General features: G+C 32.1%; 5 protein-coding genes across 6 annotated transcripts; 3 read left to right on the top strand and 2 right to left on the bottom strand.

Annotated features, from left to right (window-relative positions):
* Positions 1 to 2,912: 2,912 nt before the first annotated feature.
* Positions 2,913 to 19,138, bottom strand: LOC115958216 (cytochrome P450 87A3-like). Its single transcript, XM_031076614.1, has 9 exons — positions 18,981 to 19,138; positions 7,325 to 7,649; positions 6,198 to 6,347; positions 5,654 to 5,902; positions 5,460 to 5,549; positions 5,276 to 5,354; positions 4,909 to 5,015; positions 4,683 to 4,810; positions 2,913 to 3,108 (listed from the first exon to the last, which is right to left on the bottom strand). The coding sequence occupies exons 1-9, from the start codon at positions 19,136 to 19,138 to the stop codon at positions 3,063 to 3,065; spliced, it is 1,332 nt and encodes a 443-aa protein (XP_030932474.1). The 3' UTR covers positions 2,913 to 3,062.
* Positions 19,139 to 26,475: 7,337 nt separating this feature from the next.
* LOC115958218 (sugar carrier protein C-like) lies at positions 26,476 to 31,123 on the top strand. The gene is made up of 4 exons (XM_031076616.1): positions 26,476 to 26,678; positions 26,820 to 27,142; positions 29,868 to 30,503; positions 30,613 to 31,123. Exons 1-4 carry the CDS (start codon positions 26,540 to 26,542, stop codon positions 31,045 to 31,047), a joined length of 1,533 nt encoding a protein of 510 aa, XP_030932476.1. The 5' UTR covers positions 26,476 to 26,539; the 3' UTR covers positions 31,048 to 31,123.
* Positions 31,124 to 32,569: 1,446 nt separating this feature from the next.
* LOC115958223 (plant UBX domain-containing protein 9-like) lies at positions 32,570 to 38,224 on the top strand. Of its 2 annotated transcripts, XM_031076617.1 has the most exons (11): positions 32,570 to 32,788; positions 33,382 to 33,443; positions 33,600 to 34,026; positions 34,112 to 34,195; positions 34,285 to 34,398; positions 34,985 to 35,065; positions 35,178 to 35,381; positions 35,484 to 35,543; positions 36,093 to 36,236; positions 36,334 to 36,390; positions 37,902 to 38,224. In XM_031076617.1, the coding sequence occupies exons 1-11, from the start codon at positions 32,705 to 32,707 to the stop codon at positions 38,007 to 38,009; spliced, it is 1,425 nt and encodes a 474-aa protein (XP_030932477.1). In that variant the 5' UTR covers positions 32,570 to 32,704; the 3' UTR covers positions 38,010 to 38,224. The 2 variants fall into 2 exon arrangements, with proteins under 2 accessions (XP_030932477.1, XP_030932478.1); XM_031076618.1 differs by lacking the exon at positions 35,484 to 35,543.
* A 6,249-nt stretch (positions 38,225 to 44,473) lies between these two features.
* On the top strand, positions 44,474 to 45,121 carry LOC115957023. The gene is made up of 2 exons (XM_031075267.1): positions 44,474 to 44,480; positions 44,721 to 45,121. The coding sequence occupies exons 1-2, from the start codon at positions 44,474 to 44,476 to the stop codon at positions 45,119 to 45,121; spliced, it is 408 nt and encodes a 135-aa protein (XP_030931127.1).
* A 15,826-nt stretch (positions 45,122 to 60,947) lies between these two features.
* LOC115958288 (probable methyltransferase PMT16) lies at positions 60,948 to 66,822 on the bottom strand. Its single transcript, XM_031076692.1, has 6 exons — positions 66,058 to 66,822; positions 63,848 to 64,058; positions 63,446 to 63,743; positions 62,330 to 62,722; positions 61,627 to 61,704; positions 60,948 to 61,495 (listed from the first exon to the last, which is right to left on the bottom strand). Exons 1-6 carry the CDS (start codon positions 66,739 to 66,741, stop codon positions 61,258 to 61,260), a joined length of 1,902 nt encoding a protein of 633 aa, XP_030932552.1. The 5' UTR covers positions 66,742 to 66,822; the 3' UTR covers positions 60,948 to 61,257.
* Positions 66,823 to 72,089: the final 5,267 nt, after the last annotated feature.

Here is a 72,089-nt window from a genome sequence, read left to right on the forward strand (position 1 = left end):
TGAACGACATTGTATCCAAACTGTAGGGAGAAACGAATACTGGGTTTGGTATCGGTTCGGTATCGATGTGGATCGGTTTCGCCTTCTTTGATCCGGTGACTGCACCGCACCGGCGTCGGAACGGGCTTTGCCCTCCAAACGCCAGCCTCGACTCATTCGGTCGGCACTGGTTTCGGGACGATGTTGTCGACACCGATCGGTTGGGTCGACTCCGGTATTCATTTGCTCACCCCTACTTTTAACGACTCAAAAAGTCATTTTATCTATTTTAACAACTCACTTTACAATACACCTAATATCAAAGGTTCTATTTTAGTATACAATACATTAAAACAGTATAAACAACACAATAAAATAATATATCCTACACAATAAACACTACAAAAAACAAAAAAGAGAAAAAAGGACAACAGTATATTGTGCCACAATATATATATATATATATATATATATATATGTGGGGCCAGAGAATTTGTGGCCCTGGCCCACTTTACATTAGGGTCCAAGGCCCGAGTCGAGGAGAGGTATTGCCGAGGACATATAATGAAAGTCCAAATTGCCTTGAGACATAGCCGAGGATGATTTTATCCTCGGCATCCCGTAGTGCCCCTAAAAGAAAGGGCGAGCACGGTACAGGAGCAGCCCGAGTAAAAAGCTGCCAATGCTGCAATAAAAAACTCTGCACCTGATAGGTCCATGCTCTTCACCATGCTCTTCAATTTTTACAACCACCTCCAACCACTCTAGGTATGGGCTGATGGGATAAGTCTCAACCCCAGAAAGTTGAATTTACACGTGGACACTGGAGAGAGGGTAAATGCTAGTATAAAAAGGAAAGAGAGACAATACAGAAAAGGGGGGGACAAACCGTCTCCCGAACTATGGAGTCCTAGAAAAAGGAGGATAATGAGAGTACGAAGCTCCATAAACTCCTCGGACGAGGTTCAGTGACCGGAGCCACCTAAACTTCTGTCCGGTGATCAAGGCCTAGCCTTTCAAACCCACGCTCTACAAATTATATTGTTTGGGCCCTTAACATACGAACCCAAAACCATTTTGAGGTCGTTACAAATTGAGTCCTTACAATATATTTTAACTCTTAGCTACAGTGAGTTGCTATCTTTGGCAGCTCACTATAACTAAGAGTTAAAAATTTATAGATATGGCAACTTTGATGTTGAGGGTATTTTTAGTGTACATGTTGGTGCTAAACTAGCTTTTTAGTTATTTTGACTATTTTATTGTGAATGCTGAGCGTTAGTATTGATGGTGTTAAATTGCAAAAATGCTATTTTTAACATCATATGCTACAAAAATGGGGCTACGTTGGTAGAGTCATAACTAAAACTTTTAACTCTTGGTCTTTCATTGCCTTCACTGCTCTGTCCAATCTCTGCTTGTTGAATTCATATTTCTTCCTGCTTTTGAATTGGTAATTAATTGAAGAAATTGGAAACAGGAGGTAAGGAACTTAGAAGCCTGAAAGAGGGGTATTTAGTTTTAATGGTGTTGGAAGTGTCGAAGAGATCTTTCTTATATTATGATAGAGGTAGAGGGATGTGTGGAAAGAGTCAAGGTGAAAAACTAAAGGCAACGCCACCAACAACTGAATTGCTATGCCTTTGAAGTTTGAACCTAGCTTGAGAGACAGATAAAGCTTGAGGTTAGTGGCGGTGTGGCGATGGATTTTTATTTTTATTTTGATGAGTGAGTTTTGATTTTGAGGTTAATGGAATTTGTTTTGATTTTTTTTGGTTAATGGGTTTTGTGGTGGATCGTGGCTGGGTTTATTGTGGTGGATCAGTGGTTGATGGTTGTTGAGTTTGTGATGGTGGATCATGGCTGGTGGCAGAGTGGTGGTTGATGGTTGTTGGGTTTGTGGTGGTGGATCGTGGCTGGTGGCAGATCGATGGTGGGTTTTGCCGTGGGTTGGGTTTGACACAGCAATGAGTGGTGGTGACGGTGGTGGTGCCGTGAGTGGCTATGGGTTGAAGAGAGGGAAGAGAGGGAGAAGATAGAGAGAGAGAAAATAATAAATAAGAGGTTGTGGTCGTGGTTGTTGTTTACTGTAATAAATATATTATTTTATTATGTTATTTATATTATTTTATTGTTTTGTTTATATTATTTTAATGTATTGAATGTTAAAATAAAACCACCTTTTATAAAGTAAAATGATAATTAAGATAAAATAGTTTTTTGTGGTGTCAAAAATTTTAGCTTTTGGTACTGTCAATGTTGATACTATAATAGCCACCATAATAGGTGCCCATTAACACAACTCAAAAGATATATAGGCAACATTATCGACATTATACATTTGAACTTGCACAAGATAGCAACATTCTTTTGAAGTTTTTTATGCATTGTGTTACAAGTCTTGTAGTTCAACTGGCATATATATATATATATATATATATATATTGTATTTCCAAGAGAAATATCTAGAGTTTAAAATTTCAAGTCCTTCAGCCCATTGTAACTCTCAAATTATTAAACAAACAAAAAACACATCACTGCTCCAAATGCTAGGCACATCTAATGCTGTGAACAAGCACTTTTGTTTAATAAAATAATAAATTGGCTTTTACATGTGTTTAACTGTCATTGTTAAAATACTGTTAGGGAATAAGCCCAATGGGCTTAGGTTTATAGTTGTAGGTTACTTATATATCACACATTGTCTATCTATATATAATATAAAGCAGAGACCCTTGTATTTTATTACATATAATTAAATATTCAATCTTTCAGACTTTCACAAGCATTTTGCAATAAAATGGTCGGTAATGTAGTCCAGGGTCCACAAACCATGCATAGGAACAAAGCTGAAAGCCCAAGATGTACATACATATATAAGATGTAGATAACATCCTATTATTGGAAATATAAAAGAGCAAAGGGAATCCTAATCGACAACGATAGAGGACGCCATATATCCTTGTAATGGTAGTCACCCTTCACACCAAATGGTCTTTTTGTTGCAGAGATTTGCTTTTATTTATCACCAGTCGTTTCTTCTATTTTTCAGAGATTTTGATATGCAATCCGTTTGGAAACACCTAACCAGGTTTTCTGATTATGTCCCCTCCTTTGGTCACAGTCCACCTAATGGTTTCAAGAAGACCATTACACAATCATTTTTCATAGCATTTGAATTTGAATTTTTGAAATCAACATGTTTTGGGGTTAATCACTACTATTTACAGTAAATTATGAGAGCATTTATAATGTGTATAATAAATTTGAAAAATTTGCAATTAACATGCACTTTTTTTCAAAATTAATTTGAAGTGTACATCCTACATTTTAAATCAAAATTATGAGGTATTTGTAATATGCACCAAACTACAAAAAAAAATCCTTACAATCAATATACTAATTAATTTGAGGTGAATTACCTTTTAGATTAATTAGCATTTCCTGATATTTTCAACAAAGTTGTTCATAGTTTGAATCTCCCTCTCCCACTTAAGATAAATACAAAATATATATATATATATATATCTAATTTGATATTATTTTACCCAGTAATCCGATGACTCAAATATTAATCTAGATTGTGGATGACCAATATGTAAGTAATTTTGAATGAAGGTTGATTGTGAAATTTTATGCTTTATGGTGCACATTGCAATTGCTCTTGTGATTTAGAGTAGATAATACATTTTGTTGGGAAACTGTTTAAACTTCCTATTGTGACTAGATTTGTTATTTGAGTTTTCTTTGTGAAAAAGAAAATTAACTTAGTGACCATTCAGTTTCCTTCATGTAGAAGGAAAACCTAGTCATTGGTGTGGGAGGAAAATATATTATTTGTTAAAGAAGTAATAGGTATTCCTTGTCCAATAAGGAGTATAAATTGAATCCTTATATATAGAAAATTCTATATGGAATTCAATGACTTTGGCCAAAGGGTTAAGAGAGACAATAAATTGAGTTTCCACTACAAAGATTTGTCTAAGGTACACAAATCAAGGCAAATTTGAAGGTTTTAATTAATGTAGCAAAGTGAAAAAGATAGACTTGTGTGTGAGAGACAGAGTAAAGAAAACCATGAAATTAAGTTTCTTTAGTCATGAGACGCATGTTAAAAAAATTGGGTTTTCTCTATGTAGAGTTTTTGGGTATTATAATCATAGAGTTATAATATATTCATAGTGAAGATCTTATATGAGCTTGCATCAATTACTAAAAAAGGGATATTATTTTATTTGATATGAACTCAAGTTGGATATAAACTTGAGAAGATCTATAACAAATTTATAGTTGTTGTGAATTTATTTGAAGTTGTCAGTTGGTCCTTGGTTTTTTTTTTTTTTTTTTTTTTTAATTTTTTCTTTTTTCTAATTTTTCTTTTGATGAATGAGCAAAAATTTGTATTAGATCCAACCAAAACACTCAATGTTTAAACAGCAGGCCAATTTGGCCTTAATCAGCAGATGACAGAGTTTTCTACATAATGTTGGTGTTTTTGTGTGTAGTTGATTTTTTTTTTACTACCGGTTTGAGATATTACTTGGTAGTTTTTTTTTTTTTTTTTTTGGGGAAAGGTAGATGATTAAATAGTTTATTTTATCTTTTTTTTCCTTTTTATGAACAAAATCTGACACCTTTGGTCTGATCAATTGGCATGAAAAGGAAAACCGAATGATTATCAATTATATGTTAATAGTTAATACCTGTATTTTGTGATTAGGTAATGGAGAAAACTGGCCATCAGCAGCTTGGCAATGTCAGCTCCTACGCAAAGTCTCACTCCCCCACCAAAGGCCATGAAAGTTTTAGACCCTGCATGCAAGTCTTTTCCCTTTTCCCCCCATAACATTCAATTAGAACAAGAAAAGAAAACTAAAAATTTAATAGATTAACAAAAACTCTTAAGAAAAAATGCTTATTTAAATTTACCTTCCACCGCCACGGGTTGAATGCAAGGGGGTCATCGTATTCTGTGGGACTCAAATGAAGGACTGATGGAACCACCATAACAGTCCAGCCTGCTGGAATTGTATATCCTGTAAAATTACAATTCTCTATTCAACATCTGTTGCTTTTGGCTACACCAGGGATAACATGTCAAATGAAAATTAAAGGATTTTGGATAAATTCCTTAATTATGGCTTATGCTGTGTAACTTTATTTTTTATTTTTCTATTAATTTATGCAGTCTTTTTTAATTGGGTTTCATATGTCTAGTAGAAATGCAACATATATGATTCTATTCTGAAATTTCAATCAAACACCATCCATTTGATCATAAGAAACTTGAACTTGCCTTTCACTTCGACATCTTTCAGTGCTTTTCTGAAAATTCCTGGGACAATATTTGCCAACCTAACTGTTTCATTGATTACCTGCCAAAGTGACAAAGCAAATTTACTAATAAAAGAGACACTAGAAATCCTAAACCTAAAATATATATATATATATATATATATTTTAGGCTTAATCCAACTCACCATATGTGTAAATGTCATCGATTTATACTCTTGCCATGTAATTTCATCGTCTTCCTTATCTCGGCTTCTAAGAATGGTCTCATGCTCTTTCTACAATGCGATTAAGAAAATAATTAATTACCATTTTTGGCTATTTATTATTATTTTTTTCTGGGGGATAAACAAGCTTTATATTATTATTATGTAACACAAACCACTAATTCTGCTAGCACTTCAGGATGGTCAGAAATGAACTTAATAAGTAATGTCATGGCCGAGGAAGTAGTTTCGTGAGTAGCAAAAAGAAGCATAAAGACCAAGTCCACAGCGATTGCATCATTTAAAAATTTTTCCTCCTTCCTCACTTCCTCAAGTAAAAGGTCCAAGAAATCTTGGTGAGGTGTTGTAGATTTCTTCCTCTCTTCGAAAATATCCTTAATCACCTTTGTAGCATTCTTACGTCCCTGATTCATTTCAGTAATATTTGTTAAGCTGCTTCATTTAGTTTCCTTGAAGAGATATATACTGAGATACTAGTATATTATAATGATAAAACTTGGAAGAAATAAGTAGAAACCATAAAATTATTTGGTACTGTATATAAATTTTCTTTCCTTTCTAATTCCTTCAAAAAAAAAAAAAAATTTATTTCCTTTCATCAGTCATATATAACCATTTTTATAATAAGATGGATTTTTATTATTATTATTATTTTTTTTTTAAAGTTTGTACATATGTATTGTAGTGTGAACTTAGTACCTGTAAACATGCATGGTATGCGGTTCCCGGGATGTTCAAAGGAAAGGAGATAAGACCATCCATAAAAGCTTTGTAATTTTCTCTCAGCTTTCTTGAGGCCTTTGATTCATCATAACTTATCAGCTTTTTAGCAAAATACTCGAATATCATCTGCCAATAATTAAATCAATATTTTGGTAAAGCATGCATGAAAAAAAGTGTGGGGTTCACTGTGACATAGGTTGGAGTGCATTCATGAAATCAAAGAGTTTCGTCATATCAATTTTTACTAATTAAGTTATATTATGAAAATGTGAAATATTTCCTTACACTTATTTTACATGCACTCTTTATATATATATATATATATATATATATTTAGATTTAGATTTAGAGACGCACAAGTATATGAAGTCAAAACTAAGAGAAAATTCAATTAAATTATAAATTAGAGGCTAATTTTTTGCCATGTGTTCCATTGAATGTCTTAAATAAACATTTAAAACATTGTGAAAACCAAGGAGTCCAATAAAAAAGCTTTAAAATTGAAACACCATTTCACTATTTAATGGTTAAGAAATTATGGAATTCAAGGAGATTTTTCAAATTAGTTTAACTATTCAACTGTTCAGAAATCATGGAATTCTGGGAGATTGTGATTAATTAATTTTATCACCGTTTATAATTCTTATTTTATGGGGTTGTAGGTGGAAAGACAAATCCTTTGAAGAAATCCAAGTATGCGAAGAAAGAGTAGGGCAAGGTATATAGTTTTTGATCTATTGAAATCTCTTAAATTCATGTTTCCAAGGTTAAAACGTTGTTCCTTGATCTTTGTTTTAGTGCTCTGTTTCTCATCAGTGTCATTTAAATGTTTTTTGCTAGTATACATAATTGTATGTGCTGATATACATATTTTAATTTAAAAATGGGTGAAAACTGAAAATGTGATGTTCACTTTTAAAACATGTAAAGTGGATGTGGAATAATGAGGGTGATAGAATCATCGTTATCCCCATCAAGTTCTATTTCTATATGGAAATTTTCACTATTCCTGGTAAAAATTAAAGAGTATTTTGTAAGCCTCCTGCCAAATTAAGTCCCTTTATAGAGAATTAACTCTCCCAATAAGAATGAAGATGATTTACCTCTGAGGCTACTTCTTTGATGTCCACAGTGCCATGTCTAGCCCATGAATGAAGGTGTCTGCGAGTTGCTTCATTAATTTCATACATTAACTTTCCCTTTAAATTTTCAGGGCCAACAAGCTGTAGTATCAGGTTCCTGAGGTATTTGTGAACCATTCCATGATACGAGATCAGGCTTTGTTGCCCAAAAATTTCGTTAAAACTCTCTGTGTACGATATTTGGAACGACGTCCCCTCTTGTTGGAAAATGAAATGATTGATTTCTGGATCAGTTGATACCACCACATTCCGACCAACAAAATTGGTTTGAAACAATGACCCATATCTAGGAAATGAAAGAAATAAAAGACACATTTCCAGATTTATTTAAAACAAAGAAGAAATTCAAAAAAGTTTGACAGACCCATAAGACAAAATCATATAAATCAATATCATATCATATCATATGCATATGCTTAAAGGACCATCTATTATTTTCTAAAATTCATGAAATATTCACACATTAAAATAGTGCACATATGATTTGATTTATATATTCTAGCTAGCCAAAAGCTGGCCATTAGATCTATAAACGAGCTTAATTGGCGCTCAGGAGTTTATAATTTTTTTCGGAATACAAATCCAACGTGAGCTCATTGCCAAACTAGAGCATGTTTAAATTCCCTTTTTTTTTTGGGTCGAATAAGCTCAAGCTAGTTTACAAGCTGTTGGATTAACTTATTCTTTTCCCATATTATAAATTGTTATGCACTAGATTAATTGAATATTAATTGAGTATAAGCTTAGTCTCACATTAGGCATATACTAGATTGACTTGGACTTTATAAACAATTATAATGAATTTTAATTGTAATTAGACCAGTCATCTTGGACTATAACACAATACGCTTTTTCTTATCTCATTACAAATAGTATGTATTAGAGCCTACTGAGCTAGTAATCCCATATGAACTAAGCTACACTGTCCCATAGGGTGGGCCTTGACAAGGATGTGTGGGCCCAAATTGATTGGATATTATGTGTGTTGTGTGAGTTTATGTGTGTTGAGTTTTACTTTGAGCATATGCTAATAAGTTTACTTGGGCTTTACAAACATCTACTAGGAGTTATAGCGCACATGTGCCTAGTAATTTTCTTTGTGTCAATATTACACAATGAATACAATCTTTTTACCCTTCACAAGCAGTAATTAATAACTAAACTGTAGTTGAACTTAAAATGATTTTTGTTTATGGACTTACAAAACATAGATTCATTAATCTTGAAGTTAAAAATTATTATATAATTTTTACTACAAAATGGATTATTTATACTATTAATACAAATAATAATTTGATAACTTAATTATATATATGAACTTTTTATATGTATATATATAAATGTATAATTTATACTATCTACTAGAGAATTTTTTTTTTTCTTTGGATTGAACTTTTATGTGGTTCAGAAATACTCTTAAACCTTACATTTAACAGGGAAAAAACTTGAGAATAACTTGGTAAAAATATATCTTCAACTCTACTTAACATGACTACAAAAGATGACACTCTCCTACTAATCTACGTTTTCAAAATAAACTTATACACTTATAATAAAATAAAATAAGAAGCAAAAAATAACATAAAATAAAACTTATACAAATGATTTTTTTAAAAAGAAAATTATGACACTAAACAAAAAAAAATCTCATCACATGCGCAAAGCACATATAACGAGACTAGTATTATATATTTAATTTGAGTTTCATATTCACAAATTGGTTCACAATAATTTATTATGTTCAAGCACAACTTGTGCAATAGTCGAGCAACTCAAACCTTAGCTTAGCTTATTTATAAATATATAAAACTGAAGTCTTCTTATTTTTGGTTGACCTCATAATATTGTACTGTGTGCATAAGTTTTTGAGGTTACACAATTTTACTTGTTATTATTTTAACATATACTTTTAACTTGAATTTAAATTCATTATTTATATATTTAAACACTCAATTAAATTCTTGATACATTATATTTAATTTCTTCGAATGGTATACTATATAATTCTATATTCAAACATAATCATAATAAATACATAATAATGCTAGAATATATATATATATATATAGGTTTCAAATATATATATATATATATATTCAATTATAATAAATATATATAATAATCAAATTTCTGATAAAACATAAAATAGTAAAAAATATATATTATAATGAACTTTTCTATATATTGCACCGGTTTCCAACTAATTTGTTAAATAAATGAACATAGATAAGTAAATTTTTAAGCAAGTTGGGGTTAGTTATGAACAATTTGATTTAATAAACATATTGTGATTGAACTAAGTATATAAAAAGAGTATAATAGTCTCAAGATATTCCCCCCCCCCCCCCCGGCTTTTTGCTTTTGAGAACGTGCGTACTACACTATTACTGATATGAAACACTGCCATGGCAAACCAACCTACCAAGTAATATTTGAAAAGTTCCTGTGTATTCTAAGAGAATCAGAATATTCAATATTGTTCTTCTGAAAAAAGAAGAATATTCAATATTGCCGTGATATATATATTTCCATTCTTTTCCTGACAAAAGGTGGAATATCATGCAAAGAATAGGGAGAGAAGAACTCAATGGTTTCCCTAATGATGGGAAAGCCCATTGAACCAAGAGGCAGTTTCCCATTGCAGTACTTGGGGTTCATCTGGGTGTAAATCCAATGGCCGAACTTAACTAGTACTTGGGGTTCTTTGCCAGGAATTGTTTTATGAGAAGGAAGCAACTTATGAAGACAAAGATGGTCTGGGGAGTTACTACTTATAGAGATCGATGAATTCAAATTTCAGGGCAATTTAATATTTTAATATTTTTTTTGTCAATTAACGTACACAGTTGGTCAATGATCGATGTTAGCTGAGAAGGAGTGGCGTAAGGGGAAATTATTTGTTTTGATCAAAAATCTTATGTGAAGGTTTTTTTATTAAAGAAGTTAAAGAGATAATTTTTTATTAAAGTTGTTACGAAATAGGAAAATGAGATAATTTAAAAATATATATTTTTTAAATGTCCTATTTTCAAAAAACATTAATATCGAGAAAAACAAAGCTTTAGAAACACAATAGTTTTACAACAATTTCATAATAAAACCTAAGTTAAGTAAAAAAAATAATGTTAATAATAAATTTAAATGAGAATTAATAATAATTTATCATTTAAAATTTGTTGTGAAAATATTATAACTACTCAAAAAATAAAAAAAAAAAATCTAATTTTTGCTTTATTTTCATCGAAAAACCTTTGGGCTTTGCACTTTTAGATTTTACGGTGGGAAGATCTCTTCTTCATTCTAGAAAAATCACTAGCCACACAACAGATTCGCATCTGAACAGATACCAAATAGGTAACACCTTAGCAGCACCCACCACAGGTGAGTCTTGGACTCTTTAGCCTTTTCTTTCTCTTCTCTCTCTCTCTGTGTGATTTCTTGAATCTTGATCTTGGTTTGTTGTTTTATTTTTATCTTCTTTAGTTCTTTGTCCCATGGTCCTAGGTCCTATTCTAGTGGTCTCACAGAAGTTTAAACTTTAAAGACTTAAGAATTATGCGGACACAACTTTTGACACAATTTTGTGTCATAATTTGCCACATGACAAGTTGTGATTGGTAAGGGTATGCCAAGCATAATTCAAGACTTAAAGTCTAGACAAGATTTTTTTTTTTGTCAAATTTGAGATAACAATTTGGTCCATGTCCTACACCTATGGTTTGTCTTCAAAACCAAGAGCTTTACCATTAGCAATAGTGCAATACTACTTAGAATCTCAATACTTTCATGTATGACTTTTCTTTTCTGGGCGTGATACATCATACATGTTTCCCTTTCTTTTTGTCTTTCTTAGAACATCTCCAGCCGACTCTCCAAATTTTTGTACTGTTTGGAAAGTAAACAGTTACATTTACCTTTTACCTACTTAGTTTTTCAAATACGCTTTCCAACAAACTCTCTATCTTTTCTCTATCTCAATTAAATATTATTTCTTCTTTCATTCTTTATTCTCTCTTTAATCTTTCTTTATTCTTTTTTTAATCTTTCTTTACTTATTCCCAACTATATTTTCTAACTCTCAACGGGTAAAAATTTTTAAATTGTGGTTGGTCTTTTTTTTTTTCAATGGATCTCTTGAAGCACTAGAGATAACAAATAATATAGCCATGAGTTGTTAGTTTTTATTTATTCATTATTATTCACTAATTTATCACAAGCCTTTTTTTTATTTTTCTAAAATGGAAAAAAAAAAAAAAAACGATACGTCATTTTCATAACAAATCACATTTGGTAAGTTCTTATTGGTTCTAATTTGAATCACAACTTAAATTACTTTTTTGCCTATTCATAACAACCAATAACAACCTACTATTTAGGATTTATTGTGAAAATGTTGTAAAAATATTATAGAATAGCATCCCTAAAAAAATATATATCTGATCATAAAATTTTTGTAATTAATTATCATTAACCCAATTTTCCACCACACACATACACACCACTTTTTACAACCCATTGTTTCCACCACACACACACTCCACTATAATTACAAACCAATTCTCCACCACATACCAAAAGTTAAAGATTAAAAAATATCTTCATCTCAAACTCAAAGACTCAAACAGAGAGAGGATTTCAGCAAAAAAAAGAAAAAGAAAAAAAAAGAAACACAGAGAGAGAGGAAGACCAAGCGACAAAGATGGCGAGGAAGACGATCATGGAGATCGGGTGCCAGAGGAGGTTGAGGAAGAGGATGAGGAGTGTGATGAGCGTGTAGTTCATGTAGTACAGATGGGTCTTTCTCCACAGCCGATTTGCTCCGCTTCCACAGCTGCTTGTCCTCCTCCTTACGGCCGACAAAATGCGGTTTTTTGCTTTTATTGTTTGGATTTCATTAGGCTTATGAGAAAGATTGTTTTTGTGTTTCAAATCTTTCGATTGGGTTTTGTGTTTTTGTTTCGATTGTGGTATGTTTTAGTTTGTAACCGTTGAGATAGAGAAGCAAGAGAGAGTGAAGAACGAAAGAGAAAAGGGATGAGAGAGAAAGAATCATTATTTTATTCAACCACTGATTATTTTAAGAGTGAAATATGTTTGGAGTAGCTATAGTAAGTGCTACAGTGCTCTCTAGCTCAAGAGAGCTATTGTAGCAAATCTTAAAAATAAAAAATAAAAAATAAAAAAATAAAATGAAGAGAGATAGAGAGATTGTTGGAGCTTGATTTTTCTATGTTTGCTCTCCAAATAAGGCTTTAGAGAGCCTATTGGAGATGCTCTTTTTTATTTATTTATTTATTTTTTTTGGGTTTAACTAGATGTTGTTGTTGTTGTTGTTTTTGTTTTTTTATATATATATTTCTTTTGTATTGGGAATGATTTTTATTTTTAGGTGATTTCCCTTTTTTATAAAGAATAAAAATAAAAATGTGTAAGATGAGTTCCACATGCATGTAAGGGGAAATTTGTAGAGTGGCTCTACTACTAATTTTCCAGTGATTATTTAGAGGGCTAACCTTATTTGAGAGGATGAGATACCTAATAACTTTTTTTTTTTGGATATCTTTGATGTTTTGTCAAGCTACTCCTGACAATTATATATATATATATATATATAGTCATATTGACAAAAATAAGTAAACATAATCAAACTGTTGCTAAGACAAATGTGGCAATGCACTTAGATAATGGATAAAAATTAAGTTTATAGGCACTGAAAATTTCACAAAAATTTCCGTCCTATCTCAATTTTCTCTATGTAATGACCCTAAATAAAGGAGTGACAATCCTATGTGAATTTTTTGGTGCTTGTAGTAGAATTAATTGATAGAAAAATTATTAGGTTTGTCTAACAGAGTTCTCCCCAATCATATTCTATATAATAAAAGTTGGGCTTAAAAGTCATTATAGTGCCAATTGGTTTTACCAAATTGTAGATTTTTTTTTTAATTTTTAATTTTTAGATTTAAAAATATATATAATTTTTCTTCTCCTATAATTTCTAAGTTGATAAAAATCTTAATTTGATTACAATCCAAATTCTTCATCTAATAATTTTCTAATTATAATGTATAAGTTGAAAAAAAATTAATTAAAAAAAATAGCAACAAAAAAATCTTACACGTTAATCTTACAAGTTTTAGATTTAGATTATTTAAAAAATAGTTATAATTGCATAAATTTTATTAGATTTAGTAAAAGTAGATATAATTTTTCTTTTCTTATAATTTTTAAGTTGATAAAAATCATAATTTGATTATAATCCAAATTCTTCATTTAATTATTTTCTTATTATAATATATAAGTTGAAAAAAATCTTAATTAAAAAAAATTGCAACAAAAAAATCTTAAACCCTAACGTTTAATAACAAAAACAAAAGCACACGTAAAAAGAGGTAGTAGTACACGTTTTTTTTAATTATAATAGAATGATAATTAATGATTAATATATTAGTATATACATGTTTTATTTTTTTATTTTTGAGAAGTAGTACAGAACTACACATCTTAGATTTTTTTAAAAAAATAGGTATAATTTTTTTTTTTTCTTATCTTCTTCTCCTATAATTATATTATTACACATAAAAAGAAAATAGTGTTTTCAAAACACAATAAATTTTTTGAGTGTAGAATTTATTAAAATAAACTTGCAAGACAAATGGAGAAAGGTATGCAACTCTCTCTCACTCTCATACCCACAGTTGAACAAAGTGGAGAAAGGTATGCAACTCTTTCTCTCTCTCATACCCACAGACTACAGTTGAATATAATGGATGCATTACTTTTTTATTTTTCTTCTTTAGTGGAAGATCTTTTAACTATTTAGTGGTTTGAGTAATTCTTAATAATTTACTGAGTGCTGCATGTAATGTATTGGATGAATTTTAGAGTCTAGACCACCTTACTATAGGGACTTCGTCGATAATAATTTAATGAGTCTATGTTGTTAGAAGTATTGATTAAATGATTAAATTTATCATATCCAATTGGTAATTTAATATATGTAATACATTTAACAATTTGATATTATTGTCTATTGATAGTTAAGATGCATAGACAAACAATAATTTGCGATCACTTATTCAATTAATATTGCAACTACTACCAATAATTCAACAAAAGGGGTGACATCACATCACAAAGGTGGCTTCGATACTAATTAAGTCAAAAATTGCAAACTGGATCCGTTTAGAAAGATTGGAGTTGATTATGTTATGTATGCGTGTTTATTTCTCTCTTTTTTTTTCTTTTTTTTTTTTTTTATAATTACCAACTTAATTATATCATCAATATCTTATGTTATGTTATGTATGCGTTGTTATGTTATGTTATGTTATCATCAATTCACACTTAAACATTTCTTGGGATATAAATTGCACGCTCTAGAAAAAAAGGGACCTTTATTTTCTAACATTGAGTTCACTTTGGATATATATATATATATATATATATATATGTGTGTGTGTGTGTGTGTGTGTGTGGGGGGGGGGGGGGGGGGGTGGTGTGTGTGTTGGAAGAAGTTGGGTTTCTTGGTGGCAAGCCAATTCATTTTCCAGTTTAGCAAAATTTGCAGTTATCTCCTAATGATGGAGACTTTATTCGATGCTTGAACCTTTTTATTTTTATTTTTTTGGGATAAATAATCGATGCTTGAACTTACAGAAACAGAAGTTTAATACATTTACTCTAGCTTACCGCTACTTGTCCATAGATTTCCATTTTAAGTAATACTAGCTTTAATCAATTTATACAGCTCCTCGATCTAAGATGTAAATTTCATCACCGACACTGGGCGATGGTTTGCCTTAAAACACTTTTTTTTTTTTTTTTTTTTTTGAGGAACAGCCTTAAAACACTTTGCATGTGTTCTTCGCATATTAATTAATAGGCGTTGTTCACATTCAAGTTGTGAAGAAAACTAACAACGTGAAGATGGAGTAGTTCCAAAGGAAGAAGATTTGCTTTTATTGACTATGAATTGTAGTCTAGAATAGTACTGATCTTTCATGTATTATTGTACTCTATATGTAGGTATATTCCTGTATTAAGAAATTTAAATTAATCAAAATTTAATAAAAAGAGAACTTGAATATATTGAGTTATTGTCTAGAATAAAAATACAAATTCAAGAAGTTTTACAAGCTTCTTCTACACGCTTTTATATTTTGAAATTATTACATGATAATTCATTGTCAATTGTCATTAAGTTTTAGCAAAAAGTAGATGTCAAATAGACCCTAAATGTTTACTTAACTAATCAAATTCTCGAACAATTACTAACTTTACTATTTTTTTTTTTTTTTAATCTTGAATCGCTAACTTTATATCAAAAAGTTATTATAATATAATAACAATATCCACACATGTAACAAATGACCCTCTATATTTTATAATTATTAAATTATATAAAGTTATATAAATATACACGCAGACATTAACACAAATAACATTGTAACAAAAACAAAGCACACACAATCAATATCATGCAGACACACATGATCACACACATACAATATAAATGTATGATAAAGAGAGATATTCACAAAGTTACAAATACTCACTCTTTACTCTTAGAGTTTGAGAAATTGAGATAGTCTGAGAAAGAAGAGAGATGAGATAAAATTCATGAGAATAAGATTAGATAGAGAATGAATAATCTATGAGTTGTGTTATTGTTTGGTTTTGAGTTGAGCTAATTTGTGATTAGGGTGTGCAAGATTTTAGCCATGGAGTGCAACAAATCTTGTTGCTCCTGAGCACATAGTCATTCCCACCGAATGTACCTAGTATTTGATGGGTATAAGATTTTCTCCCCTTTGATCAATTGTTTGATGCTCTCCAGAACAGACTCATCCAACATATCCCCTAATCAACCTCCCATGAGCACCGTCCAAAGTGAGTCTTCCCAACCCCATGGATGACCATGGTGCCGCATAGTGGCGACTCCAGGAATTTTATCTAGGGTGTTCCTATTCCACTTTGAAAAATTTTCAAGTCATTTCAATCTATTTCGGGTGTTTCGGTAAATACCGGCCGAAATTCAAGATTTGGCCTTAAAAAAAAAAAAAAAAAAAAAAAAAAATCTTAAAACCAAAACAAATTTGCATTCTGTACACCAAAAAAGCTCAAAAGGAAAAAAAAAATGAAAAGAAAATAAATGAACAAAGGTACCTGTACAATAAACTATAAGTTTATTTGAAATATTAATAAAATTATTAATTATTATTGTTTAGTTGTTTCATAAATTTGTTTGTCTTTTATAAACTATAATTTGTTGTATTGTTGTTTCATTAATTATTAAATTATGTCTAACATAATTTAATTTGTTTATTTTTTATAATGTATTAGTTAATTAAATTATTAATTATTGGTATTTAGTTGCTTCCTTAATTTTTTCTTAGGCGAAACTACACTATTAGTTCCTGAAGTTTGTTCTGTGTGCGCAATTGGTCCCTCAAGTTTGAAGTGAACACAATTAGTCCCTTAAGTTTTAAAACTGAGTTATATTGGTCTTTTTACTAATTGTTGTTAACGGTGTTACTTACGTGACTAACGGAATAATGACTTGACATATTTTTTAATGATGTGGCATATTTTTTTATGACGTGGCATGTTTTTAATTAAAAAAAATTATAGAAAAGCTGTCAGATTCCAAAATATCCAGACATTAATTTCTTTCCTTACAACCTTCTCTTTTTTCTTTTTCTTTTTTCTTTTTTTTTTTCTCTCTAGATTCATAGATAACCCAGATACCCACTCGTGTGCTCCTTTCCTTCCCTCTCTTTTTCTATCACCCATTAATGCTCTCTTTTTTTTTGGTCAAACATTAATGCTCTCTTATTGATAACTTCAACCCCTTCTTAAAAACATTTCCTATATATCCCACATGTGTTACCTACACCAATTTTCACTGTAAAAACTGAAACTTTTTCATGGCAGTCTTTCTATACTCATTTCTCTTTGTGGTTTTCTCTATCACCCTTTTCTTCTTTCTTTGTTCCTCACGTTGCCGGAGGCTAAGATTGCCACCTGGGAATCTTGGGCTTCCCTTTATTGGTGAGACTCTGCAGCTTATTTCAGCTTACAAGACTGAGAACCCAGAACCCTTTATCGATGAGAGGGTGAACCGGTTCGGCCCCATATTGCACACTACTATTTGGAACAATTTGAAGCATAGGTTATTTGATGTTACTATTTTGAACATGTAAATTTAGTTACTAATTTTTTAATTAAAACATGCCACATCATTAAAAAGAAAAGTGCTAAGTCATTGCTCCGTTAGTCACGTAAATAACACCGTTAACAGTAGTTAGTAAAAGGACCAATACAACTCAATTTTAAAACTTAAGAGACTAATTGTACTCTCTTCAAACTTGAGGGACCAATTGTGCACACAGGGCAAACTTCAGGGACTAATAATGATTCGCCTTTTTCTTATCTCTTTCTCTCATTAATTTTTTAGCCTAACATGTCTTTCTCTCATTGGTAGAAAATCTACCACCTATCTTCAAATTATTATTTTTTTTTTCATCTCATTAGTTCCTAAGCAGGTTGTATACAGCTAGCTTGCACTTTAGTGGATGGAGACTTTTGACTTGACTTTTCACTCGTACGTGAATGACGCATTGGAGAAAGCCCTGCCAGAGGAGCTAGTGAAATCTTTGAAGGAGGAGGGATCATTGAAGGCGGGATCAATCTGGGTCTAGGTGGATGTGGAAGAGCTGGATTTAGAAGAAATAGATTACGAAAGGCTAAAGCTGAAGAAAATTTCTTTTGTGTTAGAAGAGCAGGTTAGTGCAATGAAAGATTTTAAGGGGAAGAGAGGATTGGATTTGGAGGGATCGATCATCTGGGTATATATGGAAGAGGTGGATCTAGAAGAAGTAGATTATGAAGGGCTAAAGCAGAAAATTTCTTTGGTCTTTAGTTTCCACTTTTCACTTCTCACTTTTCAAGCTCTCTCTGGTCTCTAGTCTCAAGACTCTTCTCCAGCTGCCCCTGTCATCACCGTGTCTCTACCTCTATTGGCTCACTGACGGAATACCAACGCCTTATGGCAACACAACGAAGCTGGGCTTTTTTTTTGGGCTTGTTCTATTACAATTTTTTTTTTTTTTTTTTAAGATTCTCTGTTACAATTTTTTTTTTTAGATTTTAGTTCAAAATTTGTTTGGCATAAAACTTTTGAGGGTGTTCCTGATACGGCTGATTAGGCTTGAGGGTGTTCCTATTTTTTTTTAAGGGTAAAAAAATAAAAAAAAATTAAATTTTTATATATAAATTTTTTTTTTTCAAGTCGGTGTTCCTGGGAACACCCTGAACTCTATGTGGCGTCTGCCGCATATGGGAACTTCAAACCTCCCACGCAAGAAATCAGCCCACTTGCTGCGGCTCTTAGAACCTAACTTTCTTTATATAACTAGTATAATGCCCATATGATACACGGTTTAATTAAAAAATTATATATAAATAAATTGAAACTATATTAATAATTAGTGAGTCAATTGAAAATGATACTCATATCAAACGTTCCCATGGTATACGAATTTACCAAGTAATTTCAAAAGTTCCTATGTATTCTCAAAAAATCAGAATATTGCAATGGTATATTAAATGTTACCTTGTCATTCTCTTCCTGACAAAAGGTGGAATATCATGCAAAGAATAAGGAGAGAAGAACTCGATCGTTTCCCCAATGATGGGATAGCCCATTGAACCAGGAGGCAATTTCCCATTGCACCTGGTTTTCGCCTGAGTATAAATCCAGTGGCTGAGCATAACAAACAAAGCTGTAACGCACATAACAAGCACCCACATCTTTTCCAGGAATTGTTTTAGCTTTATGAGAAAGAAGCAACTTCTGTAGACAAAAATGGTATGGGAAGTTACTTATAGAAGCCGATGCAATCAATTTGCTTTGTTATTTATTTATTTTTTATCAATATCCTTCTATAGTCAACAGATGTTAGGTTGCATAGATGTTAGCTTTGTCCTCTTTAGAAGTGGTGTAATCAATTCCACCGCCCTCTCATATGAGTATAAAATACATAGTATTTCTGATGCATGCATCTTCCCTCTCACACAGTGACAGAGCTAGGAATTTATCTTTGGAGGGGGCCGAATAGAATATAAGATAATAATTAAATCATTTGAGCTTTAAAATTAATCGCTTCAAGTTCCACCATTGACAATCCAAAAGAATGCTCTTTTGGTTCAATCACTAAAAATTTAGAAGAACGCTTATTAGATGTCAAAGTTTTTACATTAAAACTTAGAAGTGTATTATTTTCTGAATTATTATCTTTCTTTCTTTTGAAGAATGAATTAATGATTATTATCTTTGCCCATATTATCAATTAAATTATAACCCACTAAGTATAATGACTGAGATTCAACAAATACCAATAGTAGACAAATTGTTTTTCAAATTGCAATGTCTAAAATGCTCATAAAAAATTTAAATGTATAAAAAATCTTATTAAATACAACTAATTAAATTTTATAGTATTATTTTAGATATGATATACTGTAGTATATTATATTCATTCATAATGTTATATAATATAAAATACTTCAACAACAAATAAGCATAAAAAGGAAAAATCATATGGCCCATACCTAACCACTTGTGTGGGTATTATCAATTGCTTTTGAAGACTTCAAGTTCAACGATGCACGTGGTAGAGGCAACAGGCAATTGATAAGTGTTTCTTGGTTGGGCAAAATGTAACACTCTAGTACTCTACTTCGTAAACAATGGAAGAACCAAAGAAGTAATGAAAAGAAAAACAGAAGAAAAAAGAAGAAGAGCAGATCAGATTAGGATGCCAGAGACTGAGAAAAGTGTGAAGATTCACTTGTTATGGTTGCCACCGCTGCATCATGCGTATGCTGCTCTATTGCTTTAGGCACGTTGGAATGAGATTCTAGTGGACTTGTGGCGATGGATGAAAAGCTAGAAACCCTTTTTTTTTTTCTCATTTTATTTTGTAAGATAATTGTTGAAATATCTGTATGTTTATTGTAAGTTTGTGAATGTTTGGTTCTTGCATATCTATTACTTAAAATTTTTCAAATTTGGTTTGGATGACTCATAGTTTGTATATCTAATATTTTTTTTTCAAAAATTTGGGGGTGGGGGTGGGGGAAGCCCCCCTCAGCCCCAACGTGGCTTCGCCACTGCTCTCACATGAAGGTGGACCCCACACTGGGGTCCACCTTCATGTATCGAAAACACCATATACCACCTCATCATATGAGGGTGATGGGCAAAGTTTGTAGGGTGGCCCTACTACTAATTTTCTTGTTATAATGTGGAGGGCTAACCCTATTTGTGACACTGGCGGCTCTACAGCCAGCCCAGGGGGTTCAAATGAACCCCTTGGCTTGGCCCAAAAAAAAAAATTATATATAATTTTTTTTTTTTTAACCCTTAAAATAAAATTTCGAACACCCTAACTCTAAATTTTGTTTAAACCTAATTGAAATAAACTTGAAATATGATCAAATTATGTTATTTTCACAATATTTTTACAATAAAGGTTAAGTGACAAATTGTAATTGACTTTTTATCTAAACCCAAAACTGACATCACTTTTTTATATTCCTTTAACAACTTGTCATCTAGATTTTATTGTGTAAATGTTTTGTCAGTAGCACTACTCTTAAAATTGCTCATTTGTTAAAAAATAAATAAACCTTCTTTACTATTGATGGTAGAATGAAACTATTTTTTCTTCTACTTTTCTTCTTCATCAACAAAAAATTACACCACTTGTATAACCAAGTGATCTGTATTTACATCTATGATTCTTTTCTCATTCTCTCTTTCTCCCTTCCATATTTTCTTTCTATCTTATCAAGTATTTTGATAAGTGTTCTACAGTTTTTTGAGTCTAAAAGGTATTTTAATGCTTGCTTCAATTTCAAGAGAATGACCACACGTGTGGTTAAAAATCCATATACTTCAAAAGCAAAATCTTATATAAGTTACTATTTATTTTCCTTAGTTTAACGTTTACTTTCAGACTTACTCTTAGATGTGTTACTATTCTTCTTTATCATATATTTTTATTTAATTGATATTACATATGATTATAATAAATTATTATTAATTTGACAAATATTATGATTAGTTATTTATTTATATTTATTTATGCATTCTATCGTTGTTTTCTTACCGATCTTTAAACTATTAATAATTCTTTTATACTATTTTACAATATAATTGTATTGTATACTGTGGAGGCCATTTAATTAAGAGATATTGTTAAGGCTGTACTAGTTGGGCTTATGGCCCAATCCGAGGACATTGGACCATCCAAGGATGTTCAGATGAAATTATAAGGGGAACGGAATAAAGAGAAGAGTAGAAATAATAAGAGATAAGCCCAATGAATGTCCGAGGAGAAAAGCCATCTCGGTACCTAGCATCCGAGGTCAGTAAGAGTACCATATCATCATGGACCTTCTTCAAAGTTACATCACAAATAAGGGTTGGATGTTGGGCAAAGGGTAGAGAAAGGAAAAGGGCAAACAAATATCTTTAAAGGCTGCTACCTCCGCATTAAATGACTCTCAACCAATTCTTTGGCCGCATTAATGTGGAAGTGATGCCTGAACAGTGATCAAACAGCCTTACAGCTACTAGTTGATGATTCTGGGAGGTGCTGGATGGGACAGAAAGGAGTTCCCCGAATCTAACCTACACGTGTGTGGTAAGAATGATCCCAAGATTATAGTATATAACATAGGAAGATGTACTAAAAGAGGAGGTGGGAGAAAAATCAGGAATGGGAGAGGACAAGATTGTGTATTCTCGTATAATTTTATTGTTGAACCAGACAATATAATATAAACTCCTCGAGTTATTCCGAGGACAGATTTTCTAATCCTACTTGTGTCTAACAGTCTTAAATTATCAAATTTGATCATTTTTCTTCTGGAATAGATCTAGTTCTTTCATCTACGCTCTACAAATTTATTGTTTGGGCCGCTTGGGTTTGAGCCCAATCCTATTTTGGGTCCAATCCAATTTCAGTCCTTACATATACTATTTAGAATACTATGTTAGATTATTGTATGTAACATGACAATTGTATATACAAATAATAATAATAATAATAATAATCATTTTATTTTTTACTCCCCCACAACAAAATCCTAACTCAAGACACTATTGACCCCCTAAAAGAAAATCTTGGAGCTGCCACTGATTTGAGAGGTTGTGATACACCTAGCAACATTATTGATATTGTGATACACCTAGCAACATTATTGATATTAAGAACAAAGAAAATCCTAACTCAATCACTTTTTTTTGTAGTGATTGTCAAGTCACTCCTAATAACAGTTACCTTACTATCGATGGAATCTGAGTTATTGACAAAGAAAATTATCTTTGTTCTTATATGCTACACATCATAATGTCCACACTTTGTGATTGGTGTGTAGACTAATGATCTCAACGCATACCACAAGTTTTTTGTTTTTCATCGGTTGGTAAGATGGGTTGGGTCATACAAATGAGAACTGAGTACATATTTGTCATATAAAAAAAAAAAAAAACGTGGCTAGTGTTACACACTAGGATTGAGTGTTACAGATTTTTCATATGAATGCATTGGGAATTTGGGACAACTAGATTATACATTGCATTTATATAGCACTTGAAACTCTCATCGTACATAAATATGGATGTAAATTAGTTTAGTTATATATATAGACGTAAATCGTTTTTAAGAGAAATTTAATTAATTGTTTATCCTCATTTTATAATTGCTTAAGTGCACGACAATATCCTTTAAAATTCCAACTGAGGTTGTGTATAAACTGACATTTATAGGAGATGCAAGTAGGTTATGAAATTTTAGGCAATAACCTGACTTCAAAAGAGTGTAATAAATATATTATGATATTCTCTAATTTAATTAAGTGCATGGCAATAGCCTTCAAAATCCCAATTGAAGTCGTGTGTAAGGTGTCTTTTATAAGATATGCAAGTAGGGTACGAAATTCTAGACAATGATCCAATTTAGAAAATTAAAACATGTTAAATCCGATTTTTGATCGATTGAGTCTTTGTCAAAACTTGGAGAAAATAGATAGAAATGATTAAACGACAGTTAAAAAGTATACAAAGTGTATGCCTTCTCTGAGTTGCATATTCACACTTCAATCTTGAATATTAAATGACTCAACTCATGAATTATTACATTGTCATGAAATTTGTTAACTAAAAAACTTAACCAGCAACTTTCCCAGACAAGTTGCTACCATAGCTTAGAAATCTAAGACAATTTCTTCAACACATTAGGATTCCTTTTCATTTGAAATAGATCATTTCATGATATAAGTTAAATATTACAAATTTAAATGTATATTTAATGTTATATAATTTAAAATTTTAAATAAGGAGACATTTTATATACTATTAACGTGTAATAGACTTTCTCCATTTCAAGTGAAATGGTGAGAATCTTCTTCTCTATTCAACCTATGGCTTATTCAAAAAATGGTTGAATGATACATGTAATCGTCTTTGCACTTACGTTTCTCATCTGAATATGGTTCTGTTTATTTTTTAGTACAAACAATTATCATCATGACTTCCTGGATACGCCTTATCAATTGTAGCAACAACAAATGAAATTTATTCTTCTATTGAATTGTGTTCTGCAAAAGTTCATTTAGGGGTACGTGTGAACTGTGAAGTATACCAATATATACCTTTTATCTTTATACTTTGATAAAATCAACTATACCCGTTCACCATCCAACCATTTCATTCTCCCAAAAAAAAAAAAAAAAAAAAAAAAATCACAATTTTGGAAAAGATGCAATCCAATTTCACGTGTGGGTGAGAGTAATTTTGATGTGTGAACTGAAGAGTGATGATGTATCTAAAATGTTATTGGAGGGTTTACATTGAGTCTTTGTTGAATTTATCCTGACAATTTAGTATTTCAAAATACACAACCTCTTTGGTATTATAGTCTTAATTGGAATAATCGTACATGTTAGACAAATTTAGATTTTTTGATAAATTAACTACAATATATACAATATTGTGTAAATTGCTAGTTTATTAATGTGATTGTGAAAGCCCTGTAAAAATCTAATTTTTACTACATGGTATATACTCAATGTAGATGATATATCATATATTGATGATATACATTGGCGGAGCCATAAATTTTTTCTAAAAACTCAACTTTGCTAATAAAGTTCTAAACTTAGGGTGTGTTTGTATTCGCGTTTGCTGCGTTGCGTTTTACTTTCTACGTTTTCTCCTTTTTTCTTTTTTTTTTGTTCACGCGTTTTCTCCCTCACAAGCGGCTACTGTTCATGTACTGTACATGAACAGTAGCCGCAACATTTGACCAGTTTTACGTGAACAGTGCATTCGTGTACTGTTTACGGACCCACAAATTTCATTTTTTATCAATTTTTTCATTAAAAATGGGTCCCACGATACTATTCACACATTTAAAAATTATTTTACTACAGTATTTTCAGTTTTCAGTTTTCAGTTTCAGCAAAATAAGTTCTTTCCAAACACACACTTAATAAAATAAAAAAATAAATAAAAAATCATGATTAAGTGAGTGTTTGGATAACTGAAATGATCCTGCATCTGGCGTTTTGCCTCTTTTTTTTTTTCACACGTTTTCATTTTTTTGTAGACAAAGTGCACTGTTTATTACTGTTCACACACTATTTACACATTGTTTAAGCACTATTCATGGGACCCACAACCACTTTATTCAAAAAAAATATTAAAAATTGGTCTCATAACACTATTCACATATTTAAAAATTATTTTGTTAAATTTGTTCTCAGTTTTCAGTTTTCAGTAAAATAAATTGTATTCAAACAGATCCTAAAAAGTAAAGTGGGTGCAATCAAACAAAACCATATAATCAAATAGATAATTGCAAGCTAAGTTACTTATTATTATTATTTCTGTATTATTACAAAGTTAAGTTACTGAGTGTGTATATATGTATATAAACAAGGTTGGAAACCACTATCGGAAAATAGAAAAGAAAAAAAAGCTAGAAACCACTAATCTAAACCTCATTAGAGTTAACACTTGACACTAGTAACTTTTTCACTTAGAAATCACCAGTTTAGTACGGCAAATATACAATACACAACAAACTACACCCGCACTGCACAATCAGAGAGGGAGAGACAGAGAGGGATACCATTACCCACAACGCTGGTCTGGATTGACAGAGTCGAAGTGGCGGCGCTAATATCGACTAGATTTGAGAGTATAGCAACGATGCTAGAGTAGAGGCTATAGTAGTGGTTGAAGCATGGTTCGGCCGTAAGGAGGATTCTTTTTTTACTATTCAGATTTTTTTTTTAAAAAATTTTCTTTTGGAAAAGTCATAATTTACATTGAATAGAACTCCCGATTAGAAGGGATTTTTTTTTTTTTTTGGTTTTTTATATATATGGAATTTGTTTAAATTGTGTTGCTGATTGTATTTGGAGGGAATATGGGCTAAGGAATGGGTCAGAAGTTTTTTTTTTTTTTTTTTTTTTTTTTTAAGGTTCTTTATATCAAATTTCTCTGAATTAAATTTAAATTTCAGGAAGGAAAAAATCTTAGGGGGCCGGTAAGTAAATTTTAATACTGAATAAGATTCTTACAATCTATAATGGAAATTTTAAAAAGTCAGGGGGCCATGGCCCCCGCCCCTGATTGATATATTATCTACCAACATAGGATCCAAAAAAAAAACAAAAAGTTATCTACCAACATATTATAAAGATTAATTATGGTGTCTAAGACTAAGAGTACATTTCCATTATTGGACAAAACTCCACTTAATTATTACAAAATTAAGTGGAGTTTTAATTTTTTGGATAAGTAGATAAAGTCTAGAGTACTACACGCCACGAAAAACGTGGTTAATTTGGACTAGGATTAAACAGTTGTATTTAATAAGATATATTATCGGTTTAATTTCAATGAAATTGTACAATATACTAACTCTATTACTAGTAGGATAACGTTTTTACCCACCGCCTTAAGCTTTCTATGTGTATATAAAGAAACCATAAAAACCCTTTAATTTAACTCATATCTCTTTCTTCATACTTTTGCCTTCTTGTTTCTCGTCCTTCTTCTTGATCTTTGTTATTCTCTTTTTCTTGTTGTTCGCTATGGGTGCTGGATGGACTGATCCCAACGATGGTGATCCTAAAAAGAATTACCCTGGAGAAATCACTTTCTATGTGTTGGTAACTTGCATTGTCGCTGCCATGGGGGGTTTGATTTTTGGTTACGATATTGGTATCTCAGGTAAGCAAGCATTCAAGAACCACAATATAATACTATATGTTTCTTTTTTCCATTATTAATTCTTCTTTCACGTACGTTCCATGCATGTATGTTTATGTGTTTAGTTTGATTATAACATATCAATTTTTTATACCTATATAGGTGGTGTGACGTCCATGGCTCCCTTCTTGCAAAAGTTTTTCCCATCGGTTTATCATAAGGAGGCCTTGGATAAATCAACCAATCAATATTGTAAATTTGACAGTGTCACACTGACCATGTTTACATCTTCTCTATACTTGGCTGCACTTGTGGCATCGTTGGGTGCATCATGGGTGACCAAGAAGTTGGGTAGGAAAATATCCATGCTCATTGGTGGTTTGGTTTTCTTGGCCGGAGCTATCATCAATGCTGCTGCTCTAAATATTGCTATGCTTATCATTGGTCGAATTTTATTGGGTATTGGTGTAGGCTTTGCTAATCAGGTAAATATAAAATCTCTTAATTATTTGCTTTTCTTGATTTTTTTTTCTCTCTCTTTTGCTTGTACTTTTAGTCTTTTACATGCAAGTTTTAAATTTTATCCTTCAAAGATCTTATTACGTAATTGGGACTAGCATTGGGTAATTTTTTATTATTATTAAAAACTAATATAGTAGGCTAGCTCAGTAATATATTGAAGCCACTAGCTTCGAAACATAATCCTAACCCTAATTCATGGGTTGCCTTAATGTTGCATGAGTTTATCCTTCTTCTTTTTCTTTTTCTTTTTAATTTCTTTTTATGCAAACATGGGTTTATCCTAAATTTTAAGGAAATTACATAATAATAATAAAGATGGGTTCAAGTTACACCTAGTGTAACTTCATAACCGTAGATTTCTAATAGATCCAATAGCTAGAAAAATAGCATTAAATGATTATTTTGTTTCTCTTCCTTATTTATGACAAATTAATTCTATCCTTTTTTCTCTCTCTTTCTTACCCAATATAAAAAGAAATCCTCCTCTTTTTCTTTCTCTCACCTATTTTCTGTCTCTTGCTTACCCAATAAAAAACAAAATTCTTTGCTTCTTTCTCTCACCGTAATCTGAGTAGAGGAAGAAAAGATAAAACAAAATGATTTTTTTATGAATTAAAAAAATTACTGAATTAAGAAGCTTAACCAAAATCCCATGAGATTTTTTAAGCTTTAATTTTGAGATATTTTTTCCCCGTTTAGGAGACTTGGTTAATTGGTTTTGAAGTAGAAATATAAGTATGATGTTTGAGTTATGTTTTGTATGAGGCTTTGCTTTGTCTCTGTGGCTGTCACCTCTATCCATAAAGTTTTCTATCATTTTTTAAGAGAGTATGTGAATTAGGAGATTAGGAAAACTAAAACCTAAAAATCATTTGAAACACAAGTCTAACAAAGAAGAAGAAACGATGTCTAACAACATAAATTTTAGGAAGAAAGGAACACCATTAAACAAAATCCAATATCTAAGGATGGCGGTCGCTTTGTCATATCTAATATCTAAGGGATTTTGACAACTTATATAATGCAAGAAGAGAGTTTTTAAGTGATGATTAGTTGAATATGTGACATTCTAAAAAACGTTTTCATTTTGCTGTATTAAAATTGTTTTTGGTTGAACACAGAAAACCTTTTCCATTGACCTGCATTTTCCACCATAGAAGAAACGTTGTCTAACAACAGAAATTTTAGGAAGAAAGGGACACCATTAAACAAAATCCAATGAGATCTATGGAAAGTAATAAATGAGGATAGAGAAAAACTATTATTAATTAGGTAAATAAGTGGAAAGAAATAATCATTTAATGCTATTTTTCCAACTGTTAGATCTATTAGAAATCTACGGTATAGAAAAAGTGTAACTTGAACCCATCTCATAATAATAATAATAATAATTGTAAGGAAGGAAGCAATTTGAGTCTTAAGCCCAAAAGTTAAAAGGATCTAGGTCCAAAGAGCCCAGAACAATGAATTTGTAGAGAGTAGGTTGGAAAACTAGGTTTTAATGAGTTAGGTAACGATTATAGTGGATCAAAATGACAATAAAGTAAAAATGGATTGGTTTTATTTAAGAAAATCGTCATTGGCACAGTCCGAGGAGATCAATTCTTGTATATAATTCTTGAAGTTGATTACAAGTACAGCTCTTATTGCTATAGTATTTCTCTCTCAATTCTCCGATCCCTTTCTCTTAAAGCCTTCCTTCTATTTTATACTCTCTTCCTCCTTTCATCTCTACTCTCCATGTGTAGATTAGATTGTTGGCGTTGATCTTTATCACATCAGTACCTTCCTGAAGTCTTTGGGGAGTAGCTGTAAGGCTGAAAACTTCTTGATCACATCAGCACCTTCCTCATTAATGCGGCCAAAGAGTAAGCTGCAGAACTTTCAATACAATGGTAGCAACTTTCCCTTAGATATTTCATAGCCTCCCTCTGTTCTGTTCCTTCTTGATACTTATCCTCAACAGTAGAATTGTCTGGAACGTTGCTCTTGATGGCAGACCGCACCTTCTGACCTTGGCTTTGCTCAGCCGAGGAAGCATTCCTCCTCAGACTGCCCTCTTGGACAATCATGATCAGACCTCACCTCCTCATTCACTAACACGAATTCTTATGATAGTGTTTATCCGTTCTCGGACTACTTAATGTCCTCGGATTAGGCTCCTGACCCAGTTTATACATATATATATACCACTGGGCTTATCACCCCTACTACAATAATAATAATAATAATGATGATGATGATCTTTCTTGTGATGATAAAACAATTAAACTTTTTGCTTGTTCGCATTTATTTTCTTCTTGTTGGTATCTAATATCAATTTTTTTAAAATTATTTATATTTTTAATTTTTAATCATTTGGTTTTTATTACCAAAAGGCAATATAAATAAATTTTTGTTCAGTAATATAATGAAGGCACTAGCTTGGAAAAATAATCCTAACCCCAATTCATGGGTTGCCTTAGGGTTACATGAGTTTATCCTAAATTTATAAGGGAAGCACATAATTCTTAAAATTATCAATTTATGACTTAAAAAAATTCTTTCAACTTTATCACTTACTCTATATATTAATTGATAGAATTACTCAAGAGCTTATTTTATTTCTTTCAAAACTGAACCTATATATATATATATATATATATGTATATATCACTGAATAACTTTGATTTATTCAATTGTGTGCAGGCTGTACCATTGTACCTTCCAGAGATGGCTCCATACAAACTTCGAGGTTCTCTCAACATTATCTTCCAACTGTGTATTACAATAGGTATTTTGATAGCCAATGTTGTTAACTACCTCACACCCAAGATCAAAGGTGGCTATGGATGGCGTGTAAGTCTAGGTGGTGCAGCTGTTCCTGCCCTCTTCATTGTGATCTCGTCATTTTTCCTCCCCAACACTCCAAACTCAATGCTTGAGAAGAATGAACCTGAAAAAGCCCGAGCAATACTCAAGCGAATTCGTGGTGTTTCTGATAAGGAAATTGAGGCTGAGTTCGAGGATCTTGTGGCAGCAAGTGAAGCCTCTAAAGCTGTGAAACACCCTTGGAGAAACATTCGGAATAGAAAGTATAGGCCTCAATTGATCATGTCTATGGCCATTCCATTTTTCCAACAATTTACTGGCATCAATGTTATCATGTTCTATGCTCCTCAGCTTTTCAAAACAATTGGGTTTGGGGATAATGCTTCACTCTTATCAGCACTCATCACTGGTGGAATCAATTGTTTTGCTACATTGGTCTCCATCTATGGTATTGATAGATGGGGTAGAAGATTTCTTTTCCTAGAGGGTGGAATTCAAATGCTCATATTTCAGGTAACACACGTCTTAACTATTCTTTTTATGTGTATTCAATTTTATTCCTATATCAAAAGTTGCATCCATAAATTTTTATATAATGTAAATTACATTGCTCATGTCGTAGGTTTTGGTAACAATCTTCATTGGATGGAAATTTGGAGTAACAGGTCAAGTTATAGACTTGCCCAAGTGGTTTGCTGGCCTTGTTGTGTTCTTCATATGTGCCTATGTTGCTGCTTTTGCGTGGTCATGGGGGCCATTGGGATGGTTAGTGCCAAGTGAGATTTTCCCACTAGAGATTCGATCGGCTGCACAGAGTATCACTGTTTCTGTGAACATGCTCTTCACATTCATTGTGGCCCAATTATTCCTTACCATGCTCTGTCACTTGAAGTTTGGCTTGTTCATCTTCTTTGCCTTTTTCGTGGTACTCATGACCCTCTTTGTCTATTTCTTCTTGCCGGAGACAAAGAACATTCCCATTGAAGAAATGACACTTGTGTGGAAGGAGCATTGGTTTTGGAGGAGATTCATGCCTGAAGATCGCCCCCAAGTCTAAATTCCTTGTGCTAACATATATTTTTTTTTGTTCTATTAATAACTTTGGTTTTTAATTTCGCTTTAGTATTACGCTGGAACCCCTCACTATAAATATTTGTTTTAATTTTACTTGGGCTTTATTTTTGCTTTTCATTTTCTAGACTTTAGATAATGTGCATGTGGTATTGTTAATGACGTAATTCTAGTCTTCTATCATATTAATACGAGGTCCATAATTCTTCTTCCATATGACATGAAGGAAAAGTTATGTCTTCTACTGCATTAATTACAAAAGAGCGATTGAACTTCATAATGGAAAAACATCCACATACACTCTCCATAACATTCTCGTGTTTTCTCCTAAGACCAAAATCTTCCCCGTTGAATCTGCTTTTTTGGTAGATTGCCAGTAGGCTGATTTTACTATAAAGTTCCACTTCTATTGACAACCCAGATAAGTGTATTATCTTGCCATTGTGAGGCTGCAATTTGAACTTTAAGAATGATTGTCTGAGATTCTTCGTCAAGCAATTTTCCAATTTCTCCTTGTTCGGTTCACTTTTGTTGCTTCATCAGATTAGCTATTATAGTTGGCTGTGCTAGTTCCTTGCCTATTCTTTGATTTTGTTCTGGAATGGTCAATCCGGCATGTTTGTAACCTTCACGCCAAATCTAAGAAGTCAATATGTCTTCCCAATCCTGCATCTGTTCATTGTTTGTCCAATCTTAGGATTTTAACACAGATTTTATTTTGAGCCGTTGCCTTTTTTTTTTTTTTGTATTAGACTTCCACCAATTACTCAAGATTAGTGGGAATTATAACCTATTTATTTGCATAAATACAATGCGCATTATTATAACCCCCTTACAATTACATTTATCAACACACTTTAATCCAACTAAATAATATAAATATTAATAAAATGTCCTCGTATAGTTGTATTTATCAATTAATATTATAATCCACTAAAATCAACCATTTATTTTTATCGGTGGTGATTGATGGAGATGGAGCCGAGAAAAAGTAGTCATATTTGTTAGTTCAAGTATCAATAATACAAAATTGAAAATATGATGTTCCATTTACAATAAGGGATAACAACGGGATGGAGGTAACGGCATACCATGAATTCTTTAGCCCTATTCCACATGGTAGTTGCTCCCACGTCCCCTCCTCATCACACCTCGTCCCCTGTTAACTCACCTCGATTCACCTTGCGTAAATTTAAATATTTATTAATTAGATTTGTAAATAATTGGTAGTAAAAATAATAACTTCAAACATTTTTCAATACAGTATTAAAATAATAAATGCTCAATTTGGAATTTGGGCTATCCTATCACTTTCAACGTTTGAACGTGGAAGCCAACTGGAGCAGTCACGTGAAGCTGAACATGCACACTGTTCTAATCCTAATCCGAATCCTAATCCACTCACCGAAAAATTAATTAAAATATAATAAAGTTGAATAAAAAAGAAAAGCGCGCATACCCGTTGCTTTTCCCTCAATACGTATAAATACCATCCTCACTGTTTAATCCCCAAAAAAAAAAAAACCAAAAGCCAAAAAAGTCTCAGAATTCACACAACACAAAACGCACAGTTTTTCTCTTTGCCAAAGCGCAAACCAAACCTCACTTTCTCTCTCTCTGAAGCTTTCGGGAAATCGACCACAATGGCGAGGCCATCGCAGCAAGAGATCGACACGTTCGTTGCCATCACCGGCGCGTCTGAGTCAATCGCTCTTCGTAAACTGGAGGTGCATTTCCTCATCTCTTATTTTCGTCCTTATATATCACTCACCTCACTCACTCACTTTGTATTTCTAGTGTTTCTTGTATCTTTTAGCTACTTTTTACTCTGATTCTTGATTATCTTTCCTGATTATTAGTTTGTGAGAAATTTGATACATAATGTACTATGATTTAGAAATTCATGCTTAGTATTCAAGCTTAGGGACTCTGTTTCGTACATGAATTGAAATAGTTAGTGTGCTTTGTGTGTGAACGTGTTTGAATTCAATTATTAGTCTGTTTTTTTTTAACATTAATCACCATAAGTAATTGTACATGTGTAGTTTAAGGACATAATCACAGAATGCTACATCAGATACTAAAATTGCACCACAAAAAGTAGCTTAAACTCGGCTGTGAGGTCGGGAATTTGAGCCCCTGGGGTTTTTTGGAATGATTCTTTTGATAAAATTTGTTATTATTTTGATGTTATATTAAATATTGAAAGAAGAAACAAAAAATGTACAATGTGCATCTTTTTAAGGTAAGATAAGTTCCTTGCTATATGCGATTTCTGTGCATTTCGTGAATTGTTTGACATATTTTGGTTGGTAAACAGGAGCATGGAGGCAATCTCAATGAAGCTGTAAATGCACATTATGGTGATGTGGGTAGACACATGTATGGAATATCAGTTTAATTTTCACTTTTTTTTTTTTAAATAAAAAATTTTAATTAATTTCCTTTTAGTCCTCTATCAGTTTTTGAGTTAATTATTGTTTTAAACTACCAATAAGTTAAGTAATTCTTGTTTTACTTTTGTCCTTCCTTGTCTAGTACAAATCAAGCAGCTGCTGCTTCCCAGCCATATAATTTCCCGAACATGAATGGTCTGGTTCAAGCCGGACCACGTGGGATTTTACCATTATTATCTGCTGCTAGAAGTTTCAGGCCTTCATTACTGCTTGACGCCAATTACCGGAGAGATCTCTATAATTCAATTGGTGCTTCTGCTTTCGGTACTCGTGGGCCATATGTTTCACATCCAGGGGAGGTCAGGGAGTCTCCACAACACTTGAATAGTAGGAATGAGCAGCCTCATCATTCAGGACTAAGGCAGACGGAGTATGATACTGGAACTTCATTACCTCATGGTCCGGGAACCGATGAAAATGTAGAGGAAGAAATGATTCGAGCTGCTATTGAGGCTTCAAAGCAGGAGGCTGAAAGGAATTATCTGAATCAGCTACGTAGTGCTTCAAATGTATGCTATGGCTAATTTTACTGCCTTGGCCTGTAATTTTTTGAATTTTTTTCTTTAAGTTCTTTTTATCAACATACTTGTGCAGGATTCTTCTGGTATTGGGCTACTGCATAACCAACATCACCCAGAAGACGATGATATTTCTCGTGCAATTTCATTGTCCTTGAAGGTATTTATTTTTGGATCTTGTATTTTAGTATGCTATTCATGCTTTCCCTATGTTGATTCTTGGTTCCCCCTGACATGAATTGAGTTCAGACAGCAGAGCAAGAGATAGCAATTCGTGAGCAGCAAGTAAAAAATGAAGATCAAGGAGCTGGATCTTCTGATTTGATTGGTAGAAATGAGAAAGCTAAGAAAAGTAAATGGAAGGTGTGTTCCTGATAGCTGGCTACATTTTTCTATCACAAATACACACAAAAAACACTTGTGTTACTTTTCATCAAAATGCATTATTGAGATGCCATTTGAGTATATAAGCAGCATCTAGTGGGAAATGCAAGCATACTTCCAGGCTTCATTTTTAGAGCACTAGAAACTAATTGTCTGGATATTGTGGCAAAAAAAAAAAGTTGTATGCAATACACAAAACTCACTTTTTTGCGGGGTCTATGAGGTGATTAGTAGGCAGCATGACCCCCATTTTTATTTTTGGAGAGAGAGGGGGCCTGCGCCTTGAGAACACAGTGCTCAAGATCTTTGATGGAAGGTCTTTTTGGCTCAATTTTTTAAAAATTTATTTTAAAGCATATCACTTTGTTTCAGCTCTTCTTAGGCTAAGCTCAGATGCAGATTTGTGGAGCTAATTATTCCTTCCTGCATTTTACTAGTCCACAAAGAAAGAAGAAATTAAATTAATAATAAAATGAAAGTTACCAAAATTATATAATAAAATTTTTTGTTCTCCTGCCTCTTGAAGGCTTGGATGTCATTCTTCTAACTAAGAAAATTTTTTTAGTTGAAGCGAGGAAGTTCATCGCACAAAGATGGAGCTGAAAATAGGAAACAACACAGCACAGATGCTGTTCATACTGACAAGGTATTGTTTGTTTGTTGATAGCAATTTTGAATCAGCTCATGCAAATAATAAATGAAAAAAGTAACAGTAACAACTGCTTCACTAAATTATATGTTTGCATCTTTTTGCAAAGTGGGGAGGCATTTCTTTGGAAGAGCTTGATGATGCAGCTATGATTGAAGCTGCACTTTTTGGAAAAATTCCTGAAGGGACTTCAAATCACTATCAGCATGCACCTAATATGCAAAGTGGTCAAGATAGAAGCTCCAGTTCTCATTCTGTACCTCATCCTCCATCACCCTTTCTAACAGAACAGCAATCTCTAAGAGAACAACAGGTTCTAACTAACTTCTTGCAATCAGTGTGATGATAACATTCTGTATGATATGATTGTTCAATTTTTCCGTGCAATATGAATATCCTGCATCTTTCTTTCTAGGAGACTGAAACTCATCAATTAAGGGAAGACAAATTCTGCAACAAATTGCTTGAGGGAGAGGTAGTATCAAATGTCTGTTGGGTTTTGGTGTTCTTGCAGATGCCTAGTGTTTGCTGAAGATTCATTGACATTTTTTGGCATGTTTCTTTTTTATCATATCAATATAGTCAACAGGGTTTGTTTAAGATGGAGTTAAATTCTTTTGTAATTAAATAGTGCATGAGATACAAGGGCAGAATATAAGTTTTGAGTGCTTCATCTGTTTACAACAGTTTTACATGCTTAAAGATATATATATATATATATATATATTATCCCCACCTTTTTTTTTCCCAAGTGTATGTTATATTGCCTGGGTTTGAGGTTAAGAAATAATCCAGAATGAAGTGGAATTATTGATGTGAAAAGTCTGAGGTTTTGAATTTTCCAAAAGTAATGAAACATTTTTCCTGGTGAGAGAGTGATTGTTGCCAGCCGTAGGTATATGTCTTAAATTGTAAGAAATAAATGCGTGGTTATGTATATTTTCTTGTATAGAGGGGGAACTCCCATTATGATTTGTTTAGTGGTAGCTAGGCTGTTCATATCTCTCTCTCTTTTTGATGACAGGAACTGGAGAGAATACTAGCTGCAAAAGAAGCTTCACTTTCAAAGGAACCAGCAAAAGATAATGAGAATGCAGTAACTCTCCTTGTTCGGATGCCAGATGGTAGTCGCCCTGGTCGTCGCTTTCTCAAGTCTGACAAGCTTCAGGTAAAAATATTTAAAGATAAAAAAGAGTATGTGCATTTTCTGTCCCAAGAAAAAAAAAATTGTTGGCTTAACTGACCATGGATTTGTTCCTTTTTAGCTTCTTTTCAACTTCATAGATGTCAGTAGAGTGGTGAAACCAGGCACTTATAAAGTGGTAAGTGGTTCCCCATTTCCTCTAGATTTCTGATTTCCTTCTGTGAACTGTTAAGTTTCTCATTAGGTTGGCATGCTGCTTACCTTTCTGAGTGAGAGAAAACTGTGAAAATTCAATCATCATTGCTTTAAACTCAAAGTGCAGGCTTCTGGCAATACAGTTTCAGTAAATGGTTTGCATATGCTCGGTTTTGGAACTATAGTATGTAAAGGATAACAATTGAAGTTGAATTTAATTCATTTGTCACTGTCAATTTTATTTAATAATGATTTAAACATGTGAATCCACACATAATTTATTTCCAATTTTTTAAGAGTGCTTTCTTATCTATAGTTTATTTTAATTCAAAATATATATATATATATTTTTTTTTAATTCTCAACTACTAAGACTTTGGTGGTTTTGACTCTAGTCATCCTTCTTGGGGGGAAGGAGGGGGGTGGGGTGGGAGAGGAGAATATTCTTAAAAGAACCTGGAGTTGATTTCTTCGAAAAGTAGTGTAGTAATTCTTTTAAGACCGAAAGATACCTGCTTTGAAACATGTGTTGTGTAATAGTGTTTAAAGGCTGAAAAAATGTGTGGTAGTTTTTGGACGTGAAAGATACCTGTATGTGTGAGTTAAGAGTTTGTTGTTGTGCTAGTATAAGAGCATCGACTGTATTGGGTTTTTGGACTTTGTGTGATTTGTCAGGTTTCTGAGTTGGCATTAAAAGTTTGTTTCTGGTGCAATGAGATTTGGGTTTATGAGTGTGTTTGTGCTTGTAAAGGTTTTTGAGTGATTGTATGGTTTATGAGAGTTAGTCATGTGGTTGTAAATTTGTAATCCATCTCATTGAGAATCAATTTTAGTTGGTGTTGTTCGTATTTGTAGATATGGAGTTGGTCAAACAACTTTTTACACTTTTGTATCTTGTGTGGATATTTTTATTTGTTGTTCATGTCAATGCATTTCTGTTGGTCCAAACCGCTATTAGAGCTAATGCTGTCACAGCAGTAACAAATATTGGAAATTTGGGGTAATGGGCAAATTATAACAGAAAATCTTGATCCCAATGCAATCATCTTGTATGTGAGAGGATGCCTTTTTTAAGCTTATTGGGACTGAGGTGTTTACTTTCAATATACGCAAATCTCAATATTTAATCTATGGTTTTATGTGATGCAGTTGAAATTCTGAATCCTTTCATAAAGTGGGCTAAAATTTTTAGTTTTTTCCTTTAATATGGTTGCCTGGTAGATCTATATTTCATTCAAGTTTTTTTTTTTTCCAAGTATTTAATGCTAGAGTGATTTGTAACTATTTTAGGATTCGTATATTTTTTCTTTCTTTTAAGCCATAATTGCCAACTAAACTATTATATTTAGCTGTTTCTAATATGTATAGAGTGGTAGAGAAGTTGGAAAGTATATTTCAATGAAAAAGAAAGCAACAGGAATTGATTGGAATGTGTAATGTGGAGGGACTTGATAGAATTACCGACTCTTGTTGTTTTGTTTCCATGATGAACAGGTGAGGCCATACCCCCTGCGTACTTTCAGCATTAGTGACTGTTCATTGACTTTGAGTGAACTAGGCCTGACCAGCAAACAAGAAGCGTTGTTCCTGGAGTTGATTTAACATTGCTGCTCTTCTGTACTGAAAACTTACCAATTAGAATATCATGTTCAACTCAGACTGTACACTGTACTTGTTTGTGACTTGTAAAAAGTTTGGCCAAGGGTACTAGAAATCTGAGACGGGCTGCCCTGCAGAAATTTGCTGGCAATGAATTGGAAACTAAATTGATGGGATTGGTTACATTGGCAGTTAGTATATGCAATCATGATTGATTCTGTTGTCTAGTCTATGGTATGTTAATTTATTACCTTGTTGGTAGAATAAAAGGCATATAAGAACAAAAAAAGTGGAGTTAGATAGTGTCTAGCAATGTGTCCAGAAATATTGCCAATGAACTGGACAAGCCATGAACTTAGCCAAATGTGGACTACTCTTTGCTCCAAGGAATCTGAGTAATGGCATGGTGAACAAGCTTTTGTCAAAGGTCTGGTTTCAAAAGACTTGCCGTGTCACTATGATTAAGCCAAGTCCTAGCCTCAAGCTATTTCCCTCTACTTTCAAAGATATCATCTCTGCATTGTTGGCAAAAATCTGTTGGATGATTGCTGTCAATGAGGATATACTATGTGCCAAAATCCTCAAGGCCAAATATGGCTCTTTTGAATACTGGCTAAGAGGAAGCGAGTTGAAGAATTCCATATGGATTTGGAGAAAGTTATTAATTTGCGTAGGTGCTTTGTAGTTGGAGATGGTAAAACTGCAAAAGTAAACCACTGTTATTTCCTTAATTGATTAGTCTTTTTCTTATCACTTCTACTAATGTTATTTTGGGTCTTTCTCTGTCTTTTTGTAATTTCCTCAATTTGAATCAACTCATTCTTTTTTATCGGTGCATTAATCATTCTCCTCTGAGCATAACCAAACAATCTCAAATGACTCTTTCTCGTCTATTGATATCTTTTTTTCATCAAAAAAGAATCTTTTAAAGGAGGTTTTTTATTTTAAATTTTTTTAGATGTGGGGTTGCTAGTTTTTTTTATCACTTGAACCCTACCAATAAATTGATTACAATTTACATATTTGAGACTTAACGCTCTAGTTTCATTAAAACTAAGTTTCCAACTTCGAAAATAAATCATATTAATAAATTTAAATTGAGTTCTTTATTCAAAATAAATCAAACTACCTATTTAAAATAAAATGAATGTAACAAGTTTTTAAAAAATATTAATACAATGCATTAAACCAGGTTACTTGCGTAACCTAGATCGGCCCAACCCAAGATTCAGTGTGCAGATAAGGTTCAATTAAACATAAAAGCTTATTTTGGTTTTTTGGGATCATCGGTGGGGATCGGTAAGGAATCAACCAAAACAGAGTTACAAGTACCTAATCAGATTTACCCGATGAGTTTTATGAAAAAAAGTTACTGAGTTTCAAAACGAAGTTTGGAAAAGACCAATCGTGTCATATCAAACTTATATGTTGACAGAGCCATAGCGAGATGGAATTCCTTTGTCCAATCAATAATCACTTGCATAAAAGACGCTTCTAGTTGTAATCAACAGTTTGGTGCAACTATTTCTTTAGTTGAATCCTTGTTTGTTTCATTCCAATAGTCGTATAGAAAGTAGAAACTAATCTCCAGGAATACATAAAACAAGTGTGATAGTAGGAAGTGGGAGCCCAGACAAATCCAAATTAATACAACTAAGAACAAATACAACAAAGTCTGCCAACACTTTAACTATGACCCGTTGGGCCAAACCATCAGCACTCTAGTTTGCTTCCCTAAATGAATAATTTTCTTGCAGCAAAGGCCGTGAAAGAGAGACTTGCAATCATCAATAAGTGAAAACAACACTAGGTTAACTTCAGTGGAATTATTCAAGAATGAAACCACAATAAGATTATCCAATTTAGCAATCAACCTCATGAATCCGAGCCAATTGGAGGCCATCATTAAGTGTACATAACATAGCTGCTATACTAAAATTTCTACTAATCTTCTAATAAAACCACAAACCCATTGGCCAAAATGATCCCAAATAAGACCCCATATGCATAATCAGGATTCCCCAAATTGAACCATTCGTTTTTAGCTTAACTCAATCATCATCCGGATGTTGTCACCTCATTTCCACAATGGTGATGGATTGTCTAGATTTACTTTAATTAACTTAATCATCATCTGGATGTTGTCACCTCATTTTCACAATGGTGATGGATTGTCTAGATTTACTTTAGCGGGCAAAAAATTCCCCTACTTCATAAACACGAGTGGGAGAGAAATTTTCTTGAGTACCAACTAAATTAATCAACAATATTGTGACTTAAAAATTAAATCATATATAGATTTTGTTATCAGATGTCTATAGGTCAGCCTAAACCTAGAATAGCTAGGTTTGGTAAATTTACTAAAAACATCGTATAAGTAAATTTACTTTAGTTAATGGTTCAACAAATTTGCTTAGTGAACCTAACCATCCATGGCTGATCATTGACTACTTTCCGTAACATAAAGGATATCTTCGAATTTGGTTTCAATTTTACTTTCATGACTTAGATACACGCCACATTAATCAACAAATCAACTAAAAAGTCCTTGGGTTTATAAAGCTAAGGCTCTCCTATATTTTGGCTTAAGGTGGTTGCCCTACTCGCCAAGGCTCTAACGAGCACCTCGCATTTGAATGTTTCTTTTGCTGCTTTTAAGTGTTTGACCTTTTGACATTTGATTTTTTGAGTAAATTACCTATGGGATTTTTCTCCTCTGTCTATGTGTGTGTTTAATTGTGTAATATATGTGTTCCAATTTTGGTATTATTCAATTCTAATATAGGCGTTGCATTTTATTAATCTTATAGGAGTCTAATACTGATAATCTTAAATGCCATTTGATTTTTTGGTGTTTGTTAGTCTATTGGTTAAATATTTTCTTGTTTTTAGCTTCTATTGAGACATATACAGATCGCAAACATGTTTTTTTTTTTTTCTTTTTTTCAATTTACACTTATTTCTTTTCTTTTCTTTTCTTTTTTTTTCAATTTATACTTCTTCTTTTTTTTCAATTGTATAGGGTGGAGGTCAATGAAGTGGTTGTGATGGATATCACTTTCTGAAGGGAATTTTTCTTACAAGTTGTGTATATATTTGTGTATATTTACCTTTGAAACTATGTGTTTGATCATAAAGTAAACAAGGTATGTATATATTTGTGTTCTTGGACATATCAATTTGATGGAGTACTTGACTTTTGTATTTATTTAATTTGTATCTTTAAATTGTAGTTCCTTTTTTTTTGAAACCTTTAAATTGTAGTTCCTAAATATAATGTTTTATATTATCTTATAATGTGTATATTGCAAGATAAGGCAATAGACAAATTATTTAATATAAAAAATTTAAAAAAAAAAAAAAAAAAGACACTCAACCTATTGCAACAAGGTTTTTTTGTTGTAACAAGCTATGACATTTTTCACAAAACCTTTGAAGCAATAAGCTATTGCCACAAAGTTCTTTGTTGTAATAAAGAAGTTATTGCATCAACTTGTTTGTTGCAATATTTAGGATTTATTGCAATGAGATTTTTTTTTGTTGTATAAACCTATTGCCTAAGAGTTTATTACAACGGCTTGCAACAACTTTGTAGTTATAGCAATGATTTTTTCCTTTGTAATAAACCTTTTTTCTTGTAGTGATTCTTGATATCAGGATTAAATCTCAACTTCAAAGTTGGAACTGTTTTGGTACTTGTTTGCCATTGAACGAGAGGATACATGCTGGCAAAAACACTATGACAACACTACTGGTTGTGAAGATAAAGATTTTTACTATGGAAAATACCGTAACAAAACCTTTGCATATCTATATAGCAATTGCTCTTTTATTGATCCTGATGACATTAAAAATAAAACGGTCTTCAACTTTGGAATATTTACTGATGCTCTTAAATTTGGAGTGGTGGAATCAAGAAATTTTCGAGAGAAATTCTTTTACTGCTTTTGGTGGGGTCTTCGTGGTCTTAGGTTAGTAAATATATGATCCTCAAATTATATTCTTACTCAGTTGCCTTGCGGTCAAAACTATATATGATCTTATTGTGAGTGAATACTTTACAGCTAGAGGCTTTTTTTAACTTGTGTTTTCTTTTTTCGTTTCATCAGTTCTCTTGGCCAAAACCTGAAAACAAGCACTTATGTTGGGGAGATAATCTTTGTTGTCTTCATATCAATCTTTGGGTTGGTATTATTGTTAGAATTATGTGCCCTCAAAAACAATACTATGCATTTTTATTTGATGATAAAATTTTATTTTCACATTCATAACTTTTATAGGTATATTTCATTGTTTAAATGTGGCATGTGATGTCACCTCTGTAGGAAAAATCATGTTAATGGTTAAGGAACCAAAGACAGGGAGTAATGATTTTTCATATATTATTAAATTGTTCTAAGCTGTGGATATTAATTGAATATTACCACTGAAGCCTACACTTGTTGTGCTGCTATATGATAGGATGATTTACTCCATCATTGAAGTAGTGACTTTAAGCAAACAAGTGGGTGTAATGTAACAAGTACATACACTGAATTGGATCCGATCAAGGACACCTTATGGAGTGATTATTGTTAATTAAAATGTTGTTCTATCACAATTTTTCTATTGTCCTCAAACATGAGGGGTTTGTATATATTTATTTATTATGCACATAACTTTGACAATGTTAACTGGTGATGCTAATTTTAAAGGCTATATACAGACACATTGGGTTATGTGTGTAATGAGTAAAATATATAAATGCTCAACAATGAATCCACCAGTCTCTAAAGAAGATAATATATTCAGTTGATTTTCATATTGAAGTTGGACTCAAAACAAAACCGGCTGGTGACACTTTTCAAAAATGTTTTTCATATATATAATATTGTGTGTATATATATATATATATATATTTATATATTTAAAGAGTTTTTTAAAGATATTTTGGAGTCCAATAGAAATTATGATCAAGAAATTAAGTGTCACATAAGCTAGGGACATGACAATGATATTTATCCAGTTCTAGTGGCTTGTGGGAATATAGTATGGTGGAAGGATATAGATATAAAATTGTATGAAATGAGACCTCATTTATAATTCTCTAATCTTCAAGGGTCAATTGCAATGTGTTGATGGACATTATTGCAATATGTAGAAGTTCAAATATTTTCTTGATATGGTTGAGAAAATTAAGAAATAATTTTGGAAAGAGTTTCAAGATAAGTCAATAATATTCAAAAAGTTATTGATAAAATCCTACGGCTGAAGATTAGGATCCCTAAGGATCCCACGTCCAATCTCTCTCTAGGGTTTTAGAAGTCTACTATAAAATAAGATTTTATAATATCATATTTAGTGGTTGGCCATCAGAACTACTGTGTAATACTATAGTTTTCTGAAAACTCAAAAGAAATAGAGAGAGAGAGACATGAATACCTTGGGAGGCAACACGCTTGGGTTGCTAAGAGTGGTACGCAATTTTGTTCTATTTAGAATCCATGGTTGTGTGGTACAATGATCTTTAAATAAAAATATGATTTTTTGTTTTATATTGCTTCAACAAAAGTTTTCAGTGGTATCAAAGCAAACCAAAATTAATCATGGATTTTAAATTGTTATTTAATATCAGTATGATTGCTGAGTTTTTTTCCTATATGCCGTGATTGATATATATGTGATATGTTAATTGTTTATATTCGGAGAAGTGGCATATTGATATATGTGTTATAATTGATATTCGGAGAAATGGCATATTGATATAATCTTGAGTTGGGCGGCGTAGTGCTATAAGCCTATAATTGCTTTGTGGATTGTCTTTTATGGTTTCAAGTGTATGCTTTATAGATTGTCTATTATGAACCAATATACATGTATATGTGCTTAACTGTGTAACCCATATTGATATATATTGGTTTATTGACTCACCTTTTATGTTGATAAAATCTTGAGTATTACCGAATTGAGGTATTGAATCTCAATTGGTGGGAGTTGTGTCAGATACATAAAGAATGATATTTAGTGCATTGACTCACTTTACAGTTGCATCCCAGTACTGATATATATTAAGTGCTAAATAGGATTATTTTATAGAATAATTCCTATGGCCCTCCATTGTCGGTGAATAAAGGTTCTATTAAATTAAAATTTTGTTGAAGCCAAAAGGATAGACTTGATTTTGGTTTAGTAGTTCCTCTTGTTTACTTCTTGGGAAGACAGGTGTGTGTATGACTGGTGGGAGTGTGGCTAAAATAGCAACATAATCATACTAGTACATATATCACACTCAGATAATGGTTTTCACTTATCCAAATAAACATGACCACTAAAATAGTGTAAAACATGTTTGATTTGGAGGCCAATAGTAAATCGAGAGTCTTAGATAAATTAAATAAAATTAGAAACATGAGATGAAATTATGATGAATAGTATCTATTTGCCTTTATATGGTGTGCACAGTATATTTCAAAAGAAATTATTGGAGCATGCAAGGTAAGGGTTCCCGATGCCCACTTCGAACTATTTATAAATATAATTGTTATATTCTGTTCTGGGAATCTATGATATTTTGTTCTTGTGGGAGGTACCATTAGTTATTCAAAAACCTGAATATGATGAATATATGTATGTGAAAATATTATTTTATATTATTTTGCAGATTCATTATGACCAATTTTAATCCCTTAGCTAAGATTTTGGATGAAAATTGATTGTTTGGACCAAACTATGTAGATTGGAAAAGGAACCTAATCATTGTTCTCACTGCTAATAAGATAACTCATGTCCTTAATACTGAGGCACCGAAACTTGCTTTAGCTGATGCCACTGAGGCGCAAAGAGATGCATTTAATAAGTGGCATGAGGCTGATGAAATGGATAAATGCTACATAATGGCCTCTATGACCAATGTGTTGCAAAAACAATGCCAAGGCCTAGTTACAGCACAAGATATGATGCTGCACCTCAAAGAGATGTTTGGAGAACAAAGCAGAAGTGCACGGCAAACTGCTATGAAAAATCTCATGTCCACCAAAATGGTGGAAGGAACTCCAGTTCAGGAACATATCCTGAAGATGATTTCTTTCATCAATGAACTGGATATGCTTGGTGCAAAAATTGATAGTGAGACCTAAGTTGATATGATCCTAGCATCTTTACCTAATTCTTTTAATTAGTTTATCATGAACTATAACATGAATAAGATGGTAGTGACATTGTCAGAGCTGCTCAATATGTTGAAAGCATCTGAGGATCTCATCAAGAAAGAAAAGCCTACTGTAATGTTGGCTGAAAAATCTGATACTTCTCTTAAGTTGAAGCCTAAGGGTAAGAACTTTAAGAGAAAAGAGTCTCAATCATTCAATAAGGCTCAAGGTGACAAAGTGAATAAGGACACTGAGAAAAAGAAAGCAAAAGGAAATTGTTTCCATTACGGTAAGCTTGGTCATTGGAAGAGAAACTGTTGCCATTATTTGGCTTCTCTGAAGAATGACAAACCTGCAGAAGGTATGCCTAATTTGCTCGTTATTGAAACAAATTTAATGGATGGTCCATTTGATTCTTGGTGTGTAGATTCTGGTACAATCTCACACATTTGCAATGTGTTGCAGGGGTTCAAGGAGACTCGAAGGTTAAATGAAGGGGAGGTGATCCTAAAGATGGGGACTGGTGCAACTATTGCAGCCACTGCCATTGGAACCTTTTATTTAGAATTATCTTCTAGTAGAACTCTTGTTTTAGAAGATTGCTTATATGTGCTAGAAGTGCGAAGAAATTTAGTTTCAGTTTAAAACTTGGTTGTTCAAGATATTCATTTATTTTTACTTCTAAACTTGTTGTTAAGTTTAATAATAAATTTGTAACTTCTGGCATTTTACAAGATGGTCTTTATTTTTTAAGTTCTATTGATAATTCTATTAATTGTGTTGAGAATGATATTGCTACCAGTGTGTTATCTCTTAAAAGAAAAAGAGATGTTAATCCTACCTATTTGTGGCACTTAAGGCTTGGTCATATCAATATTGACCGAATCAATAGATTGGTAAGGGATAGGCCATTGAATCTTTTGAAGGTAGAGCCTTATCCAATTTGTGAGCCTTGCTTACAAGGGAAAATGACAAAAAGTCCCTTTACAAGAAAGGGAGCTAGAGCCACTGATATATTAGGATTAATACACACTGATGTTTGTGGTCCTATGAATCACATGGCAAGAGGTGGTTTCTATTACTTCATTACTTTTATTGACGATTATTCTAGGTATGGTTATTTGTACCTAATGAAACATAAATCTGAATCCTTTGAAAAGTTCAAAGAATTTCGTAATGAGGTTGAGAAACAAGCTGGAAAATGCATAAAAGTTCTTCGCTCTGATAGATGAGGAGAATACCTCTTGGATCAATTTAAGGAATATCTAAAAGAAAATGGGATTATTTCTCAATTGACTCCCCCTGCCACAGCTCAACATAATGGTGTAGCTGAAAGAAGAAATAGAACCTATTAGATATGATTCGTTCTATGATGAGCATGTCAGAGTTGCCAATTTCATTTTGGGTTTATGCTTTGGAGACTGCTGTTTATTTATTAAATAGAGTCCCTACCAAATCAGTTCCTAATACCCCATATGAGTTATGGACTGGCAAGAAACCAAGTCTAAATCACTTAAAGATATAGGGTTGTTCAGCACATGTTAGAAAGTCTAATATGGATAAGCTAGGACTTAGGAGTGATAGATGTTTATTTGTTGGCTATCCCAAGATGTCTATTGGTTTCTATTTTTACATTCCTAGTGAGCAAAAAGTGTTTGTGAGCAGGAATGCTATTTTTCTTGAGGAAGATTATAGCTTAAATGAAAGTAGAGCAAAAGTTTCTCTTGATGAACAAACTGATAACCCAATGGCTGAGTTGAATGAGAATAATGAAGAGCAAGTAATAGTGTCTACTGAACCAAATAAAATACAAGAGACTCGACGTAGTAAAAGGACTATTAGGCCTCCAATTAGACTCAATTTGTTAAATGAGATTTATCTAATGGAGTCAGAGGAGCATGATAATGATCCTTTTACTTATCAAGAAGCAATGACTGATAAGGACGTTAAGAATTGGAAAAGGGCCATGGAATCAGAGATGGACTCAATGTATACCAACCAGGTTTGGACCTTGGTAGACAAACCAAAAGATATTAAGCCTATTGGTTGTAAATGGGTCTACAAAAGGAAGATAGGACCTAATGGTAAGGTGGGGACCTATAAAGCTAAGCTAGTGGCAAAAGGATATAATCAAAAGGTTGGAATTGATTATGAGAAAACTTTTTCGCCAGTAGCCATGCTAAAGTCCATAAGGATTCTATTGTCAGTTGCTGCACATTATGATTATGAGATATGGCAAATGGATGTTAAAACGGCTTTCTTGAATTGACACATTCAAGAAGAAATTTTTATGGACCAGCCAGAAGGTTTCATATCTCATGGTCAAGAATCAAAAGTGTGCAAGTTGATGAGATCTATATACGGCCTAAAGCAAGCATCACGCAGTTGGAACATCCGTTTTGATGAGGCAATCAAATCGTTTGGTTTCTCACAAAATATGGATGAAACTTGTGTTTACAAAAAGGTTAGTGGGAGCACTATTACATTTTTAGTTCTTTATGTAGATGACATACTACTCATTAGCAATGATGTAGGAGCAATGTCATCTATAAAAGTATGGTTATCTAGTCACTTTGCAATGAAAGATCTTGGTGAAGCGTCCTATATACTCGGAATCAAATTGTTTAGAGACCGAAAGAGAAGGTTATTGGGACTTTCACAAGTCAATTATATTGACAAGATATTGGTTAGGTTTAGCATGCAAGATTCCAAGAAAGGATTTTCACCTTTTAGACATGGAGTTCATCTCTCTAATCAAATGTGTCCTAAAACACAAGAAGAGAGAGAGAAAATGAGAAATTGTCCTTATGCTTCAGCTGTAGGAAGTCTCATGTACGCAATGCTTTGCACTAGGCCAGACATTTGTTATGCAGTAAGCATTGTGAGTAGATATCAATCCAATCCAGGTTTTGAGCATTGGACAGCAATGAAACATATCCTCAAATATTTAAATAGGACCAAATATTATTTCTTGATGTTTGGTGGTGAGGATTTGACTATCCAAGGGTATCCAGATTCTGATTTTCAATCTAATATTAATGATAGAAAATCAATTTCTGGATTTGTGTTCACTCTTGGTAAGGGAGCAATAAGTTGGAGAAGTTGCAAGCAAGATACTACTGCAGACTCTACTACAGAAGCAGAGTATATAGCTACAAGTGAAGCTGCAAAGGAAGCTATGTGGATTCGCAAGTTCATTCAAGAACTTGAAGCTGTTCCTTCTATTGAGTCACCCATTACTATCTATTATGACAATAGTGGGGCTGTTGCAAATGCAGTAGAACCAAGGGCTCATCAAAGGACAAAACATATTGCACGTAAATATCACTTGATACGTGATATTATACAAAGAGGTGATGTAGCAATAACAAAGATTGCCTCTGCCAATAATGTTGCAAATCCACTCACAAAGGCATTGTCTCAAAAGGTGTTTGAGAAACATTTGGAAGCAATGGGTATTAAATATATGTATGATTGGTTTTGAGTGTAAGTGGGAGATTGTTAGAATTATGTGCCCTCAAAAACAATACTATGCATTTTTATTTGATGATAAAATTTTATTTTCACATTCATAACTTTTATAGGTATATTTCATTGTTTAAATGTGGCATGTGATGTCACCTCTATAGGAAAAATCATGTTAATGGTTAAGGAACTAAAGACAGGGTAATGATTTTTCATATATTATTAAATTGTTCTAGGCTGTGGATATTAATTGAATATTACCACTGAAGCCTACACTTGTTGGGCTGCTATATGATAGGATAATTTACTCCATCATTGAAGTAGTGACTTTAAGCAAACAAGTGGGTGTAATGTAACAAGTACATACACTGAATTGGATCCGATCAAGGACACCTTATGAAGTGATCATTGTTAATTAAAAGGTTGTTCTATCACAATTTTTCTATTGTCCTCAAACATGAGGGGCTTGTGTATATTTATTTATTATGCACATAACTTTGACAATGTCAACTGGTGATACCAATTTTAAAGGCTATATACAGACACGTTGGGTTATGGGTGTAATGAGTAAAATATATAAATGCTCGACAATGAATCCACCAGTCTCTAAAGAAAGTAGTATATTCAGTTGATTTTTATATTAAAGTTGGACTCAAAACAAAACTGGCTGGTGACTTTTTTCAAAAATGTTTTTCATATATATAATATTGTGTGTGTATATATATATATATATATATATATTTAAAGAGTTTTTTTAAAATATTTTGGAGTCCAATAGAAATTATGAAATCAAGAAATTAAGGGTCACGTAAGCTAGGGACATGACAATGATATTTATCCAGTCCTAGTGGCTTGTGGGAATATAGTATGGTAGAAGGACATAGATATAAAATTGTATGAAATGGGACCTCATTTGTAATTCTCTAATCTTCAAGGGTCAATTGCAATGTGTTGATGGACATTATTGCAATATGTAGAAGTTCAAATATTTTCTTGATATGGTTGAGAAAATTAAGAAATAATTTTGGAAAGAGTTTCAAGATAAGTCAATAACGTTCAAAAAGTTATTGATAAAATCCTACGGCTGAAGATTAGGATCCCTAAGGATCCCACGTCCAATCTCTCTCTAGGATTTTAGAAGTCTACTATAAAATAAGATTTTATAATATCATATTTAGTGGTTGGCCATCAGAACTACTGTGTGATACTATAGTTTTCTGAAAACTCAAAAGAAATAGAGAGAGAGACGTGAATACCTTGGGAGGCAACACACTTGGGTTGCTAAGAGAGGTGCGCAATTTTGTTCTATTTAGAATCCATGGTTGTGTGGTGCAACGATCTTTAAATGAAAATATGATTTTTTTTTTTTTTTTTATATTGCTTCCGCAAAAGTTTTCAATTATTCTCATTACTTATTGGCAATATGCAGGTAAAACTTTAATCCTCATCAATTTTGTTGCAATTTAATCTTGTAAATTATAAAATGATTATGATTATACATTTCGGCTTTGTGCATAAGCATATCATCCAAACCTTCCAATTGATGCGATGGGCTTATGACATTTTGTTAAGTTATCCATAAGAAACATGTATAGTTGTTGCATTTTTCTGCCATCTTCCGTTAATCTCTCTTTGTTGTATTTACTCTCAATGTTTTTGTTGTTCTTATTTAATCTGCCAAGTGCCAAATCTTCTATAAAAACATTATAGAAGAACCCTATTGGACCAAAAGTAAATACAGTTAAAGTCTTTTAAAAGGTTGGTACACTTAAATCTTTTTCTTTTGGATTTGATGATGAACTTAATTAAATCAAATGGGAAAGAAAACTCAAAATAATAATAATAATAATAATAATAATAAATGAAAGAGAATATTGACCTTAGTTGTGAAAGTGATGTGAAAGTGGTATGAAGCTAAGCTTTGAGTTGTTATGTATATTTTGTTTGCCGAGATTAAATTCTATATGGATGGGGTGTAAAACCCATGTTTTACATCATCCAATAAGTGATTACCACATCAGCATTTTACTTAAAATTCAATACATCCTACCACACCTAATAACATCTCAATAGATTCCCAATTTGGTTGGATTTATATATGGGTATTAGAATTGATTAAGTGTGATTATATTTATTCTTAAATATGTGATAAGATGATGTGGCATGTTGGGATTGGAGGGGTAAAACATTGGTTTTACACCACGTCCTTATAGAGTTTAATCTCTTGTTTACCTTATTGGTTTGAGAAGGTAGATTAAAATAAGTCTCTTAGAGTATTTTTAGTGATGTCATATATAAAAATTGTGTTAGAGTCCTCAAAAGGGTGTCTCCCCAAGGGTGTCTCCCCTAGGGTGTCTCCCCCAGATTAGGCACTTAATTGCATTTAGGTCCTATGCTCCTTCCATAGTTCCATTGAAAAGTCATGGTGGGTTTTTATTGTCCACCATCCAATTAAGCCCAATTAGAGATCCCAACAACCTCCTATGTGCCTATAAAAGTTCTAGCAAGTAGTAATTAACTAGCAGCTATTTAGCAAAAGGAAGAAGAAAAAAGTATTAGTAACTAGTCACTACACTCATGATTTCCCTATCTTATTGACTGCAATGGATTGAGATCATCATTCTACATATAAGATTAATTTCATAGGACAGAAGAATCTATTTGGTTGCACATCTGAAGAGACTTTTGTCTATTATCTTAACCGACCAGAGTTACACTTTCTCCTTTGTAACAAAAAATCTATAATGTCATTCTTATTCCATTGGCAAACACATCCTACAAGGCTTTTATTATATTATCCCTAACTTGTTAGCTTGCATTCAGCTATTTGAATCCATATAACATTATTTTTTTCCCCATTATGTAAGCGGACATTTTGTGGAAATACCATCAGTCAACTGGAGAGAGGCGACTGATAACTGGTTTGGAAATTGCTTTTGTTCCTTTGGAGGTGTAAGTGAGAAGCTGGTGAATGGGTACGCAAATTATTTGGGTTCTTACATGAAATGGTGTAAATAATGAAGTTGTAAGAAAATGTTTTTGCTTTCTCTGTTTGTCAAACTTTAGAACTTAGTTGGATCATTGATAGTTCAAAATCATGGGAGAATTGTTGAGGGGTAATGTGGTGTGCAAATTTACTGTGCATTCCTAATTAAATAGAGGGTCCACCCATGGAAAATGCACAATCATTGTAGATGCAAAATAATGTTGACATTTTTGGGGAGGGATATGTCCATTTGGATTTTGAGTCAGGTTTTGTTCCTGGAATTGTCATGCTCTGTCTTGAACTATACATTTTCTGTAAGGGCTTCTCTTGTTTCTATTCCTGTATGTTAACAAACCATATATTAGCTTGAAATTAACGAACTTGCAAATTTTTTTGTGATGAACTTGTCAATATATAGGATCTTTTGGCAATGAACTTGTCACACCATTAGTGTTTTTGTTGGGAACTTGCAAAATTTTGGCAATGAACTTCTGAAATTTTTAATTTTAGAAATTTAAGTATCTGTTTATGTAATTTGTGATTGGGCGGGAATTTGTGATTGGCAACGAAAGTATTGTGATTGGGCAAGAAAAAAAAGAAAAAAACAAAACCTATAGCCGCATTTTTAAAAACACGGCTATAGACAAAAATCCTATGGGAGCTGTAGCCGTGTTTCTAAAACGTAGCCCAAACATGGTTTATAGCCGCGTTTTTCGAAACGCAGCTATAGACTCGCAAGAGCTATTGTCACACAATATAAGCCACGTTTACAAACGCGACTATAAGAAACATAGCTATAGAATATAGCTGCGTTTTTAGGGTCTATAGCCGCGTTTTATAAACGCAGCTATAGGCCTCATTTTTTGTACATTGCCATGATGATTTTCATGTGTGGAGCATTTTAAATATAAAATAAAAAAAGTTTTTAAAAAAAACTTGTAAATTCTAAATGTTATTGTTTCTATTAAATATCTCAATTTAGATTCAAAAGGATTCATTTCAAACCTTGCACAAATTCACGGTCCGCAATAATAAGGCCCAATTTAGGACCAACTCGACACATTTTGGAGTTTTCTCTTAATTGAATAATATTTATGTTTTGATATTTATTTCATTTAAAAAATCTATTATTCAATAAATTGATTACAATTTACATATTTGGGACTAAAGTTTCAATTTCTTTAAAACTAATCTCCAATTTCCAAAAGAGTAATGCTATATCCACAAACTATTTCACAATATTTTTACAAAATATTGATGTGGTCAATCTTTTATTGGTTTTCATCTAGGCCCATCATTAATATTACTTTTTCATTTATCAATAATTACTCATCACATCAGCAATTTGTAAATTTTTTTGTAAAATTGTTTGTATCTCTAGCATTATTCTTTCCAAAATAAATCAAACTAATAAATTTAAATTGAGTTCTTTATTCAAAATAAATCAAACTCCCTTTAAAAAAAAAAATCAAAGTAACAAATTAAATTTTTTTTTTTAAACAATTAATACAAACCCTTAAATCAGGCTATTCACTTAGTTGTGTGCAAATTTATAAACCCATATCGGCCCAACCCAAGTTTCAATGTGCAGAATCTGCAGATAAGGTTCAACAAAACATAATTTTTTTTTTTTTTTTTTTGGGTCTTGTTTGGGATTATCGTTAAGGTTCGGTAAGGAATCAACCAAAACAGAGTGAATTATTAAAAATAAAAACTTAAATAAATAAACCAAAACAGAGTTAAAATAACATTTTAAAAAAAAAAAAAAAATTTAAAAGTGATTAGGGATCAATCATGTTATCTATCAAACTTATATGTTGACAAAACAATAGCGAGACGGAATTCCTTTGTCCAATCAGTAATCATCTTCATAAAAGACGCTTCTAGTTCTAATCAACAGTTTGGTGCAACTATTTTCTTTAGTTGAATACTTATTTGTTTCATTCCAATAGTCGTATAGACACTAGTCTCCAGGAATACATAAAACAAGTGTGATAGTAAGAACCCTACAACTAGGAACTCCCAAAGGGGAAGAAGAAAATACAACAAAGTCAGTACTCTGGTTAGCTTCCCTAAACATATGAATAATTTTCTTGCAGCGAAAGCTGTGAAAGAGAGACTTGCAATCATCAATAAGAGAAAACAATACTAGGTTAACTTCAGTGGAATTATTCAAAAATGAAACCAAAATAAGATTATCCAATTCAGCAATCAACCTAATGAATCCCCATAGAAAGAGCTAATTGAAGGCCATCATTAAGGGTGCAGAATGCAGATAAATTTCATTGAGTACCATCAAAATTAATCAAAAATATTGTGACTTAAAAATTAAATCATATAGATTTTGTTATCATATGAATGTGTATAACTCAACTAGGTTGGTAACAAAAGTAAGTTTATTTCACTTGACAATTGTGAAAGGTCCAGCAGATTTTGCTTAATGAATTTGACACCAAAATAGCAAAAAACTACAAACTATCAACAGTTAAACTACATTGGACATGGATAGTATTTGCTTATTTACAATAACTAGAAAACCAATCAACAACAATCTAAGATTACAAATTATGATAGAAACTCTAACCATCCACTACTGTTAAAACGAGTACTTTGATATTGTCGAGGATTCAATTTAATCCTCTTCTTGATTCAAATACACACTACATTCATTGACAAATCAATAAAAAATTCTTGAATTTGGAAAGCTGGGCCTCTTGCCTTAGCGCCTTTTTCTATGGCTTGAGGTATTTGTCTGGCTAGCCAAGGCTCTAAATGCAAGCGCCTTGCCTTTAGAGTTGGGCTACTAAGCGGGTGCCCAGCTCACCTTTAACTACAATGCAATATTTTTTTTTTTTTTTTGAGAGAGACACTTATATTAGATAAAGAAATAAACTAAATCAAAATACAAGAGGAATTTTCTTTTTCTTGCATATTAGTATACATAAAAAATTATTAAAAAAAAAAAATCTCTCTATATGAATCACGTATAGTATTTTGGCATCAAAAAACTTATAAAATAACTTTTTAATAATCCTATTAATGAATTGTTGTCATTTTGTGTGTTAATATGCATGATTTTTATGCATCAAAAAACTTATAAAATAACTTTTTAATAATCCTATTAATGAATTGTTGTCATTTTATGTGTTAATATGCATGATTTTTATGTGACGACTCTTTTAGTGCACAAACAACTGAAACAAGTCTAGTGTGAATTCCCTCTCAAAAAAAAAAAAAGTCTAGTGTAAATTGGTTTATACATATAAATTTTAGTTAAGGATGCCAATTTGAGGTAATACAATTTAAAAAATGAAGCGTTGTAAGTGAAACTCAATTCAAAATCTATATAGATTTAATTTATAACTACCTCAACTACAAGAATAATTATGTAATTTGCTCTTGATTATGAATGGCAACATTTTTGTAAATGGACCATTCAAAACTCAGGTACTAACCATTGACCAGTGAGATTTGAGAGGTAATAACAAAAAATCTGTAAGTACGAAATACAATTATGAGAGAAATTGACCGTTTGACATTTTAAGGTGAAAAAATCTGTGGTGATGAGAGAATCTAAGAAGAAAAAATAACGTAGTATTTGTAATATTGATTAGTCTCACTCCAAATGAAGCATTTGATGTTTGACCTTCAAATAATAAGTTGAAATTTATTCTACAGAGTGTTATAATTTAAATGTTTACCTTTAAAGAGTAAAAATTTACAAAAGTAAAAAATAAAGGAATTTTCTATGAATAGAAAATAAAAATAGAGCTGACTCACACATTTTGGATCCTAAACAGCATTTACATCCATGTTTCTAAAAAAAATATATGTTTTACACTCCAAAAAACTAATTTATTTATTTTACTAACTCACTTAACAATGCACCCAACATCTCAGTTCTTATTTTTTACATACAACCCAATAAAATAATATAAATTAAACAATCAAAATAATAATATAAAAAACTCATTTCTCTTCTTTCTCTTCCATCTCTCTTCTACCCAGTTCCTCTACTACCCCCCAAAATCACCTACAACCATTACCAAAAATAACTGGAAAAAAAAAAAAAATACAACTAGAACAAGCACCACCTCATCATACCGATCTCCACCGCGTTAAGCTAATCTCTAGCCACCAAATCTCCACCATGCCAAGCCAATCTCCATTCACCAGATCTCCACTGCTTCAAACTGATCTCCATAGCACCAAGCCACTATTGATCAAAACCTACCAGAGCTCCACCGTGCCTAGCTACCGTTGATCAAAACTCACCACCACCTTTGATTAACCACCATAGATTCAGACACTGATTCAAGTTTCAAACTCACAACCACCCAAAATCAACCACAAAATGACATCAAACACCATTGATCTACACCTTGGAGGATGTGGTGGCAAGGACCCAGAGAAAAGGACAAGACAAAGAGGGGGAAACGAGACACAGAAAGGGAGATTTTGTGAGACTGACAGAGAGAATAAAATAATATATATAATTTTACAAACCCAGCAACATTAGTGTGTATATTTCCCCTCTTAGTGTTCATTGTTGTTAAACACTTTTAGCAATGGCAACTTGGATAAACCAGGTTTTGGGTGTGTGAGTCTAAAATAGCAATTTAGGGGGTTTTACATCCCAATACTAATGCTCTAAGTCGGCAATTTGTCTTTTCTTATAATTTATTTTCTGTGAAAATGGTTAGTTTCTTCCAATTTCTCAACAATATTCTTTGCTAAACATTTTGTTGTAAAGCCATCAATTTTTAATATTTGTGTGTTTTTAACAATTTTAGCCTCAACTGAATTAATTTCTTTGTACTAATATAATGATGATCATGCCAAATCATGAAATATTAACCATGTTATTGGCATGTTAAATGCATTTCATTCAAAACATGGCCACATTGCTATGTTGATTTTTCATATGTGTGGAGCATTTTAAATATAATTTTTTTTTTTTTTTAAGAAAACTTATAAATTCTAAATAGTACCGTTTTTATCAAACACCTTAATTTAGCTATAAACATATTCATTTCAAATCTTGCTCAAATTAATTGTTCGCAATAATAAGGCCTAATTTAGGACCAACTCAACACATTTTGGAGTTTTCTCTTAATTGAATAATATTTATGTTTTGATTTTTATTTATTTAAAAATCTATTTTTCTTACTTTTTGAGATGCAAGATTACTATAATTATATTTTTGTGTTCAAGGTTCGCTAAGATTCTCTTTTTAATTGATAATATCGCTATTCACTTAATTTTCTTGTGATATAATTAATCTTAAATAGGATGTTATCAATTTTAATTTTTAATAACTTCTTTTTGTATATGCAAATGTAAAATGTATTGTTAGTTATTATTTTATAAGCGAAACATGTTTTAGAAAAAGAATCTAGCATTTTTTTTTTCATAATTTAATATGTTAATTTGACTATTTTCGTCTATTTATAAAAAAATATTTAAAAGTTTTAATTATAAAAATAAATATAAACAAGTATAAATTTTTTTTAAAAAAATATCATGTATGAAATTGTCATTGTATTGTGGGTTTCAACAATGAATTTGTCTAAAAAACTATTAATTCCAATTTTAATTTTAATATAAAGAGAAACAAAGTAAAAAATTTGGGAGAATGAAAATTTTCACAATCTTAAATTGCCGCAAACATAATAAAACGTATTAATAGAAGGGTTTTTTTTTTTTTTTTTTTTTTTTTTGCTAGGTGAGAGACTTTACTTTTTTAAAATTAATTTTTGCAATACTATAAGACAAATATATATATATATATTTATATATTTTAAGGGATCTTCTTCCATTAAGGGGTCTTAGTGGTTGAGCCACCCCTAAATAAAAAAATTTATCAATCCTTAGAACATTTTTAACTCTATAGATACTTAGAGCACTTACATTAGAGGATGTGTAATAAAAAAGATGTATCAAATTTATCAATTTTTGTTCAAAAACTACTTGTATCAGACAAGCCCAAATTGTGTAAATATGCATTGTTGTTATAGTAACTGTGTAAATTTAAACTAGCACAATTTATTTTGCATTTTATTTTTTATTCTTTTTTTACGTTTCCCAACGATAAAGGGAGAAAGCGGAAGGTTGTTGTTGCGCCTAAAAAAAGATAAACAATTTTAAAAAATCACTAAAATTTGATATTTTAATGAAACTAGTTGCTAACTTGTACGATGCAAGGGAAACCTATTGACTATGAAAAAAAAAATCCAACAATGAAAGAAGAATTTAAATTATCATTTATGCAATGTTGTTGATAGTGCCAAACAGCCTTAAAAATAAACTTATAGATCATAAAAATATAATTATAAATTAATATAGTATTGATAACACACCTGAACTTTAATATGTTTAATATAGAACTCTTGATCTAACTTCAAAATAAATTCTACAAAATAGGATTTTTTTTTTTTTAAATCAAGTTAAGAAAATAGAAAAACTATAAATTCATGAAAGCAATCTTAGAAGAAAGTGAACAAACAATGCTATTTCCATTCAATGACACATATTGAGAGTATATAGGAACAATAACGAAACAACTCAAACTTGTGAGCTACTATGAGTAAAAAAAAAAAAAAACCTTTGTGTAGTAGCCTCAATTGATGGCTGTGGGGCCCGAAATCTGAGGTCCCAGCCCACTTTGTATTTAGGGCCCAAAGCCCAGGCCGAGGAACCCTACTGCCGAGGACGTATGATGAAAGTCCCTTAAAGGCCCAAGGATGTGGCCGAGGACGATCTCATGCTCAACACCTCACAAAACGCCTGAAGAAAAGGACAAACTCAGTACAAGAGCAGTACAAGGGAGAAATCTGTCAACACCGTAATGTGGAGCCCTACGTCTGACAAGCCCATACTCCAGACCATGCTATTTAACTTTTCCCAACTACCCCCAACCACTCTGACGTATGGATTGATAGGACGAGTCATTACTCCAAAAAGAAAAAACTGACACATAGACGAAAAACGGGAAGTAAACACTGGTATAAAAGGAGAAGAGAGCCAAGGGAGGAGGGGGAGGAAAGATCCTACAAAAAAGAAGAATGGAGAGAAGGTGATGCTCCTCGGACTAAGTCCGAGGACTCAAACCCTCCGAGCTACACTGATGTAAAGCCTAGCTATTCTAGTCAAACCTACCTTCGTATGAGCTTCCATGAAAATCATGACTAAACCGCCGTCCAATGACTAAGGTCCAGCCTTTCTATCCCACTCTCTATGAATTATATTGTTCGGGCCTTTCACATACGAGTCCAACGTCATTTTTGGGTCGTTAAAAATTGTGTCCCTACAATGGCTATTACATACTGGATCTATTTCAACTGAGTTTCAATTCAAGTGTTTATCTAAAATTTTAAAATTTTCATCAATCTTTGGATTGAATTTTTGCATAACTTGGTTAATTGTATAGTCACCCTATTTCCATCCTTAGACACCACAGTAAACACACAACTATGATTAATTTGTCACAAAAGGTTTTATTTTTTTTATTTTTGTACAGTCACATTATTTCCACCAAAGTTTTAAATTCCGTTTTAAAGATTGTTCCAAATTAGCTACTGGAACGGAATATTTTGGTATCGGTGTGTGCCAGTGCACCATTTTAGGATTACGCACCAGGTATATATTTATATATATATATATATATAATAAAATTACTATTATTTATTATTATTATTAAGCTAAATTTTTTAAATTGATTTCTTCAAAAAAAAAGTTTAAAAAATTATTATATATAAAATTCTAATGAAGGAACGTTCAAAAATAAATATGCTATTATTGTAAATAAGCAAGCATAAAAGGGTATTTGTAAAACAAGCAACTTTCCTGGAAACTTTTCAAAAATTCATCATTCCCAAGCACGTGACTCACCGCTCCATATCTCCTCAGCCACTACCCTTCTTCCTTTCTTATTTTTACTTTTTCAGTATCACAGAACCTTTTCAAACTCCCTCCTCATCTTTTTTCACCTTCCTTTAATTTAGAGTCTTTAGCCAAAACTCTAACCTTCTCGCCAAATCACAATAGTGTTGAGTACCTCATAACAATCAGACCTACTCATTCCCCATGATCAACTGAGATCAAGTACACGGAATCGAGCAAATCAGCAAATAAGGCTAGCTTTTTATTTTGGCCTAGAAAGAGTATTTTCGCCAAAATGCCAAAATTTCAGATTTTTTTTTCCCTCTTAGAAGATGTGGGTGGTTTTGGTTTGTATTGGGCTTGTGGTATAAAGGGAGATGGGAATGAAAGGAAGCAGAAAGGTCGATCGAGACAAATGAGTGGTGGGGGAATGGCAGAGAGCTATATTGGGTTTGGCTGTGAATCTGCGTTTTAGAGGAAGGAGAAAGCTATATTGGGTTTGGCTGTGGATCTGCATTTTGGAGGAAGAGAAGGCAGAGCATCATGAAAGGGAAAGGTAGAGCATTGAGATTTAGAAAAGTTTTATTACGTTTTTTGTTTTGTTTTTTTTTTTTTTAAATTGTGCTGATGTAGAAAATTGTAGGAGTTTCAAAGGTTTCGGTTTTATATATATATATATATATATATATAGATGTATGGAAAATTGATCATGTGATGACCCATTTCAACCCGCTTAATATTAAGCAGGTTGGGTTGACATAAATTCATTCTATTTAACCCGCTTAAAAAAACACGAAATTAATATTGTTATAAATTTAATACAAACTTATAACATCAAAATAACATCAAAGTTCAAAATAATATCAAATACTTAAAACACATAGTCCAAAAATTCAAAATAATATCAAAGCACTTAATAATTATTAAGACCTTAACATATATAGTACCACTCATCTAGAAATAAGTTCTTTATATCCCAAAATAAGTACATATACTTCAACCCAAAATCAAAATAACATAGTTCTATATGAAGATTTAGAGATTAAGGGTTTGTAAAGTTTCAATTTACAATTATATCACTTATACGTTTTTGTAATTATTCATTTTTCTTTTTAAATTTAAAATATAGGTTAGATATAAAAAGTTATTTGACAAATTTAAAATAAAAACAAAATTTTATTTGTTATATAACAAGTTAAACGGATTGTGTTAAATGAGTCATTTCGAGTTGACACGAATAAATTGATATGTCAAACATGTCAATTGAACTACATATAAACTCATCCCATCTCCACCAAAATAAATTTTTTTAATTATTATTACTATACCCCCCCTCAGCCTTGAAATTCTTGTTCCACCCATGCCTACATGTTTCACAACGAAATCTCCCACTGCACCAGCCATTTTATTATGGCATAGTTGCTTCCAATATACCGGCCTTAATTAATGAAATAAATAAATAAATAAATAATATAATAAATGAAAACAGAGAGAGAGGGAGTTCTTTTTTTTTTCTTCCCTTCTTTTTATTTTTATTTTTTTTATCTATAAAAGAACCCCACTTCGAATTAGATAAGATGAGTATTGCAACGATCATTACTGATAGGAAAAACCTTTGGAACAAGAGAGCATAAAAAAAAATAATAATAAAAAAGGCTTTTTTCTGTTATCTACCCCCACCCAAAAAAATTAAAAAAAAAAAAAATGTGGGTGTGTCAAAGAATCAGTTTCTGATTAAATTATTAACAGAAAAATTGAAGAATTTAATCAATAAAGCAGAGCAAGATTAGCATTATGAAGCGTTTTTGCCTTCTTGAGGTGCTGGAGCTGTCCAATACTGCTTGACTGCCAACAAAATCTTCTCTCTCTGATAGGGTCCCATTTCATGGTCTACAATTCTGCTATCCCATTGCATTGCATCTAATGTGCTCTTTATTTTTACCAAGTAATCTACATCATCTCTGAATATCACACTACCTTCTGGCCTTAAAATCCGATCCATCTCTAAAAGAATATCTTCCATATCACATCTGCAACACAATTAATTTAGTGACCAATTTACAATTCCATAATGTCAAGTAATTGATGTGCAATGATATAAATAAATATATAGTTTAAGGTCTAATCTCCAAGAAAAATACTATTATTAAGCTAATGTTACCTGTCTTTGTAGAGGCTAAAAACTGAATCAGCATGGATGAAGTCATAAGTACGCGGGTACGTGGACATGGCCTCGCACCTAAGAGAAGACAAGTTATTAGCAGTAATTCTTGCTTGCCAAGTACGATGGAGCAGAGGATAGAGTTATTAGCAACAATTACTGAATATAATAACAAACTTCTAGTTAAAATTTTATAATGCAGATAGTTTAACTATGTAATGCAAATTCAATTTGGTGAGGTAGGAGAAATTTTTTAATATAATGTTAAGGACAACTTTTTATCAGTTATAATTGAACTAATATCACTTTCACTTGAGTCTTATACTGAGTACTAATATCACTTTTATTATACATAAATCATAATGGGTCATATAAACAATCGTGAAAAATATATATACAGTGAAAGATAGGGTTTCCTTAAAGATATTGAAATTGTTATTTGTGAAAAGGTTGGTTGTCTTGGTATTTAAAACAAAACAACAATGATCCTCTTGGAAGTTTCCAGAAAAGTAAACACAACAATCAAGGATTGCTATCGAATTTCCTTTTGCTTTTTGCAGTTGTTTATGTTCTACCTAAAGTATCACACTTCACACATTAGTTTAATAAGCAAAATAAAGCTACTTTCTGAGAAACTTCTTTTATAAGTGCCTTTTGATTGAACCATTGGATAACCTTAATAATTAGAGAGAAAAAAGCATACCAATTTTGATATGTTCCAATCAATCCACGTTCATAGATGACTCCAAGGGTATTGATCTCAGCCTCAACAGGTACAATGTTCATAACCCACACTGGATCATCAACTAGTGCAGCTGCAAATCCTCCTAAGTAAGAATTCATATCCAGCAAGTTACGGTACCTGCCAGGCTCAGCTAGTTGATAGTCCAAGGTCTTATAATGTGCTACTCTGTTTTTCCATAGCTCTGTATTTTCTGTGAAAGTCTCAGCTGTAATTCCCTTCAAAGTTCCTTCACTAATCCTTGGTGGAATTGAAGTTAGCCTTTCTGGCCATTTTGCTAATGTCCCACCTGACACTTTTTTAATGTCAGAAACTTCAGGAAGTGGGGTCAAACATTTATCCATTTTAGTGTACCTGCAAAAGGAACGGATGATATTAAACTCATAGGAACGGAGAAAATAATGATTCAATTAGTGCGTCAAAAATTTCTTTCAAGTTAAGACTTTAAAGTTGCAATCTTTGAAGCTACCAACCAAACAATTAAACAAAGAATGGTGATGGAGTAAAGGTCAAGGCATAAGAAAAGCACCAATACAACAAAAAGTTTAGGGGGTGGTTGGATATGCCAACTTAAGAAAAGCTGCATTTCAAATCAATAAACAGTTAGCTAAGAACGACATCTAATTCCCACTGCCTTTACCACTCAATCGGTTTTGGTATCACTGCTAAAGTGTTCTCTAGCAGTGAGAAGAACCTGCTTTAGCCATTTACTTGAAGATCCTACAAAAAGCAGATTTCAATGGGGCAACCAATAATTAATATTTATTTACAACTAGAAGTCAATCATATATTTTATTTCCTCAAAAACTCAAAAGAAATCAACCAAAAATCAACAATCAAGCTTAGTCCTAAAATTTTAGGGTCAACTATGCATCTTAACAAATTAATTAGGGTTGACCACATGTATAGCGGACACTCCAACGTGAATATGTAGTAAACCTATTCATAATAGAGTGACTAAATATTAGTCTGGTCGTTAACTTACCAAAACTCTCCCATTTTTTTAGGCTTAGAACCCGACATTAATTGAAAAAGAACAAAAATAACACAATAAAATTAAAAGAGCCACATTATTACCAGGCCTTGTCTGGATCCTGTGCCTGGCAGAATTGTGGTTTCTTGAAAACCTTCCTATTGATCTTGCAATGGATATGATTAGTGGGTTTCTGCCAAATAGCAAGGTCATCCTTCTGTTTTAGTTTTTTCCAGCATAGACTTTTTGCTACATTCTCAATACCAGTCTGCTCTGCCTTAAGATCTTGTTGTGTTCTGTTCCAGCCTTTCCAGTGTTTCTCCCAGTTTATTGGTGGCCCAGACAGAACCCAATACCCACCGGGACGTAAAATTCGATCAACTTCAATTAAATAAAGCCCATCTGCACATCCATAATTAAAAAAATTTACGAGCAAGAAAAAAAAAATTCAAATACTAAATGAGGAAATAGTGTAGTACAGGTAGAAATGAAGAACTTGGGATTACCATACTGGCCCCAAGGAATGAGGCAACGTGAGCAGTGAGCCATGTCAAAGGCTCTTGAAGGATAAGGAAGCCTAATTGAAGCAAAAACTCCAATCAATGCTGGTACTCCTCGTTCAAGAGCAAATTGGACCTGAGCTTCATGTGTATCTCTTGGTGCAAATGACACTGTAACAATGTTACGTGAAAGAAGATATGCTCCCCAACTAGCAACCTGATTAATTTTTAGGCCAAAAAAAAAAAAAAAAATGTCATTCATGGGTTTTTTTTAGGTGAATCTAATTATTTAAACAAAAATTAATCACAAGCAAAAGTCATGACTAGTGTGGTTAACGACCTTGATTAAAATATAACTTAAACATGTGGGAAAGTTGAAATTGGTTACAAAGTAACTTGTGAATTAAGAGTGAATGGATGGAGCAGTTACAAAACGCTATGATTATGAGAAGGTTGATTAATATAATTAAAGACCATATTAATAAAGATATATTATTAATATTATGACATTGTGCGTTGAACAAACCAATTTGGTTGGCTCTTTTGTTAGTGCAAGTTGAGTAAAACCTCGTTTCTATGAGCTAACGTCTTTCCACCAATTAAGAAAAATTAAAGTAAATAAATTTAGGTTTTTCATGAATTATTATACTTTACTTCAAATAGAAGAATTTATAATTTATTTGTGAAACAAATTCCAAAGTTTCTTGTCCTATGAAAAAAAGAATTAAAAAAAAAAACATAAAATTGATTTTCAGTATCTGTCTTTGACAGGCAAATTCTACCAAACTTCTAGTAGTGAGCTTGGCACAATACAAAGAAATGGGATTTGATTAGGATTTACCTAAATTACATGGAGCGTCTAAAACATGAATATACACCTAGTTTTGAAAATCCATTGCACCTATCTTACATTTCCTTAAAATGAGGTAATCTCATTAAATACTAGTTTAGCATTGATTCTATCAAAAAAAAAAAAACATTGACGAAATTTATTTACTTTTTTTTTTTTTTGAGATGACGAAATTTATTTACTAATTTTTCTCTTGATTTTTCTTTTATTAACCTTTAAGAGTCCAGCAATATATTAAACCTTTTATTACCTAACCAAAATTAAAAAATAAAAACTTTACGAGACCAGTCTAGCAATGACAATTGGACCCATATCCATCGAACAAAAACACAGCAGAATTAAATTTATATATAAATAAATGAGATCAACATTTAAAACAAAAAATTTGAGAGAAAATGGGGATTAATTAATATCTTTGAGGATTTATCTTCTTTAATGGGAGATAACTTTAAAAATAAAAATAAATAAATAAATCCATAGACTTACTGAACAGTGTGAAAGATGCCGCGTTAAATCATCACAATATTTAAATATTACTAAAATAACCAGAGAAATTTATATAAAATCCATAACCTTTATTATTTTATTATTCACAAAAATTAGAATCAAGGAAAAATCTGAATTCTCCATATCCCATCAACAAAAAGAATTGCTTTTTGTGCACTCCATTGCTTTTTATTCAAGACCTTCTTTAATAATATTCTACAAGTATAGAAAAAGTTTTAAACAAGGAAACAAATAAATTCAATAATTCACTCCAACTCAATTTTCCTTTTTCATAACCTACTTTCCATCTTTTCGATCCTTTCCTATTTCAAAATCAAAATTCATATTAAACAAAAAGAAGAAGAAGAATTTTCTCACATGCAAAGCTAAAACAATTTTTATTTAACCATCTAAGGGCTCATTTAGTAATGTTATTCTAGTAACGTTGTTTGTATTTTTAAAAAATACATATGGATAAAAAAATATATAAAAATAGGTGTAATATTGTCCAAAAACTGAAAATTATTATTCAAAACTCCATATCAAACGCCCCTAATATTCTATGAAGTTGTTGTCACTTGTCAGAAACCGGTAGAGCAGCCGGTTCATAAAGTCAAAAAAACTCATAAAACCATGAAGATTTCTTTTTCCTTTCATAAAACGATGACTATGAGTCATTGACCACTGTTACTCATAAAACTCATAAAACAATGACTATGAGTCATTGACCTCTGTTACTGCAAAAAAATTGAATCAACCACTCGTATATACACAAATACATATATACATACATATATGCACACTCATATAATGAAACTTTAATAAAAGAAAACTAATCTTTAATGAAAGAAACATAATGGGGAATGAGAATTGTACGTACCCCACAACCAGTATCAATGGCGGTTCTTATAGAACCATCTTTGAGATTAATCAACCTGGAAATATCATCAATGTACGCATCGGCACCGTTGGGGAACATGGTCCCACCGCCAGGGAACTTGAACCGGTCTTTCTCGAACCGGACCCAATTCTGTTTCTTCTTCTCGAACGTTAACCATTTATGGGGCACGTTAGCGTACCAAACGTTTTCTCTGCTCTCAGGCCAGCGAAACGGCGCCGTGTAGCCATGCGGGGCTGGGACGCGACACTTGAGAACCTCGTTGGGTTCAGGGCAGTGTCTCTCTCGATATATCAACATGTTTCTGTCGAACTTCAGGGACATTTTGGCGTCCTCGCATGGCGTGTACTCTGAGAGTTTGGCATCGCAGGGTGGGAGGTGGAGGACACGCGCCGCCGTGGGTGGTGGGTCTGCGGCCATGTGGTGGGCCCTAAAGTCGAGTGTGACGGCGGCGGATCTTGTGGCGATGAGGGGTTGGAGGGAACATTGGGTGGCGGCGCCGGCGGCGGAGGAGGAGGTGATGGGGATGGGGATGGTGGTGGAGTGGGTCCAGATTCCGATGAGGTAGCAGAAGGAACAGAGGACGGCTATGGAGGTGAGGTAATAAAGATTGGCTCTTTGGGTGTTGAAGAACCAGAGATGGTACAGTGGGTTTGGACAAGCCATCGAGACCAAATTTACCAAACCAGACCCCTCTATGTGAGAGAGAGAGAGAGAGAGAGTAGCGTACGACTCTGTGTTTGTGTCTGTGACAAATATATATATATAGAGAGAGAGAGAGAGAGAAAATGAGAGAGACGACTTACCAATTGAATTTTCCATGCTTTGATTTTATTTTGTTTTTTTCTTTTTGGAAATTACATAAAGAGGATTTAAGTTTATACCATTTTCTAGATTACATACCAAATATTTCAGGTTCAGGTTATCAATTTAAGTCTTGAAAAAAGTATTATACTCTGTTTGTTTTGTTGAGTGTTCGTTTTCATTGTGAAATCTAATCAAATCTGAAAAGATTTAAAGATTTTACTTTGATCTTAAAATCTTTTGTAAAATTTTGTATAACGTTTTACTAAAAAGAACTTGGTAAAATATTTTACAAAGACATAAAGCAATTTTTCCTCACATCTAGTGACTAGGCCACTAGTTCAGCACTGGTCTAGTGGGCTAAGCTGTCAATTCGACTGATAGAGTTGCTGATGGTGGTTGAGAGACTAATTTTGGTGGTTTGTGCTTTAAAAATTTTACATTAGGCCAAACACAAGTATATTTTCAAATGTTGAAAATATTTTACAGCAAAAACAAACAAAGCATTAAATTTGTGACTTCACTTCTATTTAAAACATTAATAAAATGGAAAAAAGTAAAAAAAAAAATGACTTATTAAATTTTACATTTCATATAGGATTATTCAAAAATCAATTTTTAAAAAGGATAGAAAGAGATATCCCTATTTAGAAAAATAAATGTTTGCTTAGAGTAAGAAAGTGATTATCAAAAAATTAAAATGGATTATATAGGTGAAATACAAATTTTTTTCAATCTTTTTTTTCTCACTATTTGTTAGTGCTCAAAATAATGGAAATTAATAATAAAAATGGACATGGGGCTTCAAAATGAAACAATTTTAAAAATTTGGAATGTTAATTGAGAAAATTAAGACATGAAGACCTAATCTGAAATAAGATACAACGGCTAAAATTTTTATATGATTTGTTTGTGTGTAAAAATACACTTTACACCCTATAACTGCAATCAATTGTCATTAGTCCACCAAATTTAAAATTTGTCATTTCAGTTCAACTTTGATCAATTGTCATTTTAGTCTACCAAGTTTATAAAACATCATTTACCAAGTTCAAAAATTGTCAATTTTTTATTTATTTAAATAAAGTAATAAAATTATTTCTTAACGTTGAAAATGTGAAAAAAAAAAATTGTTTTAAGAGAGTTAACGAGACCATTTTGACAATAATAGATGGAAGAACTAAAATGACCATACCAACAAAGTTGATAAACTAAAATGACAAATTTTTATATTAAACTGATTAAAATAACAATATAAATTCTATGCATACTACAAAATTTCACAATGCCATTATTCTTATTGTAATATATTTCAATCTAACATTTTATTATTTTATTTTAACATATGAATATAAAAGATTCACACCTCCACTGTTGTCACAATATTGTGAAAATATCAATTGGAACAATTGATAATTATATAATTTTTTTTTATTATTATTAGCGTTGATATGTGTTTGTGCCTTTGTCATAAAAGAGGTCGGTGGTGAGGAACACGCGAGGACGCGGTTGGCTCGTGAAATTCAATTGAATAGAAACACAAGACAAGAGGGTAGGCTCTTCCACGAGCGGGTATGTCTGAATTTTTTTATTTTTTTGAGAATCGGGTATTCTGAAATTAATGCACCGAAACTACGACTTTTTAAGGTATCAGAATATTACTATCCTATACAACTCTCTGACACCTCTCTCTCTAACATCTCTCTTTCACTTTATTATTTGAGAAGAAGAAGAAAAATGGTTAACTTGGTGCTGAATTCAACAAAAATCTATGTCTTTTACGCAAGCGTAAGCAAAGCGGCACGCTGCATGATATGGCTTGACCCCCAATCAATCAAGCTCACATTGTTGGCCATTAATTCTAGTTCACGTCAGTCCTAGTTTTGGTGAAATACATCAACCTCGAACAAATTGTAATGGGCAACAGAACACTTTCGAGAACTATCAATAATGAGACTTGAGAGTATTGGCCCACTTCACACATCCTTTCAATATTAATCATTACTATGGAAAAAAAACTTCACCACCTTTTTAAGTTTCAGTGAGAGAAAAAGGCAACACGTTATTATAAAAACTAGCAATAAATGAATTCACTTTTATAATCACAGAAGATTAGCACAATTGACTGTGGACCATGTCTTGTAAAAGCATATGAGTTATGACACTAGTTTGAATCTCTCCTCTCCAGCCCTTTGGAATCAAAACTTACTTATAAGCAATTATGTATTCGATTATGTATTAATTTTCAAAACTAATATATACCTTTTTTTTTTCTTTTTGGTTATAAGTTGGATTAGTTTCCCTTCAGTAATTAAATATACCTTGCAGGGCATAAAAAATTGGTACTTGTTTGAGAAAGTTTACTTTTATTGACTTATTGGACGTAAGGAATAAATTGAGAAAAGTACAATTGCACCCACAAAAAGTAAATCTTTACAAAATTATACATAAGTTAAATAATTTTTTTTTTTTAAATGACAATTATGCTCTTAAGAAAAAAATACATTAAAATACTTTTTTTAAATCATAACAATGATCATAGAGAGAGATAATTCTTAGTTAAGTTATAGAATGTACCCTTAATTTATCCCTTTATCACATAAATCCCCCAAAAATTATAAAATTACAGTGAGTTGAACCTCACAGTTATTATTATTATTATTATTATTATTATTTGTTAATGTGGGTGTCCAAAGTTCTTTAAGAAAAAATTCCTTAAAAGTGGTCTCAAGATACTAACAATAAATTTTAAATTATAAAATTGCTCATTTTTAAGGAGTATAAAGTACTATTAGATTACAAGGCCAAGTATATTTGAACAATAGAATTGAAGATTCAACATAATCGTATGAAATATTTTTAATTGGTAAAATATTCTTTTAAAGAAGCAACAAGTGTAGAGTGTAAAAAAAAAAAAAAAAAAAAAAAACCCATCCTTTTTTAAGAGCAATGAATAAAATTGAGCAAGGAATATAATCTTCTTATAAAAAAGTGAATGAAATTATTGCTTTATCTTGAGATGATACTTAACTTGATCAATATACCTCACTGAAAAACATTTTGATTAATCATGGATGATATAATTATAAGTCATCCTAGCTAGATTGTTCTTTTAAGAAATTATTTGTCAATGTTATCCATGAGGATTCCGCAAATGGCTAATCATCAAAATTTTCAATTAGCTACTTAGTTAGTTAAGGATTAAGAACATGTAAAAAATTTCACACATGACTTAATTCTTGAAATATATATTGAATTAGATAGCCAATTATATGGGCCAAAGAGATTAAAGCTATCTCCTATGAATAACAAAGCTGTATTTCACAATAGGCATTGAATGAAAAAACAACCTAATTGCTCCTTAGTACACTTCTTTCTCTCTTAATACTTTTTTGGGGGTGACTATCTCGAATATAGTCAAATATCATGTAATTTCCATCCAATTTCATACACTTTTTATCCCTCTCATCAATTTGCATACAATTTTCATTCATCCCCACTCTCATATTACCTATTGTAGAGAAGGGATAAAACTATTCAAATCCTCTAAAAAAAATACCCATTTCTATATCATATGTGATATATTTTACCAAAAGTTTAATTAGTAAGAGTTACGATTATATGAAAAAAAAGATGTTACACTAGAAGTGCTAGGTAATTATGACTCAACAAAAGATAAGTTTATCATTGGTCACACTTTCTCCCCTATCCATTTGCATCAATATGGACATACAAAAGGTCGAAAGCCATACCCACCTAAAAATTGTTGCTTACCAATAAGTAGGAAATAAGAGATTTGAACACAAAAATTATTTCATGTAAGAACCAACTATCAGAAGACCTTAAGTGCTTACTAGTTTAGAAATTCATGTATCTTTAACTTTTTTTGTTGTTTTGTTTTGTTTTTTACATTCAAACTCTTTAAGTATTTAACTATTTTCTTTGAATACAATTTTTTTTTTTTTTGGGTAAAATTTGAATACAGATTTTTTTAGAGAGAATTTGAATATGGTTTAATCTTTCATCTTACTTAGGGCTGTACAAATCAACTGCCCACCCGCCCGGACCCCAACCTGGATCCACCTGATCCGACAGCTCTGGTGGTCGGAATCGAGTCCCAACGTCAAAAACTCGACGCCAGCGGGTCGGTTTTGGATCTCTTCCTCTAAAACCTGTGAAACCTAACCCACCCAAAGGCCATTAACCCCAACCATTTTTTCTAGATTTTTGGCCACTTTTTCACTTAAATCCGTCAATTTCTAGCATAATAAACACCGGATATGGCTGAACGAGTGATTTCTCCACACGATTTGGTAGAAATCTCGCCAGATCCAATGAGATCTCACCAAATGTTGGATGGATCTGGCAAGATCTCATCGGATCTAGTGAGATCTCGCCACGTTTCGGCAAATTCCAATGATTATCAGTTTCACCCGAAACTAACAACCACCCACTGGTAACCCGAACAGACAAACCTGTTACTGTTACTGGTTGGAAAACCACCCCCACGATCTTGTACGGGTTGGTTACAGGTTAGGCAAAAACCCATGGATAGTTATAATCATACCCATACCAAATTAAGCACATATTAAAGTATAATTTAATAATTTTATATCTATTTTAATAAGGATTTAAGTCACTCTTATTCCTAAAGTATAATCAATTAATACTCATTCCGTCCCAATTTGTTTGTTCTGTTTAAAAAGTCAAACTTTTTAAGGAAATATCATTTATTGTCTTGCATATCTTATAAAAATATATAAGTTTTCAAAACTACCCTTAAGTAAATTTATTAGTTTTTTTTTTTTTTATTTTAAAGAGTTAATCTTAATGAATCAACTAAAAAGGTGCCCCAATTAGATTGATTTAAAAAAAAATATTTGTTAGTTTTCTTTTCAAATAATTTTGAAAATAAAGTAAGGATATAATAAGAATATTAGTAAATTAATGATTTCTATTTTTAAAAACAGAATAATATTTTAGGACATCTCAAAATAGAATAGAAAACAAACAAATTGAGATAGACTGATTAATAAATATTGACTTTTACTGTTTTCCAATATAGCTGAAATTAACGCCTATTTTTTAACGGACACCTGTGACCTAACGTCACAGCAAAGATAAACCTAAAAATCAATTTTCTTAATTTCGCCCATACTCGTACACGTCAGGCCATTGAATGAGATAAGCCTTTTTTTTTTTTGGTTAAA

The sequence above is a fragment of the Quercus lobata genome, chromosome 8 (assembly GCF_001633185.2).
Source record: "Quercus lobata isolate SW786 chromosome 8, ValleyOak3.0 Primary Assembly, whole genome shotgun sequence".
Classification (NCBI taxonomy): domain Eukaryota; kingdom Viridiplantae; phylum Streptophyta; class Magnoliopsida; order Fagales; family Fagaceae; genus Quercus; species Quercus lobata.

What these genes read in the sequence shown, in the direction of transcription:
- LOC115958223 (XM_031076617.1), top strand. Translation starts at nt 32,705, where the DNA reads ATGGCGAGGCCATCGCAGCAAGAGATCGACACGTTCGTTGCCATCACC. An exon ending in CAATTTCATTGTCCTTGAAG is followed by an intron (nt 34,196 to 34,284) that starts GTATTTATTTTT and finishes AATTGAGTTCAG; the next exon opens with ACAGCAGAGCAAGAGATAGC. An exon ending in ACAAATTGCTTGAGGGAGAG is followed by an intron (nt 35,544 to 36,092) that starts GTAGTATCAAAT and finishes TTTTGATGACAG; the next exon opens with GAACTGGAGAGAATACTAGC.
- LOC115958218 (XM_031076616.1), top strand. Translation starts at nt 26,540, where the DNA reads ATGGGTGCTGGATGGACTGATCCCAACGATGGTGATCCTAAAAAGAAT. An exon ending in GTGTAGGCTTTGCTAATCAG is followed by an intron (nt 27,143 to 29,867) that starts GTAAATATAAAA and finishes AATTGTGTGCAG; the next exon opens with GCTGTACCATTGTACCTTCC. An exon ending in TTCAAATGCTCATATTTCAG is followed by an intron (nt 30,504 to 30,612) that starts GTAACACACGTC and finishes CTCATGTCGTAG; the next exon opens with GTTTTGGTAACAATCTTCAT.
- LOC115958216 (XM_031076614.1), bottom strand. Translation starts at nt 19,138, where the DNA reads ATGCTCAGCCACTGGATTTATACTCAGGCGAAAACCAGGTGCAATGGG. An exon ending in AAGTGCTAGCAGAATTAGTG is followed by an intron (nt 5,550 to 5,653) that starts GTTTGTGTTACA and finishes ATCGCATTGTAG; the next exon opens with AAAGAGCATGAGACCATTCT. An exon ending in GAAAGATGTCGAAGTGAAAG is followed by an intron (nt 5,016 to 5,275) that starts GCAAGTTCAAGT and finishes GTAATTTTACAG; the next exon opens with GATATACAATTCCAGCAGGC.
- LOC115958288 (XM_031076692.1), bottom strand. Translation starts at nt 66,741, where the DNA reads ATGGCTTGTCCAAACCCACTGTACCATCTCTGGTTCTTCAACACCCAA. An exon ending in ATTGGAACATATCAAAATTG is followed by an intron (nt 61,705 to 62,329) that starts GTATGCTTTTTT and finishes GTCTTCTCTTAG; the next exon opens with GTGCGAGGCCATGTCCACGT. An exon ending in TTTAGCCTCTACAAAGACAG is followed by an intron (nt 61,496 to 61,626) that starts GTAACATTAGCT and finishes ATTGTGTTGCAG; the next exon opens with ATGTGATATGGAAGATATTC.